Source organism: Trichoplusia ni, chromosome 11, assembly GCF_003590095.1.
Source record: "Trichoplusia ni isolate ovarian cell line Hi5 chromosome 11, tn1, whole genome shotgun sequence".
Taxonomy (NCBI): domain Eukaryota; kingdom Metazoa; phylum Arthropoda; class Insecta; order Lepidoptera; family Noctuidae; genus Trichoplusia; species Trichoplusia ni.
Window position 1 is genome coordinate 7,856,488 of NC_039488.1, and position 72,089 is coordinate 7,928,576.

General features: G+C 34.9%; 5 protein-coding genes across 5 annotated transcripts; 2 read left to right on the forward strand and 3 right to left on the reverse strand.

Annotated features, from left to right (window-relative positions):
• Nucleotides 1–864: 864 nt before the first annotated feature.
• LOC113499063 (zinc finger protein 358-like) lies at nt 865–8,537 on the reverse strand. The gene is made up of 7 exons (XM_026879402.1): nt 7,260–8,537; nt 5,475–5,772; nt 4,851–5,031; nt 3,433–3,585; nt 2,836–2,934; nt 2,025–2,164; nt 865–1,135 (listed from the first exon to the last, which is right to left on the reverse strand). Exons 1-7 carry the CDS (start codon nt 8,389–8,391, stop codon nt 1,045–1,047), a joined length of 2,094 nt encoding a protein of 697 aa, XP_026735203.1. The 5' UTR covers nt 8,392–8,537; the 3' UTR covers nt 865–1,044.
• Nucleotides 8,538–8,999: 462 nt separating this feature from the next.
• Nucleotides 9,000–15,643, forward strand: LOC113499064 (uncharacterized protein C1orf198 homolog). Its single transcript, XM_026879403.1, has 3 exons — nt 9,000–9,251; nt 10,576–11,164; nt 15,448–15,643. The coding sequence occupies exons 1-3, from the start codon at nt 9,120–9,122 to the stop codon at nt 15,576–15,578; spliced, it is 852 nt and encodes a 283-aa protein (XP_026735204.1). The 5' UTR covers nt 9,000–9,119; the 3' UTR covers nt 15,579–15,643.
• Nucleotides 15,644–19,253: 3,610 nt separating this feature from the next.
• Nucleotides 19,254–23,646, reverse strand: LOC113499066 (protein dj-1beta-like). The gene is made up of 6 exons (XM_026879405.1): nt 23,451–23,646; nt 22,535–22,640; nt 22,015–22,134; nt 21,768–21,882; nt 20,386–20,528; nt 19,254–19,731 (listed from the first exon to the last, which is right to left on the reverse strand). The coding sequence occupies exons 1-6, from the start codon at nt 23,585–23,587 to the stop codon at nt 19,627–19,629; spliced, it is 726 nt and encodes a 241-aa protein (XP_026735206.1). The 5' UTR covers nt 23,588–23,646; the 3' UTR covers nt 19,254–19,626.
• A 331-nt stretch (nt 23,647–23,977) lies between these two features.
• Nucleotides 23,978–33,291, forward strand: LOC113499065 (histone-lysine N-methyltransferase PRDM9-like). The gene is made up of 3 exons (XM_026879404.1): nt 23,978–24,531; nt 25,441–26,182; nt 31,710–33,291. The coding sequence occupies exons 1-3, from the start codon at nt 24,463–24,465 to the stop codon at nt 32,909–32,911; spliced, it is 2,013 nt and encodes a 670-aa protein (XP_026735205.1). The 5' UTR covers nt 23,978–24,462; the 3' UTR covers nt 32,912–33,291.
• A 21,239-nt stretch (nt 33,292–54,530) lies between these two features.
• On the reverse strand, nt 54,531–70,796 carry LOC113498603 (homeobox protein DBX1-A-like). The gene is made up of 4 exons (XM_026878681.1): nt 70,505–70,796; nt 68,093–68,164; nt 67,085–67,230; nt 54,531–55,143 (listed from the first exon to the last, which is right to left on the reverse strand). Exons 1-4 carry the CDS (start codon nt 70,608–70,610, stop codon nt 54,802–54,804), a joined length of 666 nt encoding a protein of 221 aa, XP_026734482.1. The 5' UTR covers nt 70,611–70,796; the 3' UTR covers nt 54,531–54,801.
• Between the last annotated feature and the right edge of the window lie 1,293 nt (nt 70,797–72,089).

Sequence of the window (72,089 nt, forward strand, 5' to 3'; positions counted from 1 at the left end):
CTCCCCCGAGGGAGTGAGTGTCCATGAGAATGCCCACGGCTTAACGAAAAAAAAAAATTGTGGGGATATGTCGGACTTTCGCCGACTTAAAACATCCCGGGTAGCTACATTTGCCTAAGCCAGAGTCCCGAGATCGCTCGCACAAGCTCCGAGCGACTCTGGTTAGAGACCAATTTTCATCTGAAATCGTAGATTTTGCAAAATTTTCGTTAACCCCAACACCATTAAAGATTAATAACCAGTGTTACGGCTGAACCATCTAAAACGAATTTATTATATTTTCTTCAATTACTTACACAATTATTGTTAAATAATAATAATTTTCTTTTGATATGGTTGTTGTTAACAATCGTATTTGTAACACAACATGTCTGAACATAGACCACTTATATAACAAATACCAATCTTTATATATAAAAAATTAATTGCTGTTCGTTGGTCTCGCTAAAACTCGAGAACGGCTGAACCGATTTGGCTTATTTTAGTTTTGAAATATTCGTAGCAGTCCAGGGAAAGCTTAAAAGGTTTTAAAAAATTGAAAAATGTCAAAAAATCAACTGTCAGGCGGCTTATATTTAATTAAATATTTTTTGCATAAGAAAGCACAGAATATTTCGAAAAAAAGGTTTTTTTCTCTTTAAACGTAAAGGAATCATCAAAATCGGTTACTCCGGTCCAAAGTTCTGTGGTAACCTACATAAAAAAATACAGACGAACTGACAACATCATTCTTTTTGAAGTCGGGTACAATCATTGACTGCACGAACTGTGCGCCACGAGTCGCGGTTTCGATCCCCGCTTAGGACAAGCATTTGTGTGATCCACGAATGCTTGTCCTGAGTCTGGGTGTCTTTGTGCATGTGACTTGTATGTTTGTGAAACCCGCGACACAAGGATAAAATTCCTAAGTGCGGGAGTCGCTTTTAAAAAAGAAAAATATAGACGCTTTTATGAACGAAACTGGTTTTTTAAATATGTCTGGAGTCTGGTCAAACATGTTGTATATACATGGGATTTTGTACCTTAAGAACATTCAAATAAGGTTTATTCTGAATCGCTTTTCTCTTTTTTCTTCCTTTTGCCTTTCGGATGCATCTTGTACACGTGTTTCTGAAGATCTTTTAGTTTTAAATATCTGTGGACAAAATTTTAATTATTAATATTGAGTTAAATAACTTTATAACCGTAGTTCGGGGTGTATTGCAATGAATGCAGTGTTATTTTATAGCCTGCTTTAGATTTAGATAATCCCACTATAGTGTCAAATAAAAATAAATTTGTACGTCAATCCCATTAATATTATAAATACGAGAGTAACTCTGTCTGTCTGTCTGTTAAGCTTTCACGTTTAAACCACTGAACTGATTTTAATGAAATTTGGTACAGAGATAGAGTTGACCTTGACAAAGAACATAGGATAGTTTAAGAAACGCGATATAACCGACCTCGACGCGGGCAAAGCCGCGGGCGAAAAGCTAGTAAATCTATAAGCTATTGAAATAACCATCATCCCACCCTTTTCCCAACTATGTTAGATGAATACATACATATTATAATAGATAAATTATACGCTGAAATAGTACACAAGATCATGATCAACACGCAAACTTGTCCGAAAGGGTTACCGCGGCCCCGGTACACGAAGGGCAAAGGAAGGAACATGGGTGGGTTTCAGTCAGTAGAAGTCTGACATTCCATTCCGCTCAACCCAAAGCGAAGGAGTCATTTGATGATTACCCATCCGAAAAAAAAGGGTCCCAAGACCCAAAGATAATAATTATAAATACAGACTGGCCTGTTGGCCTAGTGGTTAGTGACCCTGACTGCTATACCGGAAGTCGTGGGTTCGATTCCCACCCAGGACAAATGTTTGTATGATGAGCACGATTATCTATAATATGTATGTATCTAGAAATATATAAGTATGTTTATCACTTATCTAGTACTCATAACAGAAGCTTTGCTTTGTTTGAGACTAGATGGCGTTGTGTGAATGTTGTGGATTATTTATTATTATTACTTACTTGCAAGAACACTGTTTACAGGGGAACTTGAAGTCCTCAGGGTTTCCATGGACCCTCAGTTCATGTCTATCCCTTATCGACTCTGTGGAGAAGTTTCTTCGGCAGACCGAACATTGGTGAGGCTTGGCTGTGTTGTGGGACTGTTGACAAAGGATTTTATGGTTTAAAATTTAGGTGGTAAGGGTCATTTTAGAGTGAAGGGTGCTGAGTTTTTATGAACTAAGATGTGTGTGTGAAATTAGGTAGTTGAAACTTTCTGAGTCAAGAGTTTAGGTTGATTTTAGATTGACGAGTTTTAAATTCGAATTATTAAAGGAAATCTTTTTGTTCCTTTTTTAGTATTTCATACTTTAAAACCTATGGGTTAAAGTTTAAATTGGATTGTAACTGAATTATTTCGCTAAAAGCTAAAATATTTGTTTTTTTGAGTTGGCATATGTATTGACACCTTTTTTAAATATTATATTTTTAACACAATAAGTTACTAAACCTTGTGGAATTAGGTGAAACCTAAGGGGCTAAGGGGCTTTCCTAATAGCTTATTATACAGTATTATACCATAATAAATAAATAAATGCGGACAACATCACATACATTGTTCTGAACCCAAAGTAAGTTGCTGAAGCACTTGTGTTATGGAATTCAGATACAACGAAGGTACCACAAACATCCAGACCCGAGACAATGTAGAAATGTTAGTTCTTATATTGACCCGACCGGGATGCCCGGGACCTCAGAGCTAGCGACACCTTGAAACCGGTGCGTACGCCACTCGACCACGGAGGTCGAGTATATAGAATATAATACTCACCACTTTAAGGTGTCTTTTGAGACTGGAGTTTGTTCCAAAGCTGGTATTACAAATGTCACAAAGATACGGGCGCTCGTTGCGATGCGTTCGTTCATGTACCTGAAATTTGAAATAGTTCTTAATATACATGTATTTCTGGACTTATTATAAGGGCAGAGATTTTCATACCTGAGAATGTTAAGAGGAATGTGTGTTGGGAGTGCGGATAGAGTAAGAAATGAGTATGTAAGGGGAAGTTTGAAAGTAGCACCGGTTATAGAGAAACTACGTGGCAACCGGCTGTCATAGTATGGGCATGTTATGCGGAGGAATGAGAGTCATGTGGTGAGGAAGGTGTTGAGTATGAATGTGGATGGATATAGGGGAAGAGGACGACCAAGGAAACGATGGACGGATTGTGTGAAAGACGATATGGCTGCAAAGAATGTTTCTTGTGAGATGACGTCAGATAGAAAGGTATGGAAGAAGAAGACATATTAAACATAAACAAATCCGTCGTGTTTTAATAAAAAAAAATACACCACAATTCTTTACCATTCTAAATACCCACACAAATAAAGTACAGGACGGTTATTTGCCCAACAGTGGGCGACCCACCTGTAAGCTGTAGGACTCGAAGAATCCCTTCCCACAGTAAGTACAGCGGAAGGTGGCTCCTCGCAGCATCCGCTCGTGAGTCTTCATGTGCATCTTCAGCAGGGCTTGGGAACCGAACTTCTTAGGGCAGGTTTGGCAGGCGTGGGTCTTCTCCTATAGGGGAAAGGGAAAAGGGTTCAAAATCAATCAAAATCACAGAAAGAAAGAAATAATAATTGGACACAGCACACGAATACAACAAAAGAAATCATTGGCCTAGCCTTTTTCCAACTATGTTGGGGTCGGCTATCAGTCCATCTTGTTTCAGCTAAGTACCAGTGCTTTACAAGGAGCGAGTGCCTATCTGACCTCCTCAACCCAGTTACCTGGGCAGCACGATACCCCTTGGTTAGACTGGCTGTCAGACTTTTTCAAGCTTCTGACTACCTGTAACGACTGTCAAAGATGTAGGAATAACAGCCGGGACCCACAATTTAACGTGCCTTCCGAAACACGGAGGAGCTCGTTATGACAAAGATGGTCACCCACCTACGGACCAACCGCGTCAAGCATAGCTTAACCTGTGATCGAATCACTTATGCGGTTATAGCTTAGCTAACAAAAGAAATAAACAATTGAAAACAAGTGCACTTGCACCAACAAGGTAAGTTCAGCATTAATGCCAGAGAACTAGTGCCTGGCGCTAATTTTCAACTGAGCCTGGTTATGAGCGACGGATGAAACCTAGTTCAAATTAGGCTACAGACTAGCACCTTTTTAAGGTCAGATTATATTCAACAGCATCCAGTTTTGCCCAACTTTCACCCCTTCCTAAGTGCTTTTGCTGTGAGAGTGTGTTTAGTTAAATCATTTAATAATGAATTAGTTTTTCGCAACGATATTGAGATTTGTTCCAGGCTTATCGTTCTGATATCGTAAGCGTAAAAGTTTGTATGTATGTATGTTTGTTACACTTTCACGCAAAAACCACTGAACGGATTTAAACGAAACTTGGTACACATATATTTTATAACCTGGATTAGAACATAGGATAGTTAATATCCCGATTTTACGAGCCGAACACGACTCGTACGACGATCGATTAAAAATCGATGTATTGCAATCTATATCTATACTAATATATAAAGCTGAAGAGTTTGTTTGTTTGTTTGAACGCGCTAATCTCAGGAACTGGTTAAAATTGAAAAATTATTTTTGTATTGAATAGACCATTCATCGAGGAAGGTTTTAGGCTATATACCATCACGCTGCGACTAATATGAGCGAAGATACAATGGAAAATGTGGAAAAAAACAGGGTAGGTATAAATCATAACTTATATCCTCTAACCACGCGGACGAAGTCGCGGGCAACAGCTAGTGTATTAATAAAACGGTTATTCAGCCCAAGAACCACTCCAAAGTTACTCAAATCCTTACCAGATGTGTGTCCGAGTGTTTCGCCAACGAATGGGAGTACTTGAATCGTTTGGGGCACTCGCTACACTGGAAGCCGGGGCCGGACTCCGCCGTGTGGGTCGCGAGGTGGGAGCGCAGCGCCACCCACGTCGGCATCGTCTTGTGACAGATCTTGCATTCGCGATCCGGGGCCGGGTGGTAGCTGAAATGTGGGGAAATATGGGTATATTATGACTTGTATTTGGTGATTACCGGGTTCAGGGTGAGTTGGATAGGACAATGAGGATTTCATTCGGATAAATGTAAATTACGACTTGTATTTGATGGTTAAGGACGAGTCAGACTGGACACTGAGGGTTTCATACAAATAGTTAGGTAGGTTTCGTACAAGCACTTGACCGGTTTTAAAACATACATCCAATCAAAGTTTATATCATTCATATATTTATAATAACCATAGTTAAAATAATTCATTATTAAATGATGCAACGGTTTACTCACGCAGTCACACCCCGCCACGTCAGTTCATGATAAAGGACTCCGATTGGGTCCGAAACTAGTCGGGCGATCCTGATACATATGCATGAGCAAACGCATACATCATTTAATAATAATATAATTATTATACATATGAAGACAACTCACCGCTGCCTATGATTCTTATGACTATTCTTCGAGCTGAAGACCTTATCACAGTCCTTACAAGGGTACACCTTCCCCTCGACCTTGACATTCGTATTTGTAATCTCTTTGGCTTTCAGCCTCTCCAGATGTTTGGCCTCTCGCCTCTCAAAGCGCCTCTGTTCCCGTATCTTGGCTATCTCCATGCGTTTCTCGTTGGTTAGGCCGAATGTATGCCATTTGTTGTGAACGAGGAAGCGTTTCGGATGCTGGAATACCAGACTGCAGTGAGGGCATTCGTAGAAGCCTTCGGATTTTATGCCTGAAAAAAAAAATGTATATTTAAAACTATGTAGAACCGCGGCCGCGTAGAATATAAGTATTAGGTGCTATAATAAATAATAATAAAATAAAATAGGACCCAGTGATAAAATATATAGTTTCTATAGTTTATTTTAATAAAGGTAGCTATTCTACAACTTATTACATCAGCTACTAAAAGTTCTGTCGAAATCGGTCGAGCCATTTCAGAGATAAGCGGGAAAAAACAGACAGAAATAAAAATGTATTTCGAGGTATTTTGGAAACTATAAATATATCATTAGAATTTACTAATTGGTTAAGGGCTTTTACTCTGCTATGTTTTACACAAATATCCTTTATAAGAGCGTATTTGAGCAGTTTTCGCGGTCAAATATTTGACCTACAATAACTACATCGAATACTGTCAAACAAAACATATTTAACTTTTACTAAACCAAGGTTGAAATTATATTGAGAGAGTTAAATACAAGCTATGAGATAGATACATTTCTAAACAGTCTTATCAGTTTAAAAAATAAGGATCATGGAAAATTTAACTTTAATATCTGGGCTATAAAAGTCAAAATTACTTTATCATTTCGTGATTAAGGACTCCGGTTGGGTCGGAAACTAGTCGGGCGATTCCGATAAATACGCTTGAATAAACCGTTCTTTATTTATTACGACTTTGAAAAGGTCACTTAATTCAAACTTGCTTAAACTTGGTACTTGTGAAAAGAGTTATAAAATATAGCTGTCTCTGTTTCACATAGCAAGCTTGTATATTTTTATCTCGTTCTAACAAAATTTGATCTTTTTTCTGAAGCGCCAAATTACATCGGCCGTACTTGTAAGTATTGCTGTCTAAAACTTCAACCAAGACAGCTACGGACCAAACAGCAGATAGATTTAGTCTAATGCTATGTGCTAATGATAGCAAGGGTTTGTTATATAGCCTGTTTTAGATCCCACTGCTGGGCAAAGGCCTACCTTTCTGTTCCAAACCTCTATACTTTGCGATTTCCACGTGCACATAGCACTCGCTAATTAGTTCGCAATTTTGGAAAAAATTTAATCTTAAATTTATAATGACAGTATTAGAGTAAAAAGCTAATATATTGTTAATTATCTGTCATTACGATAATGTAACAATGTCGTAACTATTGGCCTTGCGGTTATGAGTGACTTAGTATGCATTAGCTGCGATCGTAACGCGGGCTAAGTATTAATGTGACCCATTCAAAGATATTATATTTTTCCCTTTTTTTTAATAACGACTCCCGCTTTATTGACATCAAGTCGCGGAGATTTTAAAACCATTCAAGTCACATGCAAAAATACATCGAGACTCGGAGCAAGCATTCGAGGATCACGCAAATACTTGTCCTACGCGGGGATCGAACCCGCCGCATTAGGTTTGGCGTGGTGACTTCAACCACTTGGCTATGCAGTCAATTATTATCTCCTGTAAATTAATAGAACATATTATGAATAAAAATAAATTACCATTTTTCGCAGCAGCAGTAGCCTCTTTCACGCTAATTTCACTATCTATAATCTTTTGATGAATCACATCTTCTCGGGGTATCCCATTATTGTCTCTTGCAAACGGTACGAAACAGTCCGTATCAGCTAAACTCGTTTTCTCAATCTTTATGACAACACTATTATCTGTTATTTTCGTTTCGTTTGGACCTGTGACGTGTTCCGTTTCCCCAATCGGTTTAACATCATCTTCATCTGATGATGGGTCTTCCGATTCCATTGCACGTTTTGCGTTTTCATTACTTTTGTCGGCTGTATCATTGTTTTCATTATCTCTTTGTAAGTCTTGAGAGTTTTCAGGTGATAGTGATAATGGATCTGTACTCGTTGAGTCTGGTACATTGAAAGTGACTTTCCTTGCGTTTACCATGGTCATATCTGAAGGTTGATCATCCTTATCGTTATTAACAGCGGTATTACTTTGCGTAGTGTCTTTTGGTTTATTCGAAGAATGTATTAAGATGTTCTCAATCAGTTTGACGGTGTTTTCAATGTTTTTTCTCCGCGTACTGTCTATTTGTATTTTATCTTGCACTTTCATACTTAAATCTAAATTGTGATGAGAGTTTTGGTACAAATCATTATGCGCATACTCGTTGTTCCCGCCAAAATTTTTGGCGTAAGACTTATTTGGTACTTGAGGTATATTTAAAGGCATTTTCTTCATGTTTTGTTCTTTTACATTGTCCTGCCTGACTGTCTCCACTATTCTTTTGTCGTAAGCATAATTCATGGCACTAGTGTTGTGCTCGTTCTGAATATTTAAGTTCACAGGAAACATACCATTCTGCCAAGACAAGTCGTTGATGGAATTCGAGTTTTGATTCATGTATGTAGGTTGAAAGGGCAGTTGTTGATAGTTCGCAAACTGAGGCATTTGCGACGGTACACCTATTGGAGACTGGCTGTAAGGAGGATAATCCGGTAGGTTGTAGTGCCCGCTCGTCGCAGGACCACCCTGATGTGGCATTTTGCTCAAATTATTAATGTTATGAGCTAGATTCATATGAGAATTCATAGGAGTCATATTTACGGGCGCCCCCATGTTTATTGGCGCCTCGTTTGGGCCATAAGGCCCTGTGTTGTGCAACATAGTTGCAGATGTATTATGTTTCGCACACAATTCACGTTTTACGATTACATTTTAATGTAGAAAACACTAAACAAATAACGCTAATGTAAGCCATTTTGGCTATTTGACACTTCGTTGTCCACCCAATATCAATTTACCGATAAATCGACACTCTCATACAGATGAAACATTTTTTTTTTAAAACCGTAACTCAAGTTTTTCTTTATTTAAGACATCTAAATACGCAATAAGAAGAAAGAATCTTCTGAAATACATTATACATGAAGCTTATAATATTTTTGTAGGGCCTTCAAATTAATTTCCTTGAAAAAAATAGGAAATCTTTTTCGGTTTTGGCTTGACCACAGAATGAATATCCGTCGTCAACAGATGTAAACAATAAACACTAGGTGTCTCCAATACAAATCCGTTACTTTATTGTGAAATTGAAACCTATTGCATAAATATAAGGTCTTCATTAGAACAGTAAGGCAGCAATTTTAGTGATTTCTCGTTTTGAACCTTAGGCGATTGGGTTAAAGACTTTATTTATAGTTTTGAGTTTCGGTTTCAGCCATTTTGTAACATGACGTTTCACGTAACCGTAAATATATAGCTGCATCTCACTCTAACATCATTATTTATTATCCGCTGAGCTAGCAAAATGGTTGTGTTTAATGAATCATATTAAACAAATAAATAGAGTAATTAAACTTATTTGGTGTTAGTTTAAACTAAAATCTGTTAAAATGGCGCTGGGTGCCTTTGCCGAAGAGTATTTTCGGACTATGAATCCAATAGCTTCGAAAATACACGAAGATATAGAGGATGCAAAAAATTCTTACGAAAATATATGGGATTCACTTACGGAAAAAGAAAAGGTAAAAAACGCTTCCTGATCAATTAAATACTCATTATTTATGTACTATTTGTTGTGTAATAAACGTTAACAGTCTAATTTCAACTGTATTGTGTTGTAATGAAATTATTCGTGCAACTGTACACATGATTCATAACATTGCTATGTTTATTTATCATTTTTAGTTATTCTGTTGATGTTTGTTAATTATTTATATTAACGTTGCAATTATATACATTGCGATGTGGTATATGGAATCCAGATAAGTTTGAATACAGGCAGTCTTTATCCTATAAATATCTATATTTTTTGTTTTGCGGTTTTAACCCATAATATTATATTGAGCCAATACTGTGCACTGAAAATTGCCCATTTTAATAATAATGCTTTTTTAGTAATTCTTATTAGAATAACGACAGTAGGGGCGTTAAATTTACAGACTCATCAAATATCTTTCAAATTTCTGAAAATAATTTTCTTTTTGTAACATCATGAAATATTCTAATTGGAAATTAATATTTTCAAAAATAGAATTATTAATTTTAACATAAAAAACTGATCACAAGTAATCACATAAAAATAGAAGTTATTAAGTTAAAATAAACTCATATTTTATTGTCCTATAAGCTATCATCTGGTATTGTGCATAGAAAACAATTATTTGACTGGCTGGATAGCAATGCTTTGACAAATTTCTTTCATTTTTTTAAATAATTTATTTCATCAGTAAATTTTAAATAGACGAGAAAGAAGAATAGGAGACCTTTGGGCTCCGAGCCTATCTCAACTCAGAGTAAATAAAAGAATATGCCTATTGTTAATAAGTTTGTAGATACACATTGAAATTCATATCAAAATAATAAACATTAGGCGTCCATAGAGTTTTTGTCCATTGTTCTTTATTTGAAGTCTACTTCCCAAAATAAGAGACTGGTTGCTTTGTTAAGGTGTGTGTTTAAATTAAAAAAGGTTCTATATTGTATCTGAAATTGATTTAAATATTTTATTTATTAGTTTGTATGTATACTTAAAATATTTTTTAATTAAAGTTGTGAAATAGTAGTAAAACAGTAATTTTAAACTAAATTTAGTGAAAAAAAAATTAAGGTCTTAATTGAGGACCTGCAGCATTCTAATTACAGTTTTTTTTAATTAACTGTTTTTATGAAATGTCAACAACATGCAGAACTTAATAAAAGTCAATAAATATTAAGATTTTAATTATTTATAAAAAAAAACTACGTTTACGCACTTCAAATTAAAGTTTAACTTCAGTTGAATTTACATTCAACTGCACTCAAGATCAATTAAAAAAAATCTTCAAAGATTTTTTTTTTTATTTCCAGACCGAAATAATAAACGAATCGATGATAAAACCAGACATAGCATTAAAGTACGCTCTCCTAGACACACTGGACTTTGACATCAACGACCCGCCCGTCAGAAAAGACGATCTCATGTCGTTCTTTGGACGCGACCACGGGCAGAAAGTCATTCAAGACGAGAACACATCATTTCGGGACGAACACAGTAGTCCATTTCTCTACCAGACGAAAAGCCAGTTGAATCTATGTGTACTCAGCGAGTGTAGACTCCCAAAAGATGTGAAACCTACCTCGCCGCCCCCGGTCATGTCTGAACTGGCTTTATCTCACTCAAAAGTGGTATCCGAACTCAAAAATGCCTTGAAATCTCATGAGGTTCTACGCAGTTCGTATAAGGATGATCGGGAGGTCACTTCCCCCGGTTTTATAAGTAAGTTTATCGGGAACTTCAAGAGTAAGGATGAGGAGAGAGAGTGCTTGGTTTCTCTGGCACCTCAGACGCAGGTTGTGGCGTCATCGGAGAATTTCTTCAGAACTAATTTCAAGAGTCCACAGACCGAAAGCAAGTTTGAGAAGGATTATCGAAGCAGTGTTGTCATGTCCAGTAGTGGTGAGTTGATTTTATTCTTTTTTAAGTATAGTTTTAATTTATTCTTCGTTTCGATATGACGGCCGATAGAAAGGTATGAAAGAAGACTTGTAATGTAAATCATTGAGAGGGGAATGATGATGATGAGTTTGAATTTATTCATCCTCTTTTTGTTAACCCTTTTTATATGTATAATTTTTCGTCGACTAAAGACTTACGTCTCTAACGCGCGCCTTTGTAACCTTATATGAATGAATTATCTTATAACAAAATGTAGTCGAAAAATAAATCTAAATTTAAACCATTAATTACCCTAATAAAGTTCCACAACTGCAATGTATTACTTTACTAGCTGTTGCCAGCGGCTTCGCTCGCCTGAACATCGTTTATAGCTGCAAATACATTATCCTCCTTGAACAAAGTTGGAATAACTAGAATATGTTTACTCCAAGGTGTAAGCTTATCATACCAAGTTTTCATCGAAATCGATTCAGGTCTTACGTAGACGTGCGTAGACGTACGAACACACATTTTGAATTTATTAATGTGAATAGGTAGTAGAATCTGTGCAAAGAATACATAAGTTAGATCTCTATGGAGTTACACAATACTTAGCTCATTTCCTGTGGTTTACGTGCCCAGTTAAATATATTAGTTATTTTACATAAGTTTCTAACATTAATGTTTATAAGATGTCTCGTTATATGTGAGAGGTTTATATTTAAATAGAAGATCAGGGTATATGTTCACCAATTTTATCTAGTGTTGGTTTATTACTCGGCGTTTAAATGTTGTAGTTTTAATTCGATCAATATAAAAACGAGTTTTTAGACGCTCTCTTAACGCTATGGCGATAGAAAAGCGCTGTGGCGAATAGGGAATACTAGCTGTTGCCCGCGACTTCGTCCGCGTGGTTAGAAGATATAAGTTATAATTTATACCTGCCTTCTATCTATCTTGTAGGATTCAGTCAGCGTTTGCAATGTAAGCGCAAAAAATGTGTTTTTTTACGACCTCACATTAGAAACCTCAAAAATTGTAGCCTATGTGTATGTATTCTGATGTATAAGCTATATTGTGGTATAGTTTCATTCAAATCCATTCAGTAGTTTTTACGTGAAAGAGTAACAAACATCCATACATCCATACTTACAAACTTTCGCCTTTATAATAGTAGTAGGATGAGTCTTCCAGATTGTGCCATCTAAATCCATTAGGAGAAAAACGGTCAATTGCGAATCGGAATCGCACAGTTTGCGCATAGAGTGTTTCTTGAAAATAGGGTAAATAATAACAAAGCAAAAAAACTGTCATCTACTAAATGTATCGTATTATCCATTGCTTATCCTTGGTTTTTAATTTAATTGTTTTTTTGCTAAAGCGGTAACCAAAATACATCATCTGTAAAAAAATTAACAGTTTCGCTAAACGACGGACAGACTGCTGTGCCCCAGCAATAGGATTCCAATTTTTCCCCTTTGGATAGGTACCTATTGATGTCAACGTTAAAACCATACATAGAGATTTAATCATCAGCTATTCTATCTCGCTAACACCACAGGCCCAAAACAAAGGTCGAAAAGAACAATGATTAATACAGAATAAATATTTAACTATCAATGATACGATGTTATGAAAACATCGCTAGTTTGGCTACATTCCTTAATTTGATAGTGCATGAACGAAATCCTACTAATAATCATCATCATCCTAGCCTTTTCCCAACTATGTTGGGGTCGGCTTCCAGTCTAACCGGTTTCAGCTAAATACCAGTGTTTTACAAGGAGCGACTGCCTATCTGACCTCCTCAACCCAGTTACCTGGGCAACACGATATCCCTTAGTTAGACTGGTTGTCAGACTTTCAAGCTTCTGACTACCTGTAACGACTGTAAAGGATGTATGAATATCAGCCGGGACCCACAATTTAACGTGCCTTCCGATAAACGGAGGAAATCGTTATGACAAATATGGTCACCCATTTAAGGATCGACCGTGTCAAGTGTAGCTTAACCTGTGATCGATCAATTTGTGCAGTTATAGCTTAGCCACGATCCTACTTCTCTACTAATATTATAAATGCGAAAGTAACTCTATCTGTCTGTTACGCTTTCACGTCTAAACCACTGAACTGACTTTAATGAAATTTGGTACAGAGATAGAGTTGAGCTTGAGAAAGAATATAGGATAGTTTTTATCCCAGACTTTTAAAGAGTTCTCTTGGAAATGCGATATAACCGACCTCGACGCGGGCGAAAAGCTAGTAAATTATAAACGCCAAATTTTGTATGTATGAATGTTTGTTCCTCCTTCACGCAAAAACCACTGAACGGATTTTGACGAAACTTGGTACACATATAGTTTATAACCAGCATTAAAACAGGATACTCTTTATCCCAGTTTTATGTTCCCGCGGGATTATTTTGAATTAATAGCGGGCAGGCCCGCGGGTTACAACTAGTACAGGATAAATATTTAACTATATGATACCATGTTATGAAAACATGACTAGTTCGGCAACATTCTTTTATTCGATATAGTGCACGAACTAAATTGTTTATAATTATTACACATTGTGCATAAATGTGTTATGATAACTACTGTTTTAATTTTGTCTCGCTTCCTCATTGATTTTAATTTGTTAGTTTAGTTCTTTGTTTTAATTTCTTTTGTAGTTTATAGCTAGGTAAAATTAAAATGGTCAAGGGTGTCGGGGTCAGGATTCTAGGGTTCCGTGCTAGTTAAACAGCATTAACAAAAAAATTTGGTCACCTATCAGATTTATGTTCATAACAATCGTTTCTTAATCTTTTTTAGTTTGTTTCTTTAAACCAAACGATTCCTGCACTGAGTAATTGAATTCCTGTGTCGCGATTTCACAAAAATTAAAGTCGGAAACCACATAAACATTTGTCGTAAACGGGGATCGAACTCGCGACACGTCGCGCACAGAGAGTTGATAACAGTCTAGTTGTCATGGTTCATGAGGTACAGCCCGTTAACAGTCGGACGACCAGCTTCCGTATACTCTTTAGGTACGGAACCCTGAAGATAACAAACTTGCTCACAAAATTTTGCCTTCCATAATTAGCTTAGTTATCATTCAGTTCCTAGTTTTGTAATTGCTTTGCCCTTAGACGTGGATGATTAATTCCTTTGTTCTAAAAGTAAGCGACAAGTAAGGATGTTTAATTAATTAACTTGCCAATAAGACGACCTCCGTGGTCGAGTGGCGTACGCACCGGATTCAAGGTGTCGCTAGCTCTGAGGTCCCGGGTTCGATCCCCGGTCGGGTCAATGTAAAAATTCACATTTGTACATTGTCTCGGGTCTGGGTGTTTGTGGTACCTTCGTTGTATCTGAATTCCATAACACAAGTGCTTTAGCAACTTACTTTGGGTTCAGAACAATGTATGTGATGTTGCCGCATTTATTTATTTAATTGATTGATTAATAAAAATTGTTACATTATATACATTATCCGTGTTTCGGAAGGCACGTTAAATTGTGGGTCCCGGCTGCTATTCCTACATCTATGACAGTCGTTACAGGTAGTCAGAAGCTTGAAAAGTCTGACAACTAGTCTAACCAAGGGGTATCGTGTTGCCCAGGTAACTGGGTTGAGGAGGTCGGATAGGCAGTCGCTCCTTATAAAACACTGGTACTTCGCTGCATCCGGTTAGACTGGAAGCCGACCCCAACATAGTTGGGAAAAGGCTAGGCCGATGATGACATATGTACCTACATTATATCGCATTGGCGGAGTAAATAGGTTTTTTGGCCTCCTATTATGAAAGCGCAAAAGAAATACTAAAATTATCTCGCCGTCAAACTTTCTAAGATTATTCTATGACATCGCTGACAAACAGTGATGGAAAACGTCGTGAGGAAACCTGGATTTCTGGATTGAAATATTGGAATCTGATCTTGTCAAATGTGTAAATGTGACGTCACAAGTATGTTAGGGTTGTGGGCGTCCCCAGCGTAACTGCACGGATAGCCGAGTGGTTGAGGTCACCACACCAAACCCAATGTGCGCGACGTGTCGCGGGTTCGATCCCCGCGTAGTACAAGCATTTGTGTGATCTACGAATGCTTGTTCTGAGTCTGGGTGGCCTTGTGCATGTGAATTGTATGTTTGTAAAACCCCCCGCGACACAAGGATTAAATTCCTTAACGTGGGAGTCTTTTTTAAAACAAAAAAACGACTTGCTCTTGTGACCAACCCAGCTCTGTCCCAAATTGTATGTACCTTTGCACTGTACTACAACGGGCACTAGTTGAAAATGACATCTTTTCTTACAGATTTATCTGAGGAGAACCGTGGCCTCCTGTCTTCAAGCCAGGCATCATCAGGAACTGACTTCCAATCAACGGAAACCCTCACCGATACCGGAGTACCAAAGACTGGCTATGATTTCCTTGATAACTGGTAATATTTATAAACTATAATTGTAATATCCATGTTATTATTTATGCCCGGGCATTTTTTATACATAATTATTTATTTAATAATGTATTTCTATAGTACCGATTGTGAGATTCATTATTAAATGCAACGGTTTACTCACGCGTATTTATCGGGGTAGCCCGACTAGTTTCGGACCCAACCGGAGACCTTAATCATGAGCTGACGCGGCGGCGGGCAAGTTGTACTGAATTTAGTAAATGAATTGGATTTTCGATCTTTACTAATATTATAAATAGTTATAATATCAACTTGCTTTACATAATGAGTTTATACAAAAGTATATAAATGCCCGGGCATTCAAATAATGTCCTTTACAAATGTATATCTTAAACTGTCTATCATAAGGTCTAATTTCACTTGCAGTGTCAAAATTGTTTTATTTGAAACAAGTTTAGACGAAAATAATGTCAAGTAATTATTGTACCTTATATATTTTGAGTATATGTTGTGCAATTATGATCTTAAGTGTTAAAGTGTATGAGATTCAATTTACAATGTACTGATTTCAAACTTTTATTTAATCCAGTATTACTGCAAAAACAACGAGGAAACAATATTGCTTATTATGATGTTGGTTTTTCTAATCTATACTTCTATACTAATATATAAAGCTGAAAAGTTTGTTTGTTTGAACGCGCTAATCGCAGGAACTCCTGGTTAAAATTGAAAAATTATATTTGTGTTGAATAGACCATTCATCGAGGAAGGTTTTAGGCTATATACCATCACGCTGCGACTAATAGGAGCGAAGATACAATGGAAAATGTATAAAAACAGGGCAGGTTATAAATCATAACTTATATATTCTAAACAGCTAGTAAAACAATATTGCTTATCATGCTGTTGGATTTTCTAGTTAACTATAATCTCTGTAGGGGTCAGAATACAACTCTTAGGACTCAACGCATGGTCGCTTTTTTAGCGTTTACTTAAAAAGCGTTTATTAATTACCAGATTGTATCTGTTATTTAAATTAAAAACTTAAAAGTTCACAACGAATGTTGTAAATACTGTAACTTTAGATGACATGACGTTTCATTAATTTATGTTATATCAAAATCCCATTCATCTATCCACCATTGTAAATAGCGGAATTAGCGCCCTGGTAATGGTCACAAGTAGACTTGCTATTTCAAATAAAACGACGCATTTTAAGAGAACTTATGTGAAATTAATATTCAGGAAAATGATAGTTTTATTTTAACCCCTTTTGACGTCACACGTCGTTGTAAAAAGCGTTTTAACAAAGCGCTTTTTTAACGCCGTGACGCTAAAATAGCGCCCGTGCCTGCTCGTGACTTAAGAAGAAAGGCGTGCATTACTCATTGCGCTTATGAGAGGCAATTATTAAGAAATATTAGTCATATTTTAACTAGGTCATATTACTATCTATTTGAAGATGTAATCCTTACACAAGTTTAATTAAGATTATTCTTAGAATACCGTGAATAAGACTTGTTAACAGATATCTTTTTATACTAAGTTTGTTACAAATGATGGTGATTAACGCCTACGTTTTTATAGTTGTAAATTGCATTGGCATCGGGTTAGAATCTACCCTGAAAATTTCAGCCTGCTAGCTTATCGGGAAGTGCCTCAAAATTGAGTTGCAAAAATCCAACCGGAACTACAAACAAACAAGTAGAAGTGTATAAAAACGTGGGAAAATACCATAAATGGTATTCTAATGTATGTACGATTGCAAAAGTGTCATGGGTTCGATCTCCGTTTAGGACAAGCATTTGTGTGATCCACGAATACTTGTTCCGAGTCTTGTGCATGTGACTTTAATTTTCTATCTAAAAGTTATCTCCAGTAGACTATACAACGCCATTATTTAAGCCTTCGTTAATTTAAACATATACATAGGAAAATAAAATCTCTTTTTTCGAAGTTTATTATAAAAGTCGCAATAATAAAATAGGATTGTTTTTGATTAGTATTATAACTTGCCAAATAGCTGTGTTGCATGTTTCCTAATAGGAATCTCATTAAAATAGACTGTTTTAGAATGTATTTAATTAAAAATACTCATTTAATTATGTTTGATCTGTATTTAAGTTTAAATCCAGCTCTCAGTATGAGCTTATTAAATGTTAAAAATGTTTTCAGTTTAAAACTTTTTTAAAGTAGTATTTTCGCGGGTGCATAACGTCATAAGCGCAAAATGAAGAACAATCGCAAATTGTAAAAAGCGTACTTAGTCAAAGTCGTAGTCAAAGCGTACATTGTCAAAAGCGCAGAACGAAAATAACGATTTTTAGATATTTAATGACAATTTCGAGCAACAATTTCAATGACAATCACTATGTCGCAGTAGGATTCTTGACATAGTGCGCCTTTGACAATTTGCGATCGTTTCATTTTGCGCTTTGACGTCATGCTCCTGAACATGTAAGAGACGCCGTGTATTGCGCTGTCCCGTTTCTGCAACCATCATAATACCTTAAAACGTATCGGTACGGTTTTCGTGTGGAAGCAAGATGTTTATACGCTATATCATCGACCAACACCGTGATTTTTTAGTCGTCTTACAAAAGCAGCCCACTTCATGTATCCAATGACTAGAACACGATCATGATAATAAAATAGGTATTTATGAGATTTGAATAAATTTAAAATCCAATTTTTGCGTTTGCGTTTATATCATTTTTAAGAGTATATTTTAGATTTCTCTTGTATAATGTTTCTTCGTACTTATTATCTTAGTTGATGATAAAAAAATAATTTTCGCGCCTAGGGGTATTTTACGTCGGATACATGAACTGGGCTACTTTTGTGAAACGACCAAAAAAATACCGTGTTTATTAACAGACATGCTTTAGAGATGAGAATTGTGGCACTCCGAAAGAAAGGAAAAGAAGTTTCGGTCTATCTTTATCTATTTAAAATTTATATGCTGTGCTTGTCATGAAACTGAGCGCCGATGGAAAGAGGAAAGAGATAGCGCTAGACCGAAAGCATAGGCCATCTCTCTCTTTTCAAACCAAAAAATTACTGCAGATTATACGCGTACTATGTACTAGTATTATGTCGATGCTATTTTATGTTCCGTCTTGCTTCCACATTGATAATTCACTCTATTTATCTCGGTTAGTTTTATTAGAAACAGAAAATATAGTAAAATGATATGACTAGATCAAAAGAACATTTTGAAAAATGATTTTTTGATTTCGTTTGTTTCTGTATTATAAGTATTTAATTTAAATTAAGGCTTCAATAAAGGCTCTAAATTCAGGCTAATTTTGCATTTATTTATTGTTTTGTATTTTTGTATTGAAATTTGTGTAATCATATATCCCAAATATAATTATTCTACGATTTTGGTGTTTTATTTATAACCTTTATCTTCACAGTTATGTTTGAAAATAGTATTAATTGTACATAGTTTGTGTCGTTCTCATCTCAGAAACTGCTTAACCGATTTTGGAAATTCTTTCACTATTAGAAAGATACGCTTTAAGTTTGTCATAAGCGAATTAACTCGGTAAATACCGGTCAGATAGGGCTTGGTAAACCATAAATTAAAAAGGAAAATTTTAAGTATCCAATACTTTTATTAAAAAAAAAACTTCAAGCTTACAATACAATCATTGAAAAAAAGAAAACACATTTTTAATGCTTTGACTGTTATCTTTTGAAAATTTACAAGCCATAAAACGATATACAAGTTTTATTTCAATGTCCCCAAGCTTTTAGCCAATATAGTCACTGAGAATGAAATACAATTTGTCCGTAGAATATTTTGAGAGTTAGTGGTTGCCACGATCAAAATTACTATTGGTACCTAATGGTCAAGCGATTATGAGCTTTAGAACAACAACGTTAAAGTCTATATTCAAATGTCTTTAGTCAAGGTTATCGCGGCAACCCATATCACGTTGAAATTTGACGGCAACCAAAAAATCATTAGGAACAAATTGGCTTTCTGCTCAATGCTTTCATAGAATCCATATCAAAGGAATAAGGGTCTAGTCCCAGCAGTGGGCAACCGTGGACTAATAATGACGATCTTAGTAACCAGTGATGATCATGCCTTTCTCAACTTTGTCAGCGGCTTCTTTGCCTGTCAGCTGTTCAATGAGGGTCAATCCGAACCAGTAGGCTGTGCCAGGACCCTGAAAATAAGATATAATAATCCACAACTTACACACAACTTGACTTGCACTTACACAGAGCTTGTATTATGAGTACTAGACAACTGATAAACATGCTTATATATTTCTAAATACATATATAATAAAGATAAATTACAACCAGACACAGAACACGTGATCATGTTAATCATATAAACATTTTTTCGGTGGGAATCGAACCCCGCTACCAAGACAAAATGAAAAACTACTTGGAAAAACTTGATGCAATTGATGGCCATTGAAAATGGAACATGAAAGGAGCGTTTATGCCCAGCAGTGGGAGGACAGCGCTATAGATCATGTAAACAACCAATGACTGCACGGATAGCCGAGTGGTTGAGGTCATCACGCCAAACCCACTGAGCGCGTCGTGTCGCGTGTTTGACCCCCGCGTAGGAAAAGCATTTGTGTGATCCACAAATGCTTGTTCTGAGTCTTGATGTCTGTGCATGTGATTTATGTTTGTAAAACCTCCCGCGATACAGGTATTAAATTCCTTACTGCGGGAGTCGTTTCAAAAAAAAAAATTAAAGAGATAAAGATAGACCGAATCTTGATTTATTGTCTTTCTTGCGGAGTGCCACAATTCTCATCTCTAAGGCATGTCCATTAGCATATGTAGTTGTTTCAACTCACCCTGCTAGTAATAACATTGCCATCGACAACCACCCTCTCGCCTTCCACATAGGTGTAACCTGATGTGATCTTGTCTTTGGTAGTCGGATATGACGTCACACGCTTGTTCTGAGCCACGCCGTGCGCTACGAATGCTGTGGGTGCTGTAACATAGGAAATATATAATTATGATGATTAATTATTTTCTACATGGGAAGATTTTGAGGAGCTCGTGGCTAAGCTATAACCGCATAAGTGAAACGATCACAGGAAAATCTATGCTTGACGCGGCTGGTCCGTAGATGGGTGACCATCCTTGTCATAACGAGTTCCTTCATGTTTCGGAAGGCACGTTAAATTGTGGGCCCCTGCTGTTATTCTTACATCTTTGACAGTCGTTACAGGTAGTCAGAAGCTTGAAGTCTGACAACCAGTCTAACCAATGGGTATCGTGTCGCCCAGGTAACTGGGTTGAGGAGGTCAGATAGGCAGTCGCTCCTTGTAAAACACTGGTACTTAGCTGAATTTTGATTTTTTTAATTTTATTTATTTATGTTAAAACGATAGAGACACCAATTACATTAACATAGAAACCGGTAAGACTGGTAGCCGACCCCAACATAGTTGGGAAAAGGATAGGCCGATGATGACATGGGAAGATTTTGCCCAGCAGTGGTAGAATCACATTCTGATATAGCAATTGTGCTTGGTGATGGGCTCCTTTTTCCGCACGTAGGCTCTAAGTCGGCCCATTGTGCGTCAGGTGGCTTTGGGAGGCTGTCAGTCCAGCCATCCCAACTCCCTCCAGAAGCGCAGAAGTCTCCTGGGACGTTCGCAGGCTTCTGTGACGGAGCTCGGTGAACCGAGGATCCCTGCCCGGCATTCCGCGACCCCCGTGCACTCCAGGAGCACGTGTGCCGCTGATTCTTCATGTTATATAGTTTATATAGCAATTGTATCACTATTGCGTTTTTGTGAACACCGCTTGCGGAACAGGGATTAAACTCCTGATTACGGAAGCCGTTTTTTTTCTTTTCTTTTCAGTTATATTCATATGACCACACAAGTGCACAGCAATTGTTTATAACACAGATTTAATTTGTTTGACAGGTAAACACTTTTTGTTAATAGCGATTCCCGCAGTAATCCTTTTCTCGCGGGGTTCTACACATACATACAAGTCATGAAGAATGTTTTCCTACGTTTTTATACACTCACTATCTTGTATGTTCGTTTGTTAGTCGTTCAGGTTGGATTTTTGCAACTCAAATAAGAGGCAGTTCCCAATAAGGTAGCAGGCTGCAATTTACAACTATAAAAAAAGGCTGGAAGATTTGGATAAAATTTGAAAAGAGTGACATTTAAAAACGTGGGTGTTTAGATATTTTAAATGATAGTCTCACCAGCACAAATAGCAGCTATGATTTTGCCAGATTTCTCGTGTTCCTTTAACAGAGTGCCGACGACCTCGGACTTGGAGAAGCGCTCTGATCCCTCCAGACCACCGGGGAGGATTACCTGTGGGCATAATACAAGTATATTGTACTAAAGATATAAAAAATGGGAAAAAAATTTCCCATAAATCCCATAAATTCACAAAGTTTTACTCAGTAGTTTTTTATTTGACGTTAATAGTATGCTTTAACTTACAGCATCATATTGTGGTTTCTCAGCGAGAGCATCTGCCAAAGACTTGTCGGGAACTAGAGTGACTTGCCTGGAGCAGAGTACTGGGTCACAACCATCAAGACCGGCTAATGTTACTGTCACCTGAAAATAAATAAAAAATCATTTTAATCACTTATCCTGGTATCACATTTGGGAAAAGGCCTACTCCTATCAGATTGTCACTATCTTTTGCGATTTCTGGCCATGTGCACCACATACATACACAAAAATATACAAATTAAAAAAATTGTTTCATATGTAGTTATCATACTAATTAGTAATCAGCTTATGGCAAAAGGAAATGGTAAGTTATAAAAACTATAATTGTAAATTGCATTGTCATCAGGTTTGAAGCTACCCTGAAAATTTCAGCCTGCTAGCTTATTGGGAAGTGTCTCAAAATTGAGTTGCAAAAATTCAACCGGAACGACAAACAAACAAGAAAGTGCATGTATAAAAACATGGGAAAATAAGTGAAGTTATTTTTAAAGAGGGTACTTACACCGCCTCTTCGCAGCATGTCTACAGTTATGATGGTTTCCATCTCCTCGCTGCCCTGAGCCACAATCACCAGCGCTGACTTTGACATTGTTTTACAGCTTATGTTTCTGTAACAAGTAGAATTATTTTCATATTGTTAATTGATATGCTGTGCCCAATAGAGTCTAAGTCATAATTGTTTCTATGTCTAACCAACCAAGCAATCAATATTGAGTATTGAATTAACAAAGACCAAAAGTTTGAGGCAGGGCTTTATTTAAAAGTGGGTAACTTACAGCTCTTTTTAAAAAAATAAATAAATTACCACACAAAAAATAGGTAAATAAAGATTTAAATTGTTTAAAAGCATTGAGCTGAAGTAGGTATTTTATGTGCAATGCATATTAGAACCTTATCAAATAAATAAGGAACTTCCTGGATTCAATGGGCCGTCAATGACATAATATATAAATAGACATAATGCCCAGTACCGACTTTTCAAGTACTTATAGCCTTTGATAGCAATTTTCAGTCTGACTATCTCACAAGCTTTTGTTAGATCACTATTAAGCATTAACTAATTCACAAACGGACAAACTTTGCCCCTAAAATATTTACATAATTAAGTCTAATTTTCTGATATTGGCGGTCGAGTCGTACATACAGTGGTCTTCACCAGAATTGATACCCACACGACGTTTTATGTAAAGTGGTATAACATGGGATGAATTTTGGCAAACGTGGAACTAGTGAAATGCAATTCATTAGTATGTATGTAACTAATTAATTAACTTTTCTATCGTGGCATTGTCCGTACCACCTACTTATAAATATGTACCGGCATAAAACTTTTTTTCACAATACGTAAAATTGTTATAGACTAATCTCAAATTAATAAGCTCTTTTTGTATATGTTGTTATAATACATAAATACTTACCTTTGTTGTACACAAATAACGCTTTTCACCAATTCTTGGTTATATTTTACGAATAATTGTTTGTTTAAAAATATTCCAATACGTCCGAAAACCATTAAGTTTTTCTGTCTTTTTCTGAAGGTCAAACAAAGTTTCATAAAACGCCGGCTTGTTGGCACTTATAAAGTTACATAATAAATTCGTTTATTTGTATAGCATTAAAGGTATAAAGGAGCTTGACGTGATGAAGTAATTCTGCAATTTTGATAAAACTAGGTAAAAATATCCAGAATATTGAAACAATACACTTTTCAATATGAATGTGACAGAACAGAAAATATTATTTTTTCATATTTAAAGATTAAAATTTCAGAACGAAGAAAAAAATTTCATTTATTTACCAATGTCTATGATTAGTGATAGGTTGCCAAGACTTAAATTAAGCCATATTTAGAGGAAAATCAGAGAAGGTCAGGCCTTTTTGCTTAATTTTACAGAAAATAATAATAAGCAGTCATCGGGTATTTACTTTTATTCTATTTTAATAGCATCAGATAGTAATAGATTTAAATGTTAAACTTTAAAACTGTTGAAATAAGACCATATTTTGAATTCCTGCATCCTGAAATATATTGCAACATTTTCATTGTGCCATTTCTAATAAAATTAAAATCGTTGAACCTTCCTTAATTTCCCACACGAATGAAGTTAATTTAAATTTGTGACTGGTATCCCTGACAGATGTTCGTTGACGGCACTTCTACTTGTCTATACTTAGCTTCCTTTCTTTCGTTCATACAATCTAAAAGAGAACAAAAAAGTCGTTTTTTTACTTAATAACTTTATGTTAACTTTTATAATATTACAGTAAAGACATGTGATTTTTGATGTATTAGTAATTTATGCATTTATTTACAATTTAAGTGTATATTTCGAGTCATATCATTGAGTGTTTTATCATAGGTTAGGAACTGACTATGGGGAATTGAAAGAATATTGTTTTAAATTTTACACCAAATACTCGTGTCGCAAAATGGATTTTGTGAAAAGAGAAGACCAAAATGTCATCGACGATGATAATTACAAGTTTTATGTGGAAAGCGTAAGTGTTAAATAAATCCTTTATGTTTTTAATTCAAAATTTGAACGTTTTTTACACAAAAAAACACTTGATAATGTGACTGAAGTTCCGGTTCTCTATATTAGCTAATAGTTCCTATATTTTCTGTCGCTATTTGATATAATACTTTTAAATGTAACAAGACAATATTTCACCATATATTCAAATATTAAATTTTAAAAAACCTAATCATAATTCCACAGCTGTCCTGAAAAAAAAAAACTTTTTTTTATGAATTTTGGTCTCAAACAGACCTTACAATATTTTTTGAATTAAAATATAAAATAATTAGTATATTTGTATAAAACAGTTTCTATTTAGTTAATAAGTTATTTTCTTGCTCTCATTTGCCCTTGAACTATATTTTTTACTTTATAGGTCAAGGTTAGATATCGAAGCTCAAGTGACTTAGTTCTTGAGTCTAATATTATATTTTACTTTTAATTAAGAATTTAATATAATTTTATTTATTGATAGCTGCATAAGGTTTTTGTTGTTGATAAAAATATTAAATACCTGATTTTTTTCTTCAGTCAAAGGAATATTTTTTATGAAGATTGGTAATTAACTTGGTAATTAATAATGATTCTACACTACCCTTGTATATTTAATCACAACCCTAGCTTTAGAGATTTACAATTATAACTGTTTTTAGGGTTATAAATTAATTGATTATTTAATTATATTGTGAAAGAATAAGGAGGGCCTTTTTCTTACACAATATAATTAAAATATTTGAACATTATTGTTTAGCTAATACTTGTAAAGTTTAGAACTATTATCCCTTTTTATCAAAATCTGTTTCTTAAGTATTTTTAGTGCAATCTAGAGATAAATGATCATCCAAGGCTCAAAGAATAACTTTCTAATCAACTTATCATCACTTTACAGCTTCAGAAATCACACCAACTGGAACCAACGGACTACAATCACTCTCCGATATCAATGGAACAGCTGCACCAGGCCATGCAGTCTTCCGTAGCCAGCTCCATCGTCCACAACTTCCAGCTACCACTCTCACCGCGACAAATGTCCTCGTTAATGCTAAAAACCAACCATCTTCCAAGAAACCTCAACTTTAACGACATCCCGGCTCACTTACAACGGAACCTGACGATGGAATTAGACCTAGTACACAATTTAGCCAACGAACTACCTCAGAACCTGAACCGTCACGATGATTTATTAACTCAGAACTTGAGTAGAAACCTGGATCTATCGTTAGTTAGGAGTTTGGGTAATGATTTGGAGCTACAGAATAATCTGAGCCAGTTAGCACAGAATTTGAACGAGAATTTGAGTGCTGATCTAAATAGGATCAATGATTTGAGGACTGATATACCTCATGATCTGAGCCATGAGATTGATTTGTCCCATCATTTAAACAGGGCAACGATTGAACAGGATATATTGGCCCAAGAGGAGGCTAGACGGACACCAATGGTTGTTCAAATGCAGGACCAACATTTATTGGAACAAAGGTTGGCGCCAAATATGGGTGTCCACGAGAGGTTGGACCAACAGGAGCACGCCAATATGCTGCCAATGCCGTTCCATATAAAATCAGAGCAGGAAGATGATGGATATTTCTATGATAATATTAATCCCGGGATCAATGTAGCTAACTTGAATGGTGAGTGATATTTTTTATTCTGTTTGCTTTCTTCCCATTTTTTTTTACGTTTCCACATAGTATGTTTTGACTGAATGGATAGCTGAGTGGTTGAGGTCACCACGCCAAACGAATTGTTCATAACGCGCGACGTCTTGAGGCTACGATCACGGCGTAAGGCAAGCATTCTGTACACGACACTTACTGGGTGTTTTGTGCATGTGACTTGAAAGTTTTAAAAAACTCCCTCGACACAAGCATTACAATTTCGTAGAGTAGACTAATGGATTGTTATGAACGCATGCCATCCTTTTAGGTTTATGAGCATGAATAATAATAGAACCAGCGTCCCATTGCTGGGCAAATGTCTTACGTAATTTTTTCTCAGAACATCTATCCTTGCTCACTCGGAACCAGCCCACCCGCTATGCGATCAGATCATCTCGCCACCGCTTCCTAGGCCGACCGGTGCGCCTTCCAACCGCTGGCTCTCATAGTGAGAATCAATGCTCGCATTGATTCAGAAAGTCCCGCGTTTAATGTATGACTGCACTTATCTTTGCTAAACAAAGTATTTATAATGATATTAAAAAATCTATTGTTAAGCTATAACGACGCTCATGTAATACAGCCAGTGACAGACAGACAACCTCAGTAATAGGATTCCGTTTTTACCCTATAGCTACAGAACCCCTACAAAAAAAGTGTTCCGTGCATCGTAAATACATCTTCAATTCAAGACAGGTCAGTCAGCTGACCTATAATATTTTCTTACGATTTTATTGTAAGTGAAATGTCTCGACGGAAACCTTGACCTTTATGCTTGTTTTGACGCTTTTTTCTTATGTCAAATATTAGAAATATATATGTTATGTTACACAGCATCTTTGCCCCGGTTTTACCCGGTTAGGGGGACGCACCATTGATACCTTCCTCGCGTATTTGTCTGGATTGCCCAACTAGTTTCGGACCCAACCGGAGTCCTTAAACGAACAGTTTGACTCGCTCGCCCATTAAGGTTGTGGCCAAAACTAGTCGGGCTATCCCGGTTAATTCTTGTACACGTGAGTGAGTGTACTAGAATTAATCGGGATCGAATTAAAAGTTATAATACTAATTAATAGATTAAAAAAATCTAAGAAACCAAGTTTTTAAATGTCAATCCATTCAAATTCTATTAAAAGCCCTCCGCCGTTTTATAGTTGCAAATTGCATTGTCATCGAGTTTGAAGCTGCCCTGAAAATTTCAGCCTGCTAGCTTATCGGGAAGTGTCTCAAAATTGAGTTGCAAAATCCAACCGGAACGACAAACAAACAAGGAAGTGACTCTATAAACACATGGCACAAATGAAGTATAATTTAGGATTCATAATGAAAGTATCAATCCCAACTGAGTCACGTTAACAATCCTTATAAATATGAGCAAAACGTTTTAAAATAAATTACCATTATAACTGGAACTTATAAGCTGCATTGACATTTTTAGACCACTTTTTTCCAGAATATTTTAACATTTCTTGTTTTTTTTTCTCTTTATAATTAAACTTTAATGTTTCTGCATTAATTTTGGACACGTTAACCTTTTTAAATATTTTCAGAATATTTCCATCGTGTCGTTTGTAAATGGCTTAAATGTTGTCTATCAATATTTATATTTTAATGAACTATGATATATAGAATTGGAAGAAAACTTGTTTGTTGCATTTTTTTCTGAAATATAAGATGAGGGTTATTCCATATTTCTATATTTATAGCGTAATATTACGTATTTTTCACCGTTTGTCTGTAGTGCCTTGGAATAATCAAATAGTACTTACTCCAAAAATTTTCATTGGTACTTGCCTGCGTTGGGATTGAACCTTGTTGTTTACAAATCCCCAAGACCACCACGACAAATCTAAGTCAGATTGTATTTTATTAACCGCATTAAGGAATTTAATCCTTGTGTCGCGGTGGGTTTGACAAACTAACAAATCAGATCAAGAAAGACACCCAGACTCAGAACAAGAATTCGTGGATCACACAAATGCTTATCCTACGCGGGGATTGAACTTGCGACACGACGCGCACAGTGGGTTTGGCGTGGTGACCACAACCACTCGGCTATCCAAGCAGTCAATTTATAGAATACTAGCTGTTGCCTTCGTCCGCGTGATTAGAAGATATAAGTTAGGAATTTTTGAACGGAAGCCCTCGAAGACGAATATTTTTCCCCGTTTTTGTCACATTTTCCATAGTATTTTGGCTCCTATTTGTTCCTGAGATTAGCGCCTTCAAACAAACAAACTCTTTAGCTTTATATATTGGTATAGATAGTTAAATATTTATTATAGAAACAACATTTACCCAGTAAGCTAGTTAGTTAGACCAAATTAGCTAAAAATAACCTTAGTTTGTCAGACGATAATCATTAGCGATGCATCGTTATTTTTTTTTCATTTTATGACCGTTTTTAAATTTTAGATGCATGAATCTACTTATGACTTAATTATTTAAACTGGCTAGATTTGTATATAAACGTTTAATTGACTTAAATAAGTAATTTGTGCAGAACCATTGTATTTATTCCGTACTAGCTTTTCGCCTGCGGCTTCGCCCGCGTCGAGGTCGTTTCCAAGAGAACTCTTCAACAGTCCGGGATAAAAACTATCCTATGTTCTTTCCCAAGGTCAACTCTATCTCTGTACCAAATTTCATTAAAATCAGTTCAGTGGTTTAGACGTGAAAGCGTAACAGACAGACAGACGGAGTTACTTTCGCATTTATAATATTAGTAGGGATTTTATTGGGGTTGCAAGATACACTCAAATTACATGCACAAAGATACCTAGACTTGTGCCTTTGTGTATGATACAAATACTTGCACTAATCGGGAATGGAACCCGCGTCCTTACACAACGCTTCTTTTCTTCTTTTTGTTTTAGCAATTTCTGCCAGTGTCGTGTAATGACCGCACATGGGCATAATACGCTACTCGCGTACTATTTATTTCGATTTCATTTTCAAGTTATTTTTAGCAAACAAAATAAACTAAAGGTTATCAAAACATAATTTATTTAAAAACTATTTTTAGTATCAACGTGTGATAGTTGGAAAATGTTGTATTTGTTTGCGAGATGAGAAATTTAGCATAGATTTGTATTTTGTGTTTAATTAATAAATGAACCTGTGATAGCGAAGTGGTAAGACCGCAGAACTGCCACGTCACACGTCTGGAGTTCGATCCCAAGAATCCCGAGTCCCTTGCACAGACTTTTTCAAATGTTGTTTGCGATTTAAAAATATATCACAGCTTCCGTGTTTCGGAAGGCACGTAAAAATGAGGGTCCTCTGCCTGGTCTCTCTGGTTGTATCAGATTCCCGTCCCCTCGCGCTATGACATCGCGAGAACAGAGAGTGTCCCTGTGTTGTCACACGCGCGTGTACTAGCATATGCCCTGCAGGTGGCTGATGTCTATACACTAGCTGCTGTAGCCGAAATCGGTTGAGAAATAATTATTATTTAATACCAGCTATCATATCATTGTGCAGAAGAAAATGCTCTTAGGGGTATGAAAAATAGATGTTGTCCGATTCTCAGACCTGTCTGTAGGTCCGGTTTTTGAGTGCAAAAAATTAAGAATCGGTCGAGCCATTTCGGAGATTTTCAATTTTGTACACCATGACACCAAAATTTTATAGAACCACACCAAACCCACTGTGCGCGTATGTTTGTAAAAGCCCCCGCAACACAAGGATTAAATTCCTTAATGCGGGAGTCGACAAAAAATAAACTTATATTATTTTCTCCGCACCAAATCCTCTCCTCTTTGCTTCATCCTTAAAACACGCTTTATCTGTTGCTAAGTACTAGGGGAACGTGTCAGTAATCTTAATCGGTTGCCTAGCAACAGATGCAGACTTGAAATAGATAATATTTGACATTCAACCTCCGCCGTACATATTAAATGTGTTTTTATATCGAAAGGTCATGACGACTAGTTGAATATCAGTCACTGGACGAATCTTCACGTTTTGTTTGGGTTAATTATTTAAGGAAAAAAAACGTATTGGAGAGAATTTGGGGAAAATTTTGTTGGTGATTTTTTAGGATGGTAGCGTAATTTTCCTTAACAGATTTTCTAAAATGATATTTTTAGCTTTATACCTCCAAAATTTGTATGAAGTAAATAAATGACTGTACACGATCAATGTAACAGCTGAGATCGACTTCTTTATGTGCTTTCTGAGGCATATAACATAATGATTATCAATATTGAAAAAATACGATAGCTTAAAAAGTTCAATTACAATTTTTGTCTGTCTATCCGTTGCTTCGGCTTGCCTACAAAATCTTACCCTACGTCGTGTGACTCCGATTAGAAAGTGCCCATTTTTCTTCTCCTTTACCAAAATCAGCCAATCGTCTTTTGAAGAAAGGCTTCCAGACTTATACAGACAACGGAGATCTTTTAAATTGGTTTCAAGATAAGAAATCCAAAAAGCTAGACATATACTAACACTAGCTGTTGCTCGCGACTTCGTCCCCGTGGGTAGAAGATATAAGTTATGATTTATATCTGCCCTGTTTTTCCCACATTTTCCATTGTATCTTCGCTCCTATTAGTCGCAGCGTGATGGTTTATAGCCTAAAGCCTTCCTCGATGAATGGTCTATTCAACACAAAAATATTTTTTCAATTTGGACCCTTAGTTCCTGAGATTAGCGCGTTCAAACAAACTATTCCGCTTTATATATTAGTATAGATAAAATTAGATAAAAATACTTTAAAAAACGCGTCAGTCATCCAGACTCACCCAAAAATACAGATTAGATTTAGGTTACTATGTCGCCAAGTGAATAAAATGGCTCTTGATACGACTTATCAATTAATTTGTTATGTATAAGGTCTGAAACAAGTCATAAAAGTTATGAGTAAGCATCACTAGTAAGATAATCACCAGTCATGGTGATTTGGCTACAATGGACGTTGACGAAATTGTTTTTTTCGTTTTCCTCTTCAGATATCTAAGTGAAAGTCAAAAATAATGTTTTCACTCCAAATGCATCGAAAAAATGAGTAGTTCCTGAGATTAGCGCGTTCGAACAAACAAACTCTTCAGCTTTATATATTAGTATAGATAGATAGTTTGTGGTAATCTCAGGGTCTACTGAATCAAATTTGATAATTATTTTACCAAAAGAAAGTCACGTTATTTGTTAGTGTTGTAGACTACAGTCATACGAAAAATTCCTCCAACTACCATGGAATAGTGGTAGTTATAAGCCATATTGAAAATTCAAATTGCATTAAACACCACTTTTTTGCGAATTACAGTATAAAATACGCATATTCAAAGTAAAACCCGGTTTCCATAGCCAACTTTTATTAACAAAAAGTAGTCTGTAATTATTCTCGATATTTCCGTTTTTGTCCCATTGCCCCCGGGGGCAAAATCCTCTTCTCTCCATTTCCGTATTTCCAAGGATATATTGCTCCCTCTTTTCACTGTTACACTTATAAAAAACATTTCTTGTATATTCAAAGCACATTTTCTTTATATTACAGGATTACCAGCCGAACACACACAACCGCAACCAAACGTCCACACAGACACACAAATGTACGCTGTATACAACAACCATGTTAATGTGCCAGCGCTAAACTCCATAGACTTATACTCCAGACCGCAAAACTACATACAGAACTTCACGAATATTCGGGAAAACCCACAGAACCTAGTTGTTCATAGACAGTTCGAAAACACCAGCCCATATCAAGAAGACTTCAAGAAAATAAGACAAGAAGTTATACAAAATGTTGAGAAGGAAAAAGTTGAAGACCCGAAAGAGAATCTTAAGCCTCAAGATCAAAATAAACTATACTACCAGGAGTATAACCAAAATTTTGCGGAGGCTAAGAATGAGAATGATTCCAGCGCCCAAAATAAAATACCAGAAGACATTAGTATGAATATCAAAGGCCAATACATTTGTTACAAGTGCCACGATGTGTTCCCGTCGAAAAGAGGTTTGAAACACCACTCGAAAAGCTGTACAGAAAACGAAAACTTAGTCGAAAGAGTCGGGAAGTTTGGCTGTAGTCAGTGTTCCTACAGATGTCAATCGCCCGCCATCTTGAAAATACACGAACGGACTCACTCCGGAGAAAAACCATTCTCGTGTACCTTCTGTGATTACAAGTCTGGGCAGAAGAATAACGTCGCGAAACATATCTTGGTTCATATGAAAGAAAAACCGTTTAGGTGCCAGTATTGTGATTATCGATGCGCGCAGAAAAATAACTTAGTCGTTCACGAGCGGACTCACACAGGGTATAAGCCCTTTGCCTGCCCATTCTGCGATTATCGGACAGTGCAAAAACCTAATTTAGTAAAACACATGTATTTGCATACCGATCAGAAGCCGTTCAGCTGCGATATGTGCTCTTACAGGTGTGTTCAGAAAACTAATCTTACAAAACACAAGCAAAGGCATTTAAACGAAAAGGATGGGGAGAAAGTTGATGTTAAGAACCAAGCGAAGCCGTACAGGCCTCGTCAAAAGTCTGTCAAGTGTCCTCATTGTGCTTACAGGTGTGTGCAAAAGTCTAGTATGGAAAAACATCTTCAGTTTAAACATGGTACACAAGATAGTGGTGATATTGAAGGGTTGAACTTGATGAAGGGTGGGGAAGATGTCGAAAGCATAAATTTAAGTGTTAAAAAGGACTTTGAGAGTGAAAAGGATAGCGTGAGTGCGGAATCATAGTTTTTAAGGAAACGGAGGTTCGGTGAGTGGTGATTGTGTATTGCATTTTTAGGTTTGTAAAGACTCCTGGCAGAAATGTATGGAAATTGCAAAGTATTTTTTTTGTATATTAGTACTTGCATTAGGAATTCTTGTTTTTGTGGAAGCGAGACGTCGCACGTAATGCCGTCTCTCTTTAACAGTCATTGTTTGCGTTTTTAAGAGATAGGATGTACTGTTGATTTTTAACCAACGTCAAAAAAGAGGCAGTTCTCAGTTTGTATGCTTTTTTTATTTCTTTATTGCTTCAGAACTTCATTCTGGATGAACCTTCTAGTTGATTCGCTTTACACCTAAATTAAAATAGGTTTAATTTGTTCTCAAAAAAAATAGTTTTTATTTGAACTTGGATTTTGTTTTAAAAATATTATTATTAATTAAACAAAATATTAATTATGAATGACAAAACAAATTATCAGTGTACATTTCCTAAAGGCAATTTTATCTAAAAATGCAATTATAACCATCTTGAACGGACCTCAGTGAATCGCTTTTAATAGGTACGTATTAATAATAATAATTAATTTGTAAATAAAATGCTTTTTGAGATTATATCGCTCATGTTTTACCAATATTTTGTGTAATTTTTAAATGAATCTATGAAGCCTTTACATAAATAAATTTGAATATGCAAAACTCAAGTAATTGTTAAATGCTTTTATAGTATTTTAATATTAAAAACAGCAGCAATATTACGTATCTAGCAATCGCGTGGCAATTGACAAACACCGGTCAAGTGCAAGGCGGGTAAAGAGGATTAAAAAATAAAAAAAAGTCATCCATCAAATTTATGGCCGAAGAAACAGTTGCTTAACCTTATCAAGTTACAATTATGACAGCAATAATTGTACAATTTTCGCTTGGCTTTTACTAAATACGTAATACCTGCTGACGGTCTTTAACAAATTGCTAAGATATGATGAAAACTTTTAATTGTTAAATATTGGTGAAATAGGGTATCTGGTCAGACCATTTATGAGATTATAAGCGAATAGTACCTTAAATCATAGAAAAAGGAATTTCAAAAATTCAAAAAGCTAGTGATTATTTTAGCCCCCATTAACATAGTCAGAAGCTTGAATAGTCTGACAACCAGTCTAACCAAGGGCTATCTAGCGTAAGCTGCCGCAACTTCCACCAAAGTGAATCATAACCAATCTAAACAAAAACTGATAGGCAGTCGCTTCTTGTAAAACACTGGTACTTCGCTGCATCCGGTTAGACTGGTAGCCGACCCCAACATAGTTGGGAAAAGGCTAGGCCGATGATGATAACATAAATTTAATTAAGTGAAATCTAGCAACAGATTCTTAGTTGATAAGCCTTCTTGAAATAGGGTATCTTAATTAAAAAACTATTTGCTTATATCTCTAATTACTCTGACCACAAGTCATTTCACTTCGTCTAGTATAGTTAAATATATTTTTTTACGAATTTCATGTAAATGAGGCATTTCAAAGTGGCGAAACGTTGGCACACAGTTGGGCAACTTGTTTAAAACAATATTTTTTTCTTTTTCTTCAAGTTTTTTTCTAAATCATTATTTGCATAATTCTGAATTATTATATCAATTTTAGTCCAGTAGCAGTCGCTCCTTGTAAAACACAGTTACTCAGCTGAAACCGGTTGGACTGGTAGCCGACCCCAACATAGTTGGGAAAAGGCTAGGCCGATGATGATATATCAATTTTAGTATGTTATTTTGTCTCTCTTTTACAAATGGAACAAGTCTTACATACTATCTTAAACAAAATCTTAAATCAAAAGAGGTGCTAAAAAAATGTTGCCCAACTATCGCCGAACTGTTGGTCAACTTTGATGTGTGTCATATGTTTTTGTGATATAGCTTACGGCGGGATTGTTGAATAAATTTTGCTCTCTGTATATGGTTCCTGTAAATAGCGAGAATGGTGCGCTTTTCTTTATTATAGAGTATAAATTAATGACCTCTATTAAAATACGCTGGTCTTATCGTATGGTTGATGTACAACCCTGACGTCAGAGTTTAAACCGCCCATAGACGTCTGATGTGTCTTTATACACCTTTGAAACATTCTCAAGAGCGCAGGTTTGCTATAACGTATTATAGTAAGTGATAATTAATTTGTAATTAGCACTTTAATTTGAGAAGATTTTGGTTGGTGCATGATTTTGAACCTACTTGAGTCCATCAGCCATACTATCTACTAAGCTATCACTACTTCCAATGAATAACTGCCAATTTTTAATCCTATTTAACAGCTGTAATTTTGTAAAGAAGAAATTTATGTATTATAATAGAGGTCATTAAATAAAGTTGAGAGCTGTGTTCAGAATAGATGAGAAACGATACGATTTTAAAATTCATAAACTAAATGATAGTCAGACTATTGTTATCTTTTATATTATTATAAAACGGTGTGTTAAATATAGACATAAATAAGTAAATATTACGCATACGCTCTACGACTTGAATGATAATTTGCAATTCAATACACATAATACAATGAAAATATTTAAACGTCAAACAAGAATCGAATCCGCGACTCGTTTATATTCTACGTTTAGTTCCCTCGTGTCTCGGAAAGCAAGTTAAATTAGGTCCTGGCTGTTATTGATATATCCTTTTATAAGTAGTCAGAAGCTAGAAAGTCTGACAACCAGTCTAACCAAGGGGTATCGTATTGCCCAGGTAACTGGGTTGAGGAGGTCAGATAGGCAGTCGCTCTGTAAAACACTGGTACTTAGCTGAATCCGGTTAGACTGGAAGCCGACCCCAACATAATTGGGAAAAGGCTGGGATGATGAAAATTCGTAGCGAGTTCGTACCGCCTCGCTGCAGGGTCCTTTTCATTCAAAGGACTGTAAACTTTTACTTCACTTAAATAAGATTCAAAATTAATTAAATAGGATGAAGACGCTCGCCGTAACAGCAGTGATACCCTCGCGCGGCTTGAGGGTCCTTTGTCTTTATATGACTATGAACTTTAAGTCACCTGAATAAGATTCAAAATTATTTCAAATATAACGACGCTGCCGGCAGCTGTTGCCCATGTGTATTGACTCTTACTCAGACTTGGTCACTTACTTTTCACGTTTGTAAAAGATAGCAATTGTCTAATTTACATTTAGTTTATGAATTAAAGAATTGTCAGTTGATATGATGCTGAGAATTTCAATGATAGTGACTTATTAATTATTATCTGAAAGTTGAAGTTTATATTAGATAGATAAAGATTATTCAAATTGAAAAGATCAGTTTAGCTTTGCTAGCTTAATATGTTTTTAATGACGTTTTGTATTGATTGATTAGTAAATTTTGTATTATTTAAGGAGTTTTTAGTTATATTGTTCAGGCTGGGCCTTATTACCTGCTTTTAAACCCCATCAAAGCAGGGGTATTATAAGTTTAAGGTGACTCTCTGCCTGTCTGTGGTAGCATAGCTCACTGCGGATTGGCGATCGAGTTTTTCAAACGATTTACTCTAACGAAGAGACCTGCGCCCAATAGTGGGATAAATATACGCTGGTATCATTATTGTATACAAGTTCAATTTCAAATTGTCATTCTCAAAATTAATACAAAATTTACTAAACAACTAAGTTGTTATTAAATGATGCAATGGTTTAGGATTGCCCGACTAGTTTCGGACCAAACCGGAGACCTTAATCATGAGCTGACGCGGCGGGGTCGTTGAAAAACTAGTCAGACCCGAAAAATACGCGTGTGTAAACCGTTGCATCATTTAATAATGAATCATCCTCACGAAGGTAACAATAGAAAACTTAAGTCTTGTTAATTAACTGAAGTCTTTGTTTTCGGTTTTGTAATGAAGTTATCAACCAACAGATTAAAATTAACTATTTGATGTAATAGTTAATGTCTTTAGCATAACTGTACTTCGTTGGTTTAAGTACTTAACAAAGGTAAATAATCTTGGTGTCTCCTAGACTAAATACAAACTTAAAATAAAAAGTTTTTAGCGACTACAAAACCAATGTAAAACAATAAAGATTACGAAATCATAATAACAACTAAAATATGTATGTCAGTCGTTTATTTATTTAATACTAGCTTTTCGCAAGCGTCGAGGTCGGTTATATCGCGTTTCCAAGAGAACTCTCCAAAAGTCCGGGATAAAAACTATCCTATGTTCTTTCTCAAGGTCAACTCTATCTCTGTACCAAATTTCATTAAAATCAGTTCAGTCGTTTAGACGTGAAAGCGTAACGGACAGACAGAGTTACTTTCGCATTTATAATATTAGAAGGATGTTTTTGTATAGACACACCAAGATTGTTTACCTTTTATAAGTACCTATACAAATTGAGTATATGTGTTACTTATCTGTATTAACAGTTTTAAGACAATGATGTTTCCAAGGGCTGTGATTATGAGCGATTTGACTACCGAACGCTAGATGGCGTTGTTAATAAGAATCCATTATTAATGTCAGTTAAAATCTTTAAAATAACAATAGTCAATAAAATCAACAATATAATGTCCTGTCTCATTTTACGTTTATGTTTGCGACTCGGCGTAAGATTTTTGCAGATATTGATAAAAATCGCGTTATCCCTCTACCATACTTAATTGTTACAATATACATATATTATTACTTATGTAGGTCGATACGCTCTCAACATAAACTTAAATATTATTATTTTTCTTAAACTTGTCATTGTGGAAACGAAACGGCGTAATACTTTTTGTAAATCGCGGTAAAATATTGGGATTGTTAGTAGCGCCATCTAGTGAAATCAAGTAGTAATTAACATTTTGTAATTCGGTTGTGACGTAAATAAAAATAAGAAAAAAATGAGTTTTCAATCAAATCTCTTTGTACTTAGTATGTGTACTTTGTAAAATCTAGTTTTTTTTATTTGAAATTGCGGCAGTTTTTCAGTGAAATGGGAAATTTTGAACAAATGATTTGTGTTAAAGTGAATGATCAAGTGATTATATTAAGATTTTTAATTATAGCTTATTTTAATAGGCTGTGAAATTATTTGCGTGTTTGTAATATTAAGGTGCTGAGCAGACGATGCGGTCGGCCTTCTACTCATAATACAAGCTTTGCTTTGTTTGAGACTAGATGGCGTTGTATAAAAGTTATGGAATATTATATGACGCGGCAGGGTCACTGTTCGACTCGCGACCCCGCCGCGTCAGGTCATGATTAAGGACTCCGGTTGGGTCCGAAACTAGTCGGGCGATCCCGATATATACGCGTAAGTAAACCGTTGCATCATTTAATAATGAATCAGTCTCACGATAGTTACTTTAAAAATATTATAATACTATTATTAATCGAATCATGAACTGTTCTCTTAGTTCTTAAATTGAGTATCAGATGCACTTTTTATCCATTTGATTCAATCGTTGTCTTTCATCGTCTGCTCAGCCCTCAATAGCCCGTGCATAGGGAAATGTATTTGTTACCAAGGGACGACGTTTGTACCTAATTACTGTACATCACATTTTTTTGTATATTTTAATTTTACGATTTTATACAAAAACATATTTGAAAATTATTTGCTGCCAATATTTTAAGCACGAAATGTGTTGATCGCATTGTGGCGCCGCTGTTGCCCGATTGACATGTAATTTTTAAGTATGTTTTTGTATTATTTTTACGTTAATCATGTTTTGTATGTTCTTTTTTAAATAAATGCCGCTTACCAAAGTGATTGTGTTGTGTTGTTTTTTTAAACGAAACCAACGCGTCAAAAAACCCTTACAGAATGTTGAAAATGTATCAACGATATACATCACCGAACTTCTTCATGCAAAAGTAGTCTTTAATGATAAAGGAATCGGGTCTAAAATCGCGTGGAAAGATCGCTTTGGAAATCGAAACTAAAGTTGTTGCAATTGTCAAAAAGAGATTCCGTATAACGTACGACGATTTCAATTTGAATACGTCAAATTGATCAGCAGTTATTTGAAATTTTCAAATAACTGCTGATCAATATCTGACGTTATTATGACTCCTTTTTCGTCATTTGACGATTCCGATGATTAAGACGACTCGACTAGGGTACCAAACAATAATAACTCCAGTCACAGGCCTCTTCCCGTATAGGGAAGGTTTGAACATTTATCACCACGCTAGCTCACTGCGGGCGATTTTAGATTTCAACACTTGAAATCCAGGTTTCTACATGTACCCCGCGGTCGGTGCATGTTGAAATGCTATGCATTGTCATACACAGACACAAACACGCGGATGACGTAGCACGGCGGTTCAGGTTTAGTCAGTAAGAGTCTGACACTAGCCGCCTCCTCCCCCGAGGGAGTGGGTGTCCATGAGGATTCCTCCGCCTAACAAAATAAAGGTTTTTTCATGTTTAGCCAGAATAGCGCAGGTCATAATCCGCTTCAGTAGCAGGGGAAAGAGGAGTTAAAGAAATGCTTTCTCAAAATGCAGTTGTGTGATCTGGGAATGCTTGTACTGAGTGAGTGAGTGTTCCACCCAGTATAGAATTTCCAATTATTGTGTTGAAAACATGCATAGAATAATACGAATAGTGCCAATTTAATCCAAGTTACAGTTTAGCCGATGAATTAAATCCAATCTAATTCATCGGGTATTGTAAACATATATCCTATAATATATACATATATCCTGGGACAACTCACACACGGTTATCTGATCCCAAGCTAAGCAGAGCTTGTGTTATGGTAACCAGACAACTGATAAACTTACTTATATATTTCTAAATACATACATATTATAGATAAATTACACCCAGACACAGAACAAATGATCATGCTCATCACACAAGATTTGTCCTGGGCGGGAATCGAACCCACCACCTCCGGTATAGCAGCCAGGGTCGCTAACCACTAGACCAACAGGTCAACAGTCTGGGTGTCTTGTGCATTTGATAAGAATGATTGTGGATGATTGAACCCGAGACACAAGGATTAAATTCTTTAGTGCGGTAAACTTTTACAAAAATAATACCATCGCTGCATCGTCAAAGGTTGTTAGATAAATGAAAAAAAATAGCTTTTGTTACGTCTAAAACAGTTTGTAAATTAGTTTACAACATTCTTGCAGATACTGATATAAAAATTCAAAAGTTTTTTCCAACATGTTTCTGTACGAAAGTTTGGTTTAAAATACTTATATAAAAAAGCAAACCAGCTGAAAGAAGCTGTCATGGTGTAGAAGTAGTGTGTCTTTAGTAAAAAGCTAATGGTTGTTATTAAGTTTTAAGAATATAATGTCAGTAACGCCAAGGTTTAATTATTACTATTCCCCAGTAGATGGCACTGCTATCGTCAAATATCAGTTTGTCCGCTCATTCCTAGATGTCACTACGGTCCAGTAATTTTATCGATGAGAAATTGAGAACACAAATTTTAATATTATTTATGGTACGGTATGGTATGGTTTCATAGTATTGTAATTTTGATTTGCCAACAGAGTATTTTCACTAATAGAATTAATTAATGTGTTAGAGAAACGGAAAATATTTCATTATTCATCATTCATCATATTTCATTCTCATTCGGAAATGTAACTACTTTCATTTCAGAATCATGATACCGAAAGGTGTCGAAACTTCGGGAACTAAAATCTAAAATTAATCAGCGATAAAATCCGTAAAAGTAGTTTCATTTCAATATTTCCTTGATATAAATGTATGCCAATTATGTACGAAGAAAAACCAGTAGGTGATCTGTATTGTCGCGCACCTACTTAATACCTACGGGGACGCTGCACGGCGGTTCAGGTTTAGTCTGTAAGAGTCTGACACTTACCATTTCCTCCCTCGAGGAAGTGGGTGTCCGTGAGGATTCCCCCGTCTTACCAATAAAAAATGCCTCATCAAATAGGTACCTGTAAAGCCTAAACGGGTTAGAAATTTCACTTACTTAATCGAAGATATAAGGAATGAATAGTAAAGAATAAGATGATTACATTTTAAAATTATACATTAACAGTCCTCTTAAACTATTTCATACCTATTTGATTGATTTAGAAAAAAAATTGTATAGAAATAAGTCGTTCAATGTTTGCATGAGCGAATACTAAAATTATACATAAAAGATGTATTTATACTGATTTATAGTACCTAGTTGTTTTTATTGTTCATACTACATCCCTACTAATATTATAAATGCGAAAGTAACTCTGTCTGTCTGTCTGTTACGCTTTCACGTCTAAACCACTGAACTGATTTTAATGAAATTTAGTACGGAGATAGACTTGACCTTGAGAAAGAACATAGGATAGTTTTTATTTCGGATTTTTGAAGAGTTCTCTTGGAAACGCATGTGTGTGGCATCACGCACTGTAAACGGAAGTCCAAACGGACGGCGTCGTAGGCAACAAACATTAATACATCTTAATAAATTCATCTTAGTACTTACGTATTTCTCGATATAAATAGCTGATGATGAAAACCATTAAAAAAAGTAACGAAGGTGTTATTGACCTTTTAACATTTACACACATATTTAATTAAAATATATATCTACACAACTAATTCTGGATGTACAAAATCACTGTCAAATGCAGTCCAAAATTTAATTTGTGTTGTATCCGAACGTAAATTGTATCGGTCATTGAGTGACGTGGCCCGAGGCGGCTTCGAGAACATTCCTGGTTTAAAATGGACGCAATCAAATTTCAAAGTTTTTTTTTGTTATCTGTGCTTAATTGGCGGGAAATATTTTGAGGTTATATTTTTGTTTAATTGTTTTGTTCGTTTTTAATTGTTATGTCATTTTGTTATGAGTTGGTAAATTATTCGATTAGTATTTTAATTTACAAGTACCTAAGTTAAGTTGATACGAATTTCATGCTAAATAATAGGAGCGATTTATTGTTTTCGTTTATATACCTACTCGTTAAATTGTGGGTCCCGGCTTTTACTAAACAGACCTTTGACAGTCGTTACAGGTAGTCAGAAGCTAGAAAGTATGACAACCAGTCTTATCAAAAAGTCTCGTGTTGTCCAGGTAACTGGGTTGAGGAGGTGACATAGGCAGTTCGTTGTAAAACACAGGTTCTTAGCTGCTTCCGGTTAGACTGGAAGCTGACCTCAACATACTTGGGAAAAGGCATCATCCTGATGACGACTTTAAGAAACCCAATGGAAACTAACAAGTAGTACGGAAGCAAAATATAAAAATTGTCGGTTACAAAAAAAAAATCATAAATCATTTATCGATTTTAATTTAATATTTTATTCCATTTAAAAATTACACTTTGAAACCCACGTCTTGGTAGTCTTTCTCAAAACAGTTTTAACACAATCTTAAATTCTTAACTTAAAGCCACCCCTTAAAATAAATCAATTATCTAATGGCGCGAAAGATTTCATCAATACAATTTCATTTGACATTAGTCGCCATATTCATTTTGTTACCAGAAGTTACGACCCCACAATATGATATTATTAAAATATCGTAAAATAGTTCGTATTATTTGTCATTAACAATCAAAATAAATAAATTATTGTCATTGGATTTAATACTTAGTTTTTATTGTGTTTTTTTTTTCTGCTGAATGATAAAAGATGGTGTGAGATAAATATTGATGTTGCACTTTAATAACTTGCAGAAATTGAAGAATAAAAAAAACCGTTTGGTAAACTGCTAAAATTACACGTTATCAAGGTCACACTATATTACAAAAGCGAAAGTACATATTATATGTTTTTTATTAGTGCCTGTATAAGCTTGTTACGTCTTGACCCCCAAAAATGGTTGGACAGCTTTCGATGAAATTTGGTATGGAACTAGAGGTAGCTGACATCTTGAATTTGCACATAGGACATTCCGTTAAAGTATGGTAATGTTTTTGCAGCTATAAGATACATCCAGGTAGACAAAGCCGCAGCCGATTGCACTTAATTTATCAACCTCTCAATTACATATTAGTATACTCCAGCTTAAGCAATAGATATCTCAAAACTACAAGTAATCATCATCATCATCATCATCATCAGCCCATATTCGTTCACAGCTGGACATAGGCCTCACCAATTGCACTCGTATCTTCGGCTATCTAAACGTAATACAATCAAAATACCTACCTACTATTCTATAACCCGGTATTCATACCGAAACACATCGATTTTTCTAAACGCCGCTACGCTTAGGTTTTGTATACGATTTTCGTAACACAGGCAGAGTCAATCATGCCGCTCACTGCCCATAACAGCTGTCAGATGCAGACGCCATGTTGCCTTTCAAAAAGTTAGGTTAGGTTAACGAATTTTACGAAAATTTTATTGAAAAATAACGCTGGTGCCTTGTTCCTTTTTGGTCGTGGTTTTAGCGTTTCTGTTTAGAAATGAATTGTGGGGCGCTGGGTTTTTAGATGTTATATTTGTGTGGGGATTTTTTAAGTAGTTTGGAAGTGGCCTGCGCCTATTGGACTGCAATGAGCTGATGATGTAGATACATTTTTAATTCCCTATGCGTAGGACGGGTGTTATAAGATTGACATATTAGTCTGTCTGTGAAAATTATGCTCCTGAACGGAATAAGCGATTTTAATTTAATTTGTTTTATGTTTTATGTTCTTAGACATTTTAGATAAAAATCTGTAGGTAATTGATTGAACGATTGATTAAGGGGTCGTGGTGCACTCCTGATTAATTCATTCCATTTGATAAAGTAGTTAAAAAAGTGTATTTCGGTCTAAAACCTGACTGTTAAATGAAACGCAACTAAAAACTAATCTTAAACAACCCTAGATATAGATAACCAAATCAAATATACCATTTTAATAAATCAGTCGTTTATTTATTTAATATGTGTTAGTTCAAAAAGACACTCCAAGATTTAAGTACCTAGAAGATCTATTATAAGATAGTTTACCTTTTTTAACTAGCTTTAAATAGCTTTACTTGTAACTAACTATGTAAGAAAATCTTGGAATCTCAACTCAAAGCATAGAACAAAGGTTAAAAAAAAGAAATCTTCAAATGGAGTATTTAAAAATACTAAAAAAATACATTCTGGGCTACTTTCCCCAAACAAGCCATAATAAATCTTAGCTCAATCCCATTCATTGACAAAACATTTAAATATAAAACGCATTTTAAAAGTTTATGTACCGTTATAATAGGTAATCAAGTTATATCATTGTAGCACTTTTGTAAACATTAGTTCGAAGTATTGTAGCGTGTGATGCGCAAAACTTGTTCAGAAAGTCGTTAATAAAAGCTTTTTTAATTGTAGTGGGTTCCGTATCATTTTTTGCCAAATGTCTGTACGTAAAAGTTACGTTTTGATTTTAAGTTTTAAATGATGATTTTATGAATATTTTATTTTAGAAGTAGTGTGGTATCTAACTTTTACTATATGATATTTGTCTGCCCCTTGGCTATTCATTTACAATAATAGCGAATAATAGCAGCAAAAAATAAATACATGTGATTTTTCGCCGTAACAACAGACCCTCAAAAATCCCATTTGTGGGTGCCTCACGATCGTTTCCTTCACCGTTTTTACTAAGTGATAATTAATTTGTATATTTTGATTTCATTTGGTGGGTTCTAAACATGCGACCTTGGAATCGGCTGCCCTATATTCCATCCCTATGGTATGTCATTAAAATTGCACGTTTTCTATTTTTCACCATGAAAGCAACTGATATCTTACCTACTGCGGGAAAGGTTACCATATCTCTTCGATAAGTATAATCTATCTCATAAGCGAAAACGTTTACAAACAACACTCACCGAACCCTAAAAACATTCATTATAAACAAATAAATTTCACAAAAACATCGATAAATTATCTGACAATTGAATTCGCGCCTTCTTCAATGTCAAATTAGGGCGGCCATTTTGTGAAACGTCAAAAATACATTGTTCTATTCACAATCGTTCACGCGTTCACTTAATTTTTTAAATAGGGTTGTATTTTTTTAACGGGGTTGAATCTTTTTCGTTTTTTATCTATCGAGCTTGTGTGGCCGTTGATTGTAGAGTTTTTTGTGTAATCTTTAAAGGAATGTTTAGTGACATAAAGTACAAGTTTTTGCACGTGTTTGCGTGTGAATTTTTGGGGTGAATATGTGAATGTTTTGACTGACTGTAACCCTTTAAGGACCTCCTTGGTTGCGAGCAGAAAAAAGTGATATTGATACAAATTTTGGCAATGTGAAACACGGGTATACTTTGACACAAAGAGAATTTATTGACTTTAAAAAGTAGGGACCTACTAAAACAGCGCAGAACCGGCAACCTCTATAACTCATTTCATCATTGGCCTAGCCTTTTCCCAACAATGTTGGGGTCGGCTACCGGTCTAACCGGTTTCAGCTAAGTACCAGTGTTTTACAAGGAGGGACTGCCTATCTGACCTCCTCAACCCAGTTACCTGGGCAACGCGATACCCTCTATAACTCCTCACACCTCTATAACTATAATGTCATTTTTTTTTATCTTTTCCAACATATATTTATATTTGTAAGTATAAACCTTATGCAGGCATATTATTATCCATTCCATTGAAATACTCTGCATTAGTTTATACATTTTATTCTCATTTTAAAACTGTCTGGACTTTAAAAGCGACTACGACCCCTGAGTTTGTTTCGACATTTCTTCTCGGGGTAGTCAGATAGGAAATGTCGGCTCCAGCGTTCTTATAAAAATGATGAAATATCCTATTTGCAGAATAAATGATTTCATTTCATTTAACACACTAAATTGACAAGAAGATATCATAAACTCCAAGAAACAACCTAACATATCTTTTTCAAGATAACCGATCACCACTCTGACAAAATGGCTAGCAAAAACAACTAACATATAAAAACTATTTAGATCCACACTCTTTCTTAATCAAACACGCTTAAACTCTGCTTACCCCAAGTCTGATGTAACATTACTACATAAGTCAATGTTACACATTCACAAATAGTGGGGAATTTACAAATTGCGGGCTCAACGTAATACGATGCGAATTTAAGTGGGGGACAGGGCTGGATTTGAGAGGAACTGATAAATGATGATTTAGAAAGTATAGACCTAGTTGAGTTGAGGAGCTCCTGGCTAAGCTATAACCGCATAAATGAATCGATCACAGGTTAAAGTACGCTTGACGCGGTAGGTCTGTAGATGGGTGACCATCTTTCATATCACCATCTATCTTTGTCATAACGAGTTCCTCCGTGTTTCGGAAGGCACGTTAAATTGTGGGACCCGGCTGCTATTCCTACATCTTTGACAGTCGTTACAGGTCGGAAGCTCGAAAGTCTGACAACCAGTCTAACTATGGGGTATCGTGTTGTACAGGTAACTGGGTTGCGGAGGTCAGATAGGCAGTCGCTCCTTGTAGAACAGTGGTACTTAGCTGAAACCGGTTAGACTGGTAGCCGACCCCAACATAGTTGGGAAAAGGCTAGGCGAATGAATGAATGTCAGATAACACCTTGTCTCCAGGCCCTCAATTCTGCTATGAATAAATAGAAATAGAATTACACTATTCCTAGTTTTTTTCCAGCACTATTACTGGTAATTTAGTAGGGGTCGGAACACACACGATCAAAACAATGATTGTGTTGGCAAATAACTTAATAAAAACGAATAGTGTTAAATTTAATCCTGTTGCCATTCATCCATCGACTATTGTAAATAGCTTAATTGTGGCCCACTCCTAGATATCAATTAATCGTTTCCGATGCTAAGCCATAAACTATAGCCCTATGACATAAATCATATAAGCCGAGTCCGTCCCGAGCCGTGTTTACAAGGACACTTGACATGTGTTGCGTCACTCAAGTGTGGATGCGGCAGTTTGTGCGACTGTGTGAAAGGGTATTGGAAAATAACTAAAGATGAAGAAGAAGAAAGAATATATAGTAGTGAAATTGAATAGATATGGAGCGCAGTTTAAAATACTAGATAAAAGAGAGAAAAAATCTAAAAACCCACGTTTTAAAATGTCACTCCATTAAAACTTTATCGAAAGCGGTCCAGTTGTTTTTATAGCTGTAAATTGCATTCTCATCGGGTTTGAAACTACCCTGAAAATTTCAGCCTGCTAGCTTATCGGGAAGATCCTCAAAATTGAGTAACAACAATCCAACCGGAACGACAAACAAACAAGAAAGTGAGTGTATAAAAACGTGGGAATACAAAAAATCGTAGTACAACCAGCCTGAATATGTTTTAGTCTCATCGGGATCTAAATTGATGGTAATCCATTAAAAAATTGCTCTGATTGTAGTAAAATGCGAAAGATATGGAACGCAGACATTTAGGTTCACATACTTGACAAACACTTTCGCTTTCGGATATAAAACACAGATATTGATAAATTGATATATGTGTTTAAATAAAGGTACTTAATATTGGTGTGTCTTTTTTTGTATAAAAAGTGGCACCGACTATTTTAAGCTGTACCCAGAAGTGGTTTCTTAGGTTTACGCGAATGTTAGACATTGAAATGAAACTACGAAACGTCGGGAACTAAAATCTAAAATTAAACCGCGATAAAATCCGTAAAAGTAGTTTCATTTTAATATACCCAGAAGGTTAAAACGGACCCCTGTTACTGAGGCTTCGCTGTCCGTCCGTCCGTCACCAAGCTGTATCTCTTGTACCGTGATAGCTGGACAATTGCGAACAAACATGATTTGTTTCTTTTGCTGTAACAAACACTAAAAACTACATTTATGGTGGGTGACCGTAAATTTGAGATCATTAAGAGTTATTTTTATGTTTAAACTAGCTGACCCAGCAAACGTTGTTTTGCCTAATAGATTATTTCTAGTTGTATGTATCATTTAAAGCCACATTATAAAAAAATAAAAACAAAAAAAATCGTCCAAAAATTAATATATTTTTTTCAGTGTGAGCCACCCTTAACACTGGTATGAAAAATTGATGTTGGTTGATTCTCAGACCTACTGAATACGCATATAAAATTTTAGTAAAAATCGGTAAAGCCATTTCGGAGGAGTACGGTAAGTCACATCGTGACACGGGAATTTTATATATATTTTATTTTATATATTAGATGAATGAATATCTGAAAAAGCTAAACAGTTTTTGGTTTTACAGTGCTATTGAGAAGTTGTTGATATATTGGCGATTGATATAGGTGTATATTTTTTAGACAAGTTGGGAATACCCTATCCCGAAATCGGCCATCCTTACACCCACCCGCCGACCGCAATTTTTTTTATAAAAATCCATTCTTAGGAAAACCACTAAAAACGCAGTTTTCCTAAATAAATAAATAAAAAAACACTTTGTCAATCCCTCAGACTTATGAAAATAGATACAGTTTTGCAAGTTGCAGGAAAATATTTGCGTAACACGACCCTGTGTAGAGTGGTCGGACAAACAGACGGACAAGGGCTGGCTAGGACTGACATGTTTACTCGAACTGATGTATTAACGGCATTTTATTTATTTGGTACAGATCCCGGATTGATTGTAGACTGTGGACGAGCGAGATGTTTTTCCGGTGATACATATTTTTGGGTTTCAGAATAATGAAACGCGCAATTTCGTATTTGTTATGTGTTTTTTGGTTTGAGATATAAAACGTCATCATCGTCCTAGAATTTACAGAAATATGTTATGGCTTCCATTCTAACCGGATTCAGCTAAGTACCAATGTTTTACAAGGAGCGACTGCCTATCTGACCTCCTCAACACCCTTGGTAAGAGACTGTAAAGTAAAGTGTAGGTACTACTACTAAGTATATTTAGAGTTTTATAGTTTAAAAATCTAATTATTTGTATTTTAACTGACTTCAAAAGTAAAGGATGTTCTCAATTCCAATGTGTATAGAAGTATGGTATGCTTATAATGTTTTTTTAATGGGTGTGAAAGACAAGCAATAAAACAATTTGAAAAAAAAAGCGAGACGATAGTTTAAAAAATACTTAGTTTAAGATAATTTATAAAAAACTAAGTTGACATTCTACTTCTCTTTATAATCTGTATTTTACAAAACGTTTCTTCCAAAGATATTTGTTTGTAAAGAGTTATCGATTTAATATCTTCAAGACATGTTATAAAGGGTTCGCTTGTCAGCAACAGAATGCCTTATCTTCGCTTTGAAGTTTAATAGGGGTAGTTTGCAATGTTGGTATGCATGTATTTGTGTGTTTTTTTAGGTTAGGACGTGTATGTTGTTTATTATTGTAATCCTGTAGAATATATATTATACAGCTGATATTTTTTGAAAGGGAAATATGTTTTAATTTTAAATATCATTTTTTCTTATGTATTTGGGATTCTGCCGTAAAAATGATTTTTGATGGTTCTATTCGCGTGGGCAATCCAATTACATGTGAGCAAAGTTTCATGATGATCGGTTAAGCATTTTTCGCGTGAAAGCGTAACAAACAAACTCACATTCCCATTTATAATATAAGGAGAGATGTTTTTTTTCAAGCTGGCAGCCAAAAGGCAACGCTTGTTTTCATCCAAGCTAGTAAATACCTGTATAGGTACCAAATACTACCAACATGGATGCAGCTGTTGTGAACCGGTCAAGTACGAGTTGGAGTCACGACACTGAGGGTGCCGTAGATATGGGCTTAAGTAACCCAAAAAACTGTAACAACGTTGTTTTACTTCTATCTTTATTTTTAGTATTTAGTTATAGCGGCAACAGAAATACATCAGTTTTAATTGTCGTCTTGACCCTAGCAACATCGCTACAGGCCTACGTCGCTACGGCGTAGTCCGAAACAACGCTACGAACCACAAAATCAACAATTTATTTATACAACTTTGATTTACCAACCCATTAGTTTGTTCAAACATGCTCTATCTCCCTCTACACCATACTCCTATCCCTCTCGCACACCATATGACGTAACGCGTGCCAGTCACGTGACTTGCACAGATTATCAACGCATTTGAGCTTTAGATCAAGAAATTATGTTTATTTACAGAGATAGGGATTAATTTTATTGTTTGCAAGCTGTTGCCATGGAGACAGATTACAAGACTCGTGATATTGTTGAAATAATCTTGATGACGTTTAACATGGCGGGAAAAAGTGACTGTTCGAATGACAAGGAAAATTAAAAAGAAAATAATTGAGTTGAAAATGGGGTGATGGTATTTAAATAGGATTCTAGTTGGATCAAATTAAATTAAATTTTTGAGTTTTGCAATTTGGTATTCACTCTAAATACTTAAACCAAATAAATAACACTTAAATCTAGAAAAATAAATATTAGGGATTTTTACCTGAATTAAAATGGAACCCTATTAGCATGGGTGCGCTTTCTATCCATCCGAGTATTATGAATATGATGTTCTGGTAATGTGTGTTTCTAAAACAAGAAATCATAACAATCTGAGTTGAGGTTAAGCAGCAGTTGTGTCAGTCGCAAACTTGATGGGTGACCATTTTGATTCGATTAGTGTTTGGACGGATCTCTCGGTGTCGTTACGCATTAGACCGTTTCTTTTTTATAATTTTGCTGACAAATCAAATTAAATTTCAAAATCACGAAATCCCATAACACTTAACATCTTCGTGCATGAAAAATCAAACATTAATTCATTGGATTCCCCTTTAAATTAGCGCGGGAGTGCATGTAATGGCAGTATGGCAAAAATCTTTCGAAAATGGCGTCATATGTTTTTGACATAAGTTTTGGCGCGTGCCTTGCACGTGACGTCTGCTAAACATCGATCGGGGGGTCTCTGGTCTATGGAATTGGCATAGACTAATTAATTTATTTGCTTTTGTTTTTGTTGGTGTTTGTTTAAATAATTTTGTTAAACTTGTACTAGGGTGCAAGTTTGTTGGCGTTGGGTGTTATATTATATGTAAGTCGTGTATTGAATTTACCGATGACTGCGGTCGTATTAGGCGAATATACTACATTTGCTAAAGTTCCCGTTGTGGATCCCGGCTGTTATTCATACATCTTTGACAGCCTTTATAGGTAGTCAGAAGCTTGAAAGTCTGAAAACCAGTCTTACCAACGGGTACCTATCGTGTTGCCCAGGTATTCCAGGTAACTGGGTTGAGGGGGTCAGATAGGCAGTCGCTCCTTGTACAACAATGGTACTTCGCTGCATCTGGTTAGACTGAAAGCCTACCCGAACATGGTTGGTAAAAGGCTAGGATGACGATGATGTTAGAGTTCTAACTAACTAATAAAGATACGCAATGTTGGTGCGTCGTTTTGTCTAAAACTCTTAAAAGTTAAGCGCGACTTAAAAACAAAATTAAACCAACAGAACCAGAAGATCATAAAATCGGATGATATCACTTAAATAAAAATTACAATTTAATATCATATTTTTGAAACTATGTCCGATACAAAGGTCTCTTATAAATATTGGATAGAGTATTCATTTAAAACCTTTAACTTTATATTAAAATTCTATCACACCAAAAAATTCTCGCGAATCCAAAAAATAGCCACAGATGAAAAATATTTACCGGTTAAAAAAAAGCAACTGAGGCACAGGTCACAGCGGGGCGGCTCAGATTATAAATAAAGGTGCGAACACATGTCAACTGCACTCTGTACAGCCGAATGGTTATATATTATTTCGCACCTCTAGTTCACGCCCCTGGTGCCTCTCTATTGATTGTATTTTGTTTGGCTTTATAAGTTTTTTTTTTTCAGTTTGAATATAAGGCGGTGGTCATATTTTAGGTGTTGTGTTTTAGTTAGTGCTGAATTATTTTGGATTTTCTTTAGATTTATTTGTTAAAAATAATTCGAAGCTTTTCTTTTGTGCTATATATTTAAATGTTTTTTTTTTAAGATTATTTTAAATTACCTCTAACAAAATTTATGTGATGAAATTGAACATGAGTTTTTGTATAACCACGCATACATTTCAGTATAGTGTACATTTTTAAATAATGTATATCTATTTCTGTTCTTACGAACCGTTCAGATAGGCAGTCGCTCCTTGTAAAACACTGGTATTTAGTTGCATCAGGGTAGGTCGGGATGCTGTTGGACAGGCTAAGATGATGTCTCTGTAACTGGACAAGGGCCCCAATTCTGCAATTTACAATGGCCGATGAATGTCTAAAAATTGGATTGAATTGGCACTATTCGTATTATTCTTAGTATTTTTGCAACACTTTAATTGGAAATTCGGTACCACCCGGAACACTCACAATACAGTGAATTTCCAATTATTGTGCTGGCAAAGTGCTTAAGAGAATATAAATATGTAGTTTCACATTTAATCCAATTGTCGTTCATACATCGGCCATTGTAAATACCTAGCAGAATAGGGCCCAAGTAGAGACAAATAGTCTACGATAAAAAAAAAAAACACTTCATAAAGACTAGAATATTAAATTCAATTGTAAATATTATTTTGATATTCCTTAACAAGCTGCTTGACAGGGTTCGAACCCAGTTCGCGAAAACTCCGCAATGAGTTAGCTATTAGGTGCTATGCGTGTTGGAAGGTTACAACAATAATTACAGACAAATAATTTTATATTAGTTTATTTTTCCACATAAATTGTTATGACATATTTAATTAATTCCAGACTTTATAGACAAATGACATTCCTACGAGAGGTTACAATGACAGCCATTATCCAAATATATGAAAATGACATTCTTATTTCAATAAGTGACATTAATATGTCACTGGCATTTAATTGAACGATTCAAACGGCGTTAATTATGACGTCGTAGTGGCCTTGCGGTACTAATGTATGGATTTGTATACATAAGTTGCAGGTTCGATCCTCAACTCAAAAAATACTATTTTTTTCTTTTTCAGTTATGTGTACTTTTTTAATTATTCTAAGACACCACTGACAACATCGTGAGGAAAACTGAATTCCAAATATTAGAATCTGAAATTACGTGAGTGGTGATCAATGCTACAATCGTCCCTGTATTGGAAGAGGTCTATGCCCAGCAGTGGGATTTCAAAAGGCTGGTATTATAATCATTGTAGAAATGTAATTTGCCTATTTTAAGGTCTGCTCTTAAACTATGAGATCACTTATTCGAGAACGCTTTGATTTATTTACAATTTTTTTGGTGCAAATTATTTTACGATAATTGATATAGAGGAAAGTTAACAGAATTGATATATTTAATATATGATAGTTTTACTTGACATTTAATTTATCAAATTTACGCCAGTTTCTTTCTTATCATGTACAAAGAAGGGAGACAGATATAGATTTATAATAGTGGTGTGTTTTACAGAATCAGGGCTATATTAGAATAACATAATTTTTGTAAGGCCTACCACGATATTCTAGCACTGTAAAATGGGGTGAATAAAGTTCAAGGAGTGAAAATAAAAAAAAATGTTCCGGGGGGTGTCTTGCATAAAAACTACTTTAATGCAATTATTTTATTAAATACTTGAAAATTGTAATATATATTTAAAAGAAAAACGACTAACGCAGTAAAGAATTAAATCCTTGTGTCGCCGGTTACACAAACATGCAAATCACGTGCACAAAGACACCCAGACTCAGAACAGGCATTCGTGGATCACACAAATGCTTGTCGATCACACAAACCCGATACACGTCGCGCTCAGTGGGTTTGGCGTGGTGACCTCAACCACTCGGCTATCCGTGCAGCTATCTCGTAAAACATCCAAAAGTTTACAAAAACTGTATTTCTATTTTCCTCTAAAAATACCTCTATTCAACCCGTTTTACTGTTAACATGTGCGCTGTGACAGCGCTTTACACGGCGTAGAGCGGCATATCTCTCGCACACCGACTATGATAGACTTTACTTAATGATGGTAGGCCTATAGGACGGAGTTCACGAAAACAAAATGGCTGTCATTTTGCACCAAAATTATACCTAATACTTGACATTTACAAACTTATTTCGAAATACATAATATTTACACAATTATTAATTAATGCTTATAATTTAGATTTTTGGCTAACATTGTTTATTTATTTAGATTTTTATAATTATAATACTTATTACTTGGTGATTTTTCGTCATGTGGATTTTGAAATGACATGTCCAAATATAAAAAAAAATCGTCAGTATGTTGATTTTAAGTTTAAGATGACATTATATTAATAAATTTTGGACTTTTAATCATCGGTTGTTTTTCAATATCGGTTTGGAGATAATAGACCAAAATTCATACAGTATTTGAAAACAGAGATTTTTTTAAACGAATTTTCACACAATAATTCCACAATTTTCAACAGTACCACTTTACCAGCCACAAAAAAAAATCTACTGAAATCGAAAAAGACCCGTTTTCTAATAAGAATAAAGAATACCTCACTTTGGAATAAAAAATGTTTCAAAAAATGGATTTGGAATAAAATTTTCAATTATAAGATTTTGTCCAAGTGATCTTGATGATTTTATACTTTACAGACACTTATTTTAAATTGTATTTATTTTACGAAAATTAAAACGATGAGATTAAAATTACGGAGTATCACTTATTAATTTTATAATTATTTAGTACTTACAATTTATTTTCTATAAATCTTAATGTCTATGGGTGGGTGTTTTTTGGGTTTATGTTTTGAAAATGAAAATAATCTTTTTTTTTGTATATTTTATAACAATTTCTTTCAAATAAAATCAATTTGATGGCGTAAATTATAAAAATAATTAAAATAAGAGGCCTTTAAGAGCCTCAAATTAAAATTTAATTTAATTGCATTTTACTATTAAACAAGCTAGTTGTTGCAAACAAAAAAGCAAGTTATAAATTTAAAGTCCAAGATCACTAACATTCTGCCAACTACCAAACATACAGTCGTATGCAAGACGCCATGCAAAATTTTTGACAGTTAAATAAAACAAAGAGAAATAGTCCTACACTTTGCTAATTGTTGTCATGTTGGCAACCACCCACCCAATGATCCTAACAAAATATACAAAACTATTTTAAATTACAATAACATTAAAACACGTCATGTTACATTAATTTCTTCATCACTAGCGCTTGCGTCACTCTCAAAATCATCTTCCTCCATATTCTGAAACGGAATCTCGCGGGAAAACAACTGCCCACCCGCCATCTTATCTTCATAACCTCGAAATTCATTTGAAGTTGTCGCGTAAACTTTTTTTAAGTCTTCCTGGTCTTCTGGCAGTGGCGATAGCTTCTGTTTGTCTGCCTCTGCGTCTGATAGGTCTGGGTGTGGGTTGTTCTTGTTCGGTAGTGTCTGTTCTCGAGACCCGCCAGATGCTAGCAGTTCCCGCTCTTTTGAATTCCGCCATTTCATACGGCGGTTCTGGAACCAGATTTTTACCTGTGGAAGGAGTTTTGTGTTAGTCGGTTTGTATTTAATTTTAATAGATATGGAACACAAGGACAGTCTGGTCATAAATTGGTCTTTAAAGTAGACAGGCATTAGATGTTAGTTAAGCGAGACACAGCTAGAACGATTTCAGAGAAATACTATAAAACGTTAGAATCCGGAATCATAATAATGTTGATTTCAAATCAACAACAATCATTCATTTTTATTGTCAACGATTACAATAAAAAAAACACCAAATGTCATTAACAAAAAAGGCGCGATTACACCGTAACTTTTTTTCCGAAATCGATTTCTCATTTATATCGCAAAAATCGTTTTATATTCTTTTGGTAAAAAATCTAACAGTTTTATGGAATAAATAGCGAGTAACGGTGCATTGTATTTGACATCCAATGTTATTGATGGTTGTAGGCGGGGCTGAACGCGGGAGTTCCGTTGCTTGTTGTTAGAAAAAAAAAGAACTGACGTTTGACCGCGCGGTTTTATTGTGTTAATTTTCTACAATTTTAGGTTATGATTAATTTATTTTGGCTTGTCATTATCCTGCGGATAAATTTATAAATATATGACAGCTTAAATAACACCTTGCTTTAATTGGAAATAAAAATTAGCTTTTATTTCTCTGCCTAACTCTATTCTGAATTTTTATGGATCTATTTACAGTCTACTACGAAAATTCTGAATACCATAGCTGGATAAAACTATTTAAAAACATCTTATCTCCTATCTGGGTAAAACAGCAAACTATATTTAGATTGGAAGCCCAAATAAATTGCTCCGACTCTCAAATTATTGGTAATAGTGCAGGGAAAAGAAGACTCGATATTAAAATGAAATTATAATCGATTATCCACCCACACGGCGACCATAACGCACGCCTACATACATGATGAATCAGTTTTATTTCTATTGTTATAACATGACATATAGTTTTATTTGTACAATTGTAATATTGGTCCGTTTACAATAAGGGTGATTCAGTGATATTATATTCAGATTGAAAATAGATTTTTTTATTTATTTTCTCCAATTTTTTTTGATATTCTGCTGGATGTTGTATTGTTTAAAGATTTTATTTGGCTTTTACCTAAGTTATGTTGGATGAAAGCTAGCTCTCCCCTTAAAATCAAAATACCTAAAAACCGAAGTGCAAATATTCAAAAAAAAATCGTATGAACTTTGACCCCTGATCCCCATTTAAAACCCTCCTTTTTTCGACTAAAAAAAATCCGATACCCTTTCTCCGGCTTAAGACTATCTGCGTACCAAATTTCATAGCAATCTGTTCAGTAGTTTTGGCGTGAAAGCAAGACGAACAGAGATACTTTCGCGTTTATAATGTTACTATGGATAAAATGCTATCAAACTGTATATTTGTCTAATAGTAAGATGTAACTAAATACGATCCATTAACGTGTATGCCGTGAGACGAGAGCAGCTGACACATTATAAGATACTTAACTCAGAACGAATTGATTTGACAGATCGGAGAACAATTTGGGTTGTGACTGTATTGGCAGGAAAGGTGTGGGTTCTGTATGCAGTGTTTAAATGTTTTTATTGAACAGGTAACTCGCAAAAATAATTTCATAATAACGAGTATATTATGAAGTGGAAAACTACGTGTAAAATTATTTTGTTATTTTATCTTTTTAAGTTTTTTTATTTGTCTTAATTTGGAAGATTTCGTTTTTTAGTGTAGCTGCTCAAATAATATCGTAAGATTGTAAATTTAAAATCGATTTAGCTTAGTATCATAAGTGAAAATGCTAAAACACAAAAGCATTGATAACATTAAAATATAACTTAACAGATATTATGAGACACACAATACTAAGAACTGGCAATAAACACCAAGTAAGAACAAACTATACAGAACCCCAAAAAAACTCTTCGCATTTTTTCAAAAACAAATTTCTTTAACGAAATGACAAATGGCGTCCGCCGATTGCCCGTAACCAATCAAACTGATCGATGTTCGCGCCCGATTCAAATATCGAATCATTTGTCAAACTTTTAAATATGGCCGTGTTTTTTAAAGCGCGCAAATTTCATTGTGTCAAATTGAATCGTTAAAAATCTTGACAATCTTTTGCAGAAAAAAGTTGAACGGTGAAACAGATGTTGCTCTACATGATAAAGCATATTTTCACGCAATTATTATGCTCTAGTTAGCTTTAACTTTGATCATTAGCAAGTTTTTAAAAGAGGAGCGTAATTTGAAACAAACTTACGAAATCGAGTACTGTATCAATCGATTGAGATCCAATTGGTACGCTGGTACCAGACACTAGTGCCAGTTCGAGACATAACGAAATTTGATAACAGTGGATGGCTTCTTGATCGCGGTTTGGTTCGATAATATCATTTCAGGGCCGTATCAAAAAACGAAACATAAGCATAAGCAAATAACGAATACAGAACCCAACTGGTTTCGGGAGTTGCGGACACTTAAAACAAAACGTTTCACAGACAAAACTATTTGATTCTGCACGGCGACAAGTAAATGATACACTTATCTATATTTAAGATACAACTGTTTTGCCTGTTATAAACGCTAGCTGTAAAAAAGACTATTCTAAATAGAGCATTTTATCAATTCACCACAAATTCTTTATTAAACAAGCTAATATGGTTATTAAAATATCAGACAGTTAAATCATAATATATTAAAATCATTCTTTTTAAATATTTGTTTACGTTTGTTATCACCTGCTGGCACCATACATGAACATACGCTTTCATCGCCTTTCCATATCTACACTAATCTACACTAATATAAAAAGCTGAAGAGTTTGTTTGTTTCATTGTTTGTTTGAACGCGCTAATCTCAGGACCTACTGGTTCAAATTGAAAAAATATTTTTGTGTTGAATAGACCATTAATCGAGGAAGGTTTTAGGCTATATAACATCACGCTGCAACTAATAGGAGTGAAGATACAATGGGGAATGTGGCAAAAACGGGGAAAAATAATCTTCGAGGGCTTTTGTTCAAAAATTCCTAACCTATATCTTCTAACTATGCGGAAGAAGTCGCGGGCAACAGCTAGTCGATCATAATTCGCAGGCAAGTAAAACATTAAAAATATAACACTAAATTCTCATTCTCATCACATCACAAAATATGTCATTTACGAACAAATCTACACAAAAACGTTTCGTCTAAGAAGTGGGGAATAATCTGTTGACCCCCCCCCCCTCAAGGGGTGCAGACCGTGCAAAGGGTGGCGACAATATGCCGCTGGCAGATGACGCCGGCCCTTTTGTGTAGGGTTGTGGCGAGTGAAGTAAGTTGTCGATAAAGTACGAGAAGTATCGATAGTTTTTTTTGTGATGACTTGTGGCGTGCTGTATTTGGTATTCGAAGAGTGTTTTTCTTAACGTGATTTAGAAACACTTAACGAATAAATTATATCAGATTCATTAAGGACCGAATCATCACGCATGAGAATTCTAGGTATATTGGTATCGGTGCCCTACATTTATTATGACAATCCTGGGCCAACAACACGTTTAACACAATTTTTAGGAACAAAAACGTACAATCTTCAAAAAATCTTCTGATTAAATCTGATAAAATGTAAGCCGAAGCCAATGACAAACTATTTCACGTTCGGAATCAACAAGATGGGTTTATCCAGACAAAAATAATGAGTTAAGAAATTAAAAAAATACAGACGAATTGATTATCTCTTTGAGCCGGTTGAAAGCAACTTTAATCACAAAAAAGGCAAAGCGCCAAAGAGTGTCATAACAAATTATTATCGATTATAAATACATCGATAACTCTTTATCGACACAACCCCAACACTACAAGAGACAGGGGTCCGCGGGCCAAGTATTAATTACTTTTTGACATATTCACTTTTATTACAATTTTACCGAATGAAGATGTAACGCCTGACGGTGACATTAAATTAGGGTGGGAGGGGGGAGGAGTATAGTTCATTAGTTGGTGTGACTGGGGTGTAAAAACAGGCCCAAATCCTGTGATATCCAAGTTTTGCATCCGTGACTGTAGGTATATAATCTCATAGGCCATAAATTTACACGTTGTGATTTTTTTTTTCGACAATATCTTGTCTTTTTATGTTTCTTTTTTTACGACTCCCGCACTAAGGAATTTAATCCTTGTGTCTATAATTTAATGTTGTGAAACTGTCGCGGCACAAAGATGAAATCCTTAAGTACTGGAATTTATTTATTAATGGCATGACTGGTTAATAAAACATGTTACATTAATAAAAGCTTAACGACGCTTTTAAACAGAGCCTAATGTTTAAGTAGCAATTATAAACAACGAAAAAAAAACATGTGCTCAAAAAACCAACTACATTCTAAAAAAGAAATTTATTAAGAGCTTTTATACATAATACCTATGTTTAAACAAATAAACTCCACATTTTTAAACAAAATTCTAATCAATCTGTCAACATTTGTATGGGAGGTCCTATTACCTATGAAAGTATGAATCTATGTGTGTATGTTTGTCACCTCCGTCCCTCAAACACGAGTTCAATGGAATTTAGTAAGGTGATAGCTGACACCTTGGATTAGCATATAGGCTACCCGACTGCTTTAAAGAATGTTATTACAGTTTCAACCTCAGCTACAGCCAGTGAAAAATATAACATTCAAAGTCAATTTATAACATTCATAATTCCAAAATTCTATTTCTCTATTCATCCCTAATTTATGCGAACCCCAAACCAAAGTAACAATTACCGATTGTATTTTAACCACATTATTTGCTTTTACTCATATTTGCAAAGGGTTAAATATGTTTACAGTAATTTGAATGCAGTTTAATTTGAATAGTCAAAATAAAGTCAAACAAAAATTGACACATGTCAATCATAAAGTCAAATATGAACGACAAGAGATAGGAAATACCTCTTTTGTGAGAATAAAAGAGATAAAACACTTTTTAATTGTATTCTGTTTTTTAAGAGCGAGATGGAAATATCGAAATTTGCTTATGAGAAACAAAGACAGAACCGCGGTAAAAAAATATTTTAAAAAGAAAACCCCGCAAAAAGTCCGAACAAAAAGGTCCCGTATCCATAAATAAATAAATGCAAATATTTGAAATTGGAACGCCGTGAATGTAAACACAGAACAGTTTGAATATTCATTCGAAATATGAATATTTCAAATATGGCGCGGTCCGAAACGAAAATCAGATTCATTGGTTATGGGCACCTATTATAGAGGTCTGTCCATAGACTGGTCCTGGCTTTATTTCAATAGCTAGACTTGAAACAACAGGGATTGCTAACTATGTTATACACGAATTGTTGATGAACGAATTGCAACGGGAACTAAATGAAAAATATGAATATTTGTGAAAATCTCCCTCTAGCGGTGACCGCATATTAATCACAGATTGACAGCTATCTAAAAACCTACGTTTACTTAGTTTTTAATTGAATTTATGTTTCTACAATGAATCATTTCAAATAATAATATAGTAGAAGATTAGCATAACTTGTTTATGGGAAACCGCAGCAAAAAGAGTAGGGATCATACCCAAAAATTATGAGAATCAGAAACGTGTGTGGTAATTGAACATTTTAGATTTGGATCACTAAAATATAGAACATTTACGATTTTTTTAACAGTTTCATTATATTCCATACCAACTAAATACGATATTTCACAGAGCGACTGCTTATCTAAAAGCCACAAAAAAATTGTCGTTGAAATATATAATAATACTAGTTGCCGCGACTTCGCCCGCGTGAATAGGAGGGTAGGTTATAAAACAAGAATATTGCTTCTATAAATTGAGATGTAACCTATTTTATCTTTAAAGTTGGATCAAACTGCACGCGGGTTGCAAATTTGATAAAAATCGGGAAAGTAGTTTAGGGAGACCATTACGGACAAATAACGTGACATGTAATTTATAAATATTATAAAAGATAATTTCTTACCATCTCAATGTACAATATGTCTATATTCAACTTTAACATAATAATTATAACAGGTTAATTTGCCAATTATCTAGAAAGGAGCTGTCAAACATAAAACCAGTTTAGGTACTTTGTAATTTGCAAAATCCGATAATATCTACATAATTACAAAGCTGAAACATTATTATCAGTAACCCACATAAGTTTAATCTAATAATACACCGTTTTTGAGTAAATTATAATTAAATACCCCGATAGCACACAAGAACATCAAAAGCGTTTAAATTATAATCTATTGTGAACCATAGACAATTAATTAATTTTAACAATGGCGGAGATTAGATGGCGGGTAGGAGATACGGCGGGATTGTGGATTTAGTAGAATTTAGTAGGTTTTAGTAGAATTATTGAGTTTGTAATCGTTAAAACATAATCTCGAAACGCATAGTTTTTAGAAGTTAACGAGTTTTTTGTCGATTATTTTGTATTGGAATTATATTTTGTAACCACGCAACAAAGATATTACCTACTTATGAATATGTTATTGGATGAATATAGATACAATAACTTATTAGAACTAAAAGCTTATAGGATTACCAAATTTCTTCAATATGATTTATCTCTACCAAGCATTTTCATTAAAGTAGTTATTTTCTTATAAAATAATGTGTAATATAACTAATATACATAATGGAAATGTATTTTTACTTATTTCCCCATAAAACAAAAAGTTAACGCAGTCCTCCTGAACTATAAAAGCACTTTATCTTTATCCAATCTCACTATCGAAAACAAGAAAGGTTTTGATCGAAGTTTAAAAGACATGCATCTTTTAAACTTTGACAACTAAGTAAAAATAATACCAGCCTATATACGTCCCACTGCTGGGCAGGTTTGAGCATTGATCAATAATGTAGTCTTAAAAAATACTTTTTCTACCCAAAATCTTTATTACGACAATATAAGAATTCCAACGATTTCTAAAAGATCTATAAAGGTACCACCTAACTATGGCGTATCAAAAATACTCGCGGAGCCGTAAATAAAGGTATGCGCCGACCGTAGCGCGCTATCCGCAATCTTGGGCGCTGCTTGCATCTGACGTTAAATAATTGTTGGGCGCCCGACGGTTACTCGAGTAGCATGGATAGATAGACCCGGGTATTAGGGAGTTAGTTTATTTGGCGAGTTTTTTTTATAAGTATTTTTGTGTTAATTAGGTTTTGATTTAGTAGTACTTAAAATGTTTTTTTTTAAGCTGAAGAAATACTTTTAATAATATTGTTTTGGCGTACGACTTCAAATAAAAATTTATTGAGATAATTTTATGGGACCAAATGACAGCTATTGAAGGTTAAATAAAAATAGAATCAATAAACTCGGTATACAAAAAAAAATCAAAATGCAGACACAGTAAGAACCTCGTACTTTTTGAAGTCGGTAAAAAATAGTCGACACGAAGCAATATCTTCAATCTTCCGTAATAAATTTGGTGTTATTCCGCATGTTAAGAAAGACTCTTAAAATATTTTTTATGCCCAGTATAACAGGCACGATTATTTTACTTTTAAATATTTATTAGCCGACACACGAAATTTTAATATAACCTACATTTGTTCCACATATCAAATGTTTTAAATAGAATTTACCTTAATTTAATTTTAGTTTTTTTGACACAAAATCTTAATATTTTTTGTGAGTCTCCGTTTTTTGCGTGAAAGAGTAACAAACATCCATACTTACAAACTTTCTCATTTATAATATTAGTAAGAAAGCCGGGTCTATTTGTCATCGCTCTGTGGCAAGGGGAGGCGCTCCGTTGAAATTTATTTAATGATGACCGACCGTCGAGTTTTTGTGAGAATATGAGAATGTTTGTATTTATATATATCTATATATATATTGTAGATATGGTTGTTTTGTATGTCTGTTTAGGACTCACTATTCAGTCAATGATTGTATTGTTGTCTAAGGTTTGTAAGATCTAAGGGAGGATCTAACTCAAGCTGAGTTACAAATAATGTGCAACTAAGATACTTAAAAATGTCTCAAATCTTATAGTTTGTATAATGTTATGATTAGTTTAGACTCTAATAACTGTATTGATATCTTTCACCTTCCTCTATCGAAATTTAGGAATTTTACTCGGCCAATTTTGTCATCTAAATTTACTTTTCATATTTTGTCCAATGTTATTAGATATACTTAATGTATGTTTAGTAATTTGAAGAAACTGCCTTCGGATAAATCCTTATATTTCACAGTTACTTAAGGTATTGCATTAGTTCATTTCCAAAATAAAATAAAAATACTGTCGTATAGAGAATTCAAGAAGTTTAGGCTCAGTACGACAAATCGATCAATCAACCTAACCTATCTTTACCAAATGAGGTACTACATGCGTTTAAGTAAGTAGGGCAGCAAATTTTTTAATGATATAAGCTTCATCACCCTTTTGCTATGGATTTAATACAGAGAAGAAGTAATCACCACACATTCAATCTGCCCCACGGTGGGCGCCACTAAGGGAGCTGTTAATTAAACCAAACTTTATTGTACCAATGACTTTTGAAAATCAAATTATGTCTGTTTGGTCTAAAATATAGATAACTCGTTTTAGTTAGCCTGTTACGTAACTACAGATTACTTAATATGCGTGTTATAATATCCAAATATTTAAAGATGTTTTTCTAAGAAAAAACGGTATGTAAAACCCGTCCAAATACAACAGAAAAATAGAATCCCCTCCAAATACAAACTCAACCAAAAGCGAACAACATTTTGTAAATAAATCTCAAATTATTGTAAATATAAAGCGAAATCTACTAAATTCTACCAAACCATTCGGAAACACCGCAATATCTGTTCATAAGTACGTCATAAAATTCAGAAATCGTAAAAAAGGCACCAGTACGAATATCCGAACGTCTAAAATAAAAAAGTAATATAACCGACCAATAGCGAAGCGTTCACACTTTTATTCGATACAAATCGGCCAATAGAAACGGGTTTTAAGACGTCGTTCTAATATTATTGCTATCTCTCTCCAACTTACACGATAACTGTATTGCTGTTTCACGAAGGTGTACTGTCTCAAGATTTCGGATTTAGAATTGTTTGCAGCGCTCGAGGTTATATTTTTTAATCTTTTTTCTTTTGTAGAAGGGGTTTTGAAAGATCTTTTGTAAGGATACAATTAAAAGATTGTGAGGTTTTAATAGCTTTGATGCTTGTTTCTGGTTTTATTTCTTTAAAAACGGAATATATAAGGTTTGTCTATATTTAAGTATATTTTCTTTTAAATAATATTTTAACGAAAATACGTTGCTGTATGTTAAACACTGCACCCACAAATGGATATAAACAACCGATTTTAAAAAGCCGAAAAAATACCTTATCACAAAAAATATTACATTTGTAGAGTTCCGTAATTAAAGGTTAATAAAGTGCCGTTGCTATATCCATCCATTTCTCACCATGTCGCGGATCTTAAACCTTTTTTGCTAGAACGATTTTTTTTTTTAATTTTGCCCATGATGTCAAATTGAAGTCAGTAGTAAACGACTAGAAAACGTAACATAAGTAAAATATCATATTTTGAAGATTTTCATTCATAGAAGTGGTTGAAAATCATCTGGATTAATTGCAAAGGTGCTATTTGTATTCTCTTTGACTAAAAAGCAACAATAAAGCTATATTTTATACAAATTAAGCGCTCGCAGGTTTAGTGATTTGATACGGTCGGTCCGTAGATGGGTGACCATCTATATCATAACGAGTGCCTCCATGTTTCGGAAGGCATGTTAAATTGTGGGTCCCGGCTGTTATATACACATCTTTGACAGTTGCTACAAATCTGACAACTCTTATTCAGGGTATCGTGTTGCCCAGGTAACTGGGTTGAGGAGGTCATAGGCAGTCACTCCTTGTGAAACACTGGTACTTAGTTGAATCCGGTTAGACTGGAAGCCGACCCAAACATATTTGGAAGAATTGGAGTGTCTTGCTCGTTCTTCTCCATGAGAATCTACCTTCCGAACGAGCGGTAGCTTCAATAGGAGACTGACCGACAGTCTGACACTTTAGATTTTAATATTGTATAAATAAATTGGTTGACGTTTAAAAGTGCCATATATGGTCTAATTGAAATAAAGAAGTTGACTTGACTTAAAAAAAGATGAAAATGATGATAAATCTTTTTCAAAACAGTATTACCCTCATATGTGCAAGAAAAGCCTCAAAATTATTAGCCCTTTATTTTTGACACTATCCCCACACAGGTTACCTAATCATAACGCCAAACAAACGTCTAATCTCAACCCAAAGACATTTCACAAGAGAACCCCGTTTCATCCCCTAATTCGATAAACGCCAGCAATTATCATCCCCTCGGATTCATTTAACCATTTCAACCCCTAGGGGTGCGGTTGAATCAACTAAGTATTGGAGGTTATTTTTGCTTTTTTTTTTCGCGTTTTTGATACTGATTTCGAGTGGGATAGGTTTTTTGGTTGCTCATGCATATAGAGAAAAGAAAGGGTTTATTTTGAGGCTAAATTTGTATCTCGGCTTTTTGCTTACTTTGAAAGAATAAGCCGACGGAAGGAAAATGTTCAGTTGTTTTTCAAGAGATAAATTATGTCATGGAATCTGAAAACGCCAAAGCGCAGTGAGCCCGATACTGATAAATACTTGATATTTTCCATAACAGTTTTCAGAATACCAAAACAATGTAAATATGTGAAATCGATCAGCGAAAAATGTTTGATTTTATTTTCAACCATTTTGCTCCAGTTACTAAACCACTTTTTATTAAGTTACAGAGCAATCTACATTAATCAACATAATATCATGCGTCTCACTAAAAGAAAAAATATTCTTTCTATGATTATAATTTTCCAAGTACCATTTAACTAAAATCAATCAATAAAATGGACTCAACCCAAAATCAAACGACAACCGATCAAAAACCAAATCCTATAATCGTTATAACTCAAAACAAAGCACTGCCTATCCCTTAAGTAGCGCGCCGTGAAGATACGGAACCCGCTAACTCCCTAAGGGAGTTAAACATAGGGTGTTACAAAAAATTGCTACCCTACGGCTAAAGGGGCTGTCAAACGCAGCCGTCGGCTCCGCCCCTCTAGGAAACGCTTAAAACAATTACAGGGTACATTTGAATTTTAGTATTCAGACTTTTTGGCTGTATACTGTTGGCTGTTTAGGTGTTACCGTTGCTTTTTTGTGTATTATGATTTTTGTTATGTCAATTTTAGCGCGTAATTTGACATTTAATTTTTTTGATTTGTCATAATTTGGGATTTATTGCAACAGATGAGGTTAATATAAACATCGTTTTTAATTTATTAATTGATAAATTGACGTTCTTTGTTCACAATTTGAAAGCTAAATCGGTATGTTGTTTTAATTATATTATTGACGTTTTCAATTTATCACCAAATTCATTCCGAAATACTTTGTTATTGTAAACATCCCAAATTATGGTATTCAATATCGGTTATAAATATTATATTTATGCGATAATTTTTGCTAACTTAACTTCATGTAATTCTTGAAGTTTATTTCGATTTAGGTACATTCATAAATTATAAATCAATTTATCATAAATACACAAATGTTTGCCGTAAATTGTATTTTTATAGACAGTCCACCGTTTTTTGAACATCGTATGTCAGAAACATTTGAACGGTTTTTAAATATACCTAATGACCTCAAGATATACAAATAACTTATTTATAAATGAATATTGTATTTTTCAGATATAGTTAAGTATTTCAAGGAAGGTGAACTCTGTGTGTCCGCCATTTTGCGCGAAATCTTGAAATTGACGTTTTTTATTAGAAGATCATCATTAGTCGCCATCTTTGATAATGACACTGTTTTTTTTAAACTGGTGTTTGCAGTTAGCACACGCGCTCGTTCCAACTGCCTCAACACTTGACCAAAAAGCACCATATAGTGTTACCAACCAAAAAAGAAGTTTAACACCAACCTGACTATCCTTAAGTCCAAGTTTCTCCGCCAGCTTCTTCCTGTCTGGCTTCGAGATGTACTTCTGAACCTGGAACCTCTTCTCTAGACCCTTGCGCTGCAGGTCTGAGAAGACAGCGCGTCGCATCATGCCGCGACGGGGTTTACCTGTGCCGAACAAAAATTAAAAAATTAAACCGGTCAGTAAAAACTTTAGACCTTTATATCAACCCCTGACGGAAAAAAACTTTTATCCCAAAAATCTTTTAAACCGCTCAACCGATTTTTATGAAACATATATTATGTAAGAACACTTGAAAATAATTCTCCTTTAATACAAAACAAAATAAATTGAAATCGCTCAACCAGTTCGGGAGCTATGATGCCAAGGAATGACAATAATGACGTGTGGGGTGAAAGTTTAGATTGCCGGTGGTTTTATTTTTTTATACTGGAATAAAAATAGTAGCTATTGTTTTTTGATTGTCGCTAAATGCTCGCTGTGTAACCACAGTTGTAGTATTATTTTAAAGACAACTATGAATTATCTTCCCATTTTAATTGTTATTCAGAAAAATATTGTTGTTGAATCCAATTGCCTAACTGCTTATCATCAGATCATATCGAAAACCCCAAGGTATATCAATAAATACTTTTTTATATTTAACTTTGTTAAATAAAGGTAACTACAAAAAATTGTCGAGATGTGGACCTAAATTAAATTTGCCATTTTTACCATTTAGACTGTATTTTTTTTACTTTTAATTTATTAGATTACCTATACTTAATCCCTACTAATATTATAAATGCGAAAGTAACTCTGTCTGTCTATCTGTCTGTCTGTTACGCTTTCACGTCTAAACCACTGAACAGATTTTAATGAAATTTGGTACAGAGATAGAGTTGACCTTGAGAAAGAACATAGGATAGTTTTTATCCCGGGCTTTTGAAGAGTTCTCTTGGAAACGCGATATAACCGACCTCGACGCGAGCGAAGCCGCGGGCGAAAAGCTTATAAATAGAATATTACCTCTGGAACTATGCGCCCAGGGGAAGCCGCCGGGCAGAGGGAACACCTGTGTATGCGCTTGCGCCGGTCGTACTGAAACAAAGACAAAGAATTGAAAGGTGGATCGTTTAGCTTAGGTTGTGGCTTCCAGTCTTACTAGATTCAACTGGATTCTGTGCGACTAGATTGAGTATGATATTCATATTGACAAGTATTCAGTTTACAAACGTCTTTATTATTACAATCACAACAACTCCTAAATTACAATCACGGATAGCCGCAATCTTGCATATAAATTGAAAAAAAAATGTCATTCTTTATAGGGAAATATCTGTCAAAATCTGTACCTCATAAGTCATTTATCGGGAACTTTAAGGCGGTGGTGAAACACGCCACTATTGTAACAATATTCCTTGAAATAAATTATGCTATTCTATTCGAAATAGGTTTGATGATAATTATAAGATTTGATTAAGAAACTAGTTCCGCGAATCCAAAAAATACGCGCGTGCCAACAATCATCAAATAATTAAAGGCTGTAGAAATGTTTAAGTTAGATTTAGGCTGTAAGAATGACTATCTATCTGACGATACATCATTATGACACTGGGAAACACAGTATCACATAGTAAGACTACGCGTCATATGACAGTTGGGAGAAAAGCTAAAAGTTTTTCGACAAAATAAGGTCATAATTTGTCCTTAATCCATAGAAATCACGTTTTTTATACTAAGCGGTTTATTATTAACCTCAAAAATCCATAATTTGTCAATAACATTAACATTTTTGCGCGTTTTTTTTACTTTTTTTGTACAGCAAGCAAAGGCAATTGGTTTTATTGATCTAAATAAAAAATGGCGTCTGCTTTATTGTCCGTTTTTATGTTATTCGCCTTTTTGTTGATAGCTTAACAATAGTATTATGGAATATATTTTATTTGCTCCCGGTTTTGTCTGTTATTGTTTATTATTAATATTTGTGGGAGTGTGCCTTTTTTTTAATCTTAGCAGTTTATTTTGTGCTTTTTATGTCGTATTAAAATTGCATTAGATTCCGTGTCATGCGAAATTTTAATTATAAAACGCATACTTCGCAATTTTTTTTTTTTCAAAAGATGCGTTTTATAGTTTCTCTGGAATAATCTATTCCAGTTTAATTTAAAAATCTTCTTAGAAAATTATAAACATAAATTGCCTTTTTTAAGAGGTTTTTACATCTTTTTCTATTTTATTTCTTGATTAATGCCTAATGCCACCTTCATAAAGACTAGTTAGATTTAATAAAATCTTAGTTTTTGTCGGGCTTCCAGCCTGACCGTGTTCACTTAAATGTCTGACCTACACAAAAGGTAACATAATGTCTCATAACGAGACTTTATCAATACAAAAAAAATATCCAAAAATCTATATCTAACTTTTTTGAAGTGCCAATCCACCATGTTTTTTTAAGCCTGAATGCTGTAGGTATATTTGCTAACGTTGATCCAAATTTCGGATAACTTTTTACCAAAGACCACACAAGCAGTATTAAATCGAAACTATATCAAATTGGCATTAAAAACGAAATCCTTAATAAAAACAACGCTTCGAACTACGAATCCCTTTTTAAACCACAGACAATAAAACACCCACTTTTAAATCCATAGACATTATAGAGGACGGATGAATAAAAACTTTTTTGTAAGACCTCCCTATTGTATTGTTAGTTGTATAAACAAATTGTTACTATAGTAACGAATTACGTATTATTTTGACACGCCCAATTTGACGGTAGTTTTTCAAAGTCTATTGTTGTATTAATCTCTTGGATAAATATGGTTTTTGAGGGTAGAAGTTAATATTGAATACATTACGTGTTCTATTTCGTTTAGTCCATTATTTTTTTTGTCGTGGCAACCTTGCTTACTGACTAAATTGGCTAAGAAATAACAAAGGCAAAATGAAAAAAAAGCTTGTCACCTAAGTAGCTAGTAGTACTCATTCATCATCATCATCATCCTAGCCTTTTCCCAACTATGTTGTGGTTGGCTTCCAGTCTAACAGGATTCAGCTAAGTACCAGTGTTTTACAAGGAGCGACTGCCTATCTGACCTCCTCAATACAGTTACCTATGCAACAGGATACCGGTTAAACTAGTCGTCAGACTTTCAAGCTTCTGACTACTTGTAACGATCAGCAGCAGAATAATAGCCGAAACCCACAATTTAACGTACATTCCGAAACGCGGAGGAACTCGTTATGACAAAGATGGTCACCCATCCACGTCAAGCGTAGCTTAATCTGCGATCGATCCACTTATGCAGTTATAGCTTAGCCACTAGCTCCGCAGCATAGTACTTATTAATGCCACACAGTTGTCTTTGTTTCCATGTAACCAACAATTTATGCAAATATATCTCTTCTATTAGAAAAAATCGTTGATTGATACCTTACCTAAGTAAGGATGATGGCAGTGAGCCAATAGGTGTTGAAGGTGCTGATGCTGTACTGGAATAGGCCTGCTGGCGATAGGCTTCGCAATAGGCCATGGACTGCCCATGATAGGCTGCCGGTATTCTGTAAAGAAAAAGACAGATTTTAGTCTAAAGTTCGGCTAAAAATGGAAAATCTATTTTTGATTGTAACCAACTTGTGGCCGTTTCCTAAAGAGATGTGTCAGTGATAAATTACGTATAAGATCATGTGAAAACGTGCTGTGACAAGATGAAAATAAAAATTTAAAAAACCGCGTCAATAATACATTATCCCATCAAACAACGCTAAGAAGTCTCTAGTTGAAGTCACCCATACTCTATTTCAGTGAGCATATTTCAGTCCCCATTCTAGTATTTTTACAGACATTCAATTAAGTTTAATACCCACAACTTTGTAACAGCTCAACTAACTTTTATCAAAATTGTTTAAAACACTCGCACATAATTCACCTTTAAAACAAAACAAACTAATCGCTCAATCCGTTCGGGAGCTATGATAACACAGACAGGCATGTCAAACTTATAACTCTATATGACTATTGTTTTACAAGGAGCGACTGCCTATCTGACCTCCTCAACCCAGTTACCTGGGCAACACGATACCCCTTGGTTAGACTGGCTGTCAAATATATATATTTACTAGCTGTCCCGACAAACTTCGCACGGTCTAACAGTCGATGAAAACAATACAGGAACAAATACAAAATTAGCAAAACAAAAACACCGTGTAAACCTTTCCAGGACTTCAACGAATATTTCAAGACGAAAATAAACCAAATCGGTTCAGCAGTTCTCGAGTTTTAGCGAGACTAACGAACAGCAATTCATTTTTATACATAAAGAAAATAAGATTTCTGAAAATTTGCTGTATCTACTCAAATCAAAATCCATAATATATGTACAAAAGGCAAAAAACCTTTTAAACGAAGGAATCTATCAAACTCAGACAAACGAATCGATATGAAATAATCAAAGTTGAACGGCTGCGTAATAGGATAACGACGATTATTATACAATACTGGTTGAGAGGGTGGCGAGGGACGCAAGGCATGGACTGAAAGCGTAATGGATTTTAAACTGTACAATATTGTCGTTTTGAAGAGGTTTTCTTGGTAGAAGCCAGTAGATTTTTGACTAACATTCATGGAATGACAGTATAATTAAAATATTATGAAATTGTAAGTCTTTGAATCGAATTATATTTAAAAGGAATGTTTATTTGTCTGAACCTTATAGTTTCACTTGCTTTTTCTAAGTAAGATACGTCTGTTCTTGGATGAATTCAGATTTCGACAAAAAATCTTAGTCTTTTAAGTTATCTACTTCCTAACCGAGAACCAATAATTCACTTAACATAACCTAAAATACACATTAAATGATAAGCTTCCTGCTTGCAAAGTTTTATTAAAATTCATCCAATATATTCAAAGATTACTTGAGACGGGCAAACAGACAAAAAATTAGAAAATAGTTTTCCAAAATGATTATCTAACTAACTTAACAAAAAAAAAATATCTCTCGTTTCAGACGGCAAAGACTACGTC

What these genes read in the sequence shown, in the direction of transcription:
- LOC113499063 (XM_026879402.1), bottom strand. Translation starts at nt 8,391, where the DNA reads ATGTTGCACAACACAGGGCCTTATGGCCCAAACGAGGCGCCAATAAAC. An exon ending in AACACTCGGACACACATCTG is followed by an intron (nt 3,586 to 4,850) that starts GTAAGGATTTGA and finishes TTTCCCCTATAG; the next exon opens with GAGAAGACCCACGCCTGCCA. An exon ending in TGTAAACAGTGTTCTTGCAA is followed by an intron (nt 1,136 to 2,024) that starts GTAAGTAATAAT and finishes TTTTGTCCACAG; the next exon opens with ATATTTAAAACTAAAAGATC.
- LOC113499064 (XM_026879403.1), top strand. Translation starts at nt 9,120, where the DNA reads ATGGCGCTGGGTGCCTTTGCCGAAGAGTATTTTCGGACTATGAATCCA. An exon ending in CACTTACGGAAAAAGAAAAG is followed by an intron (nt 9,252 to 10,575) that starts GTAAAAAACGCT and finishes TTTTATTTCCAG; the next exon opens with ACCGAAATAATAAACGAATC. An exon ending in TGTTGTCATGTCCAGTAGTG is followed by an intron (nt 11,165 to 15,447) that starts GTGAGTTGATTT and finishes CTTTTCTTACAG; the next exon opens with ATTTATCTGAGGAGAACCGT.
- LOC113499066 (XM_026879405.1), bottom strand. Translation starts at nt 23,587, where the DNA reads ATGAAACTTTGTTTGACCTTCAGAAAAAGACAGAAAAACTTAATGGTT. An exon ending in GTTATTTGTGTACAACAAAG is followed by an intron (nt 22,641 to 23,450) that starts GTAAGTATTTAT and finishes TACTTGTTACAG; the next exon opens with AAACATAAGCTGTAAAACAA. An exon ending in CATAGCTGCTATTTGTGCTG is followed by an intron (nt 20,529 to 21,767) that starts GTGAGACTATCA and finishes CCTATGTTACAG; the next exon opens with CACCCACAGCATTCGTAGCG.
- LOC113499065 (XM_026879404.1), top strand. Translation starts at nt 24,463, where the DNA reads ATGGATTTTGTGAAAAGAGAAGACCAAAATGTCATCGACGATGATAAT. An exon ending in ACAAGTTTTATGTGGAAAGC is followed by an intron (nt 24,532 to 25,440) that starts GTAAGTGTTAAA and finishes ATCACTTTACAG; the next exon opens with CTTCAGAAATCACACCAACT. An exon ending in CAATGTAGCTAACTTGAATG is followed by an intron (nt 26,183 to 31,709) that starts GTGAGTGATATT and finishes TTTATATTACAG; the next exon opens with GATTACCAGCCGAACACACA.
- LOC113498603 (XM_026878681.1), bottom strand. Translation starts at nt 70,610, where the DNA reads ATGGGCAGTCCATGGCCTATTGCGAAGCCTATCGCCAGCAGGCCTATT. An exon ending in CTGCCATCATCCTTACTTAG is followed by an intron (nt 68,165 to 70,504) that starts GTAAGGTATCAA and finishes TCTTTGTTTCAG; the next exon opens with TACGACCGGCGCAAGCGCAT. An exon ending in CTGGGCGCATAGTTCCAGAG is followed by an intron (nt 67,231 to 68,092) that starts GTAATATTCTAT and finishes TGTTCGGCACAG; the next exon opens with GTAAACCCCGTCGCGGCATG.